The 72,089-nt window shown below is 40.0% G+C and overlaps 2 protein-coding genes across 2 annotated transcripts; both read left to right on the plus strand.

The window, feature by feature from the left end:
- Nucleotides 1–31,376: 31,376 nt before the first annotated feature.
- kcna3a (potassium voltage-gated channel, shaker-related subfamily, member 3a) lies at nucleotides 31,377–32,915 on the plus strand. Its single transcript, XM_078247501.1, has one exon. It carries the CDS (start codon nucleotides 31,476–31,478, stop codon nucleotides 32,913–32,915), a length of 1,440 nt encoding a protein of 479 aa, XP_078103627.1. The 5' UTR covers nucleotides 31,377–31,475.
- A 14,862-nt stretch (nucleotides 32,916–47,777) lies between these two features.
- LOC144516295 (potassium voltage-gated channel subfamily A member 2) lies at nucleotides 47,778–49,268 on the plus strand. Its single transcript, XM_078247502.1, has one exon. The coding sequence runs from the start codon at nucleotides 47,778–47,780 to the stop codon at nucleotides 49,266–49,268; it is 1,491 nt and encodes a 496-aa protein (XP_078103628.1).
- The last annotated feature ends 22,821 nt before the right edge of the window (nucleotides 49,269–72,089 follow it).

Raw genomic sequence — 72,089 nt, forward strand, 5'->3', positions numbered from 1 at the left:
TCAATTTCTTATAGAAGAGAAGAATTCCAAATATTTTACCACCATTCTGTTATTTCATGTAAGGCTGTCTGAGTCTTTACTATCATGAAAGCTTCTTGTTCTCAACCAACAATGGTAATTTGAATCCATATCTGCACCTAATATAGTAGTTCTCCACGGTTATTTAGAAAATGCTTGGCTTTATATCGTTTTATAGGCTCCACCAGCTCTTGAATTTGTTCAGAACCTACTGTACTTCCTGTTCAGCATCGTCTGTGTCTGTTAAATGACAGGATTCTTAGCACATCTGTGTTTACAGCTGTGTGATGATGATGATCGAGGGATCTATTCTCGCTAGTTAGTGTTGTATTTGTATGCTACAAATACTTCATATAACTGGTGAACATTTTCTGAACATATTTTTGAATTGATATCCTACTGCTCTTAAATACATTTTGCTATTGAAAATCTACTTGCAGAGCCTTCCAACATACACTACATGTTGATAAGGGCTGGGACGGTATGGATTTTTTCCTACCACGGTTGAAAAGCAAGAAATTCCTGCGGTATTGCGGTATACCGCAACCCCCTTACGAGAGTAGCGTAAGTTAGAGCGGGAATGGCAGGGTGCCTTAAAGTGCTCATATTATGCTTTTTGGCTTTTCCCCTTTCCTTTATTGTGTTACATATCTTTTTGTGGACGTTATAGGTTTACAAAGTGAAAAAGCCCAAAGTCCACCCCAAAGGGACTTACCATCTCCAACAGAAAACACTGTTCACAAACTGCTCCAAACAGCTCTATTGTAGTCCAGCCTTTACTTCCATGACAAACGTGCGTCACTTTGTAACACACGTTATAATGCTCGCCTAGCTGCTAGCATGGCACTCCCTCATAGTCTGCAACTGACAAGCTAGCAGTACTTACTGCGCATGTGCGACTCCCAACAAAGATGGTACTTTTGTAAAAAATAAAAGTTCTGATGTCTTTTGTATGTTTGTTGCAATGAAGTTGCAGGAGACAGTGAAAGTTTTATTTTTTGTATAGTTCTTTAAAAATAAAAAGGTAACTTACTACTCTGGGCTGAGATTTCCTAGTAACATTACCGAAAAGGCTCAGGATGCTGCAAATGTTGGTATAATATGAAAATGGCTAGTGGATTTAAGACAAAAAATAATAATTTATTGAACGAATCAAATTTGAACATATCTGTCACTGTCAGTGGCTTGTTGATCTTTACATTGTTAGTTCATTTCCTAACCTGGCCTGGGACACACATTCATACGGTTTGATAAAGTACTTATTGGACTTTAACTTATCATTAAAGGAGAATTCCGGTCAATTTCAACCCGTAGCTCTGTTGTTTGTAAATTTGGAGTGCTGGCAGTAGCAAAAACAACAAACAATCGGTGCTGCCTACACCGTGTTATCCCCCTGCTAGCGTTAGCACCCAACAGGCTTAAACAGGGCACGTTTTAAACATGTTTAAAGCCTCTAAACATGCTCGAAATGTCATTACAAGTGCATACCCATGTGCAGTGATTCCTTCCGAGGGAACACAGCGAATCTGACTGCAGTAGTTGTGACAGAAAGGCATACAAATTGTGTTAATCCAGCCAGTGCACGTACCTCTGTTTATTTCCTGCTTTCCGGTCAAGTCCACACTAGTCGATTGTCAAACTCATACAATCCAATATTCCAGTCAAATTTGCTGTGTTCCCTCGGAAGTAATCACTGCACATGGGTAGGCACTTGTAATGACATTTTGAGCATGTTTAGAGGCTTAAAACACATTTAAAACTTGCCCTGTTTAAGCCTGTTGGGTGCTAATGCTAGCAGGAGGATAACACGGTGTAGGCAGCACCGATTGTTTTAGCCAACCTGTAAACATTTTAACGTTTAACGTTTATTCACTCTAAAGTCAGCGGCTGCTGTTTCAATCCTGTTGGCTGTCTGCAGCGGGCGGGGCTGCTTAGTTCCCCCCACGACTCACACACACACGCACACACACACACACACAAACAAACACAAACACACACGGTGGATGCAGAAAAAAACGGAGATGAGACGTACAAGATGACATAAATTGAGGACAGCTACGCTCGTTATTGTAAGTGCAATGATAAGTTAAAGTCCAATAAGTATTTTATGAAACCATATGAATGTGTGTCCCAGGCCAGGTTAGGAAATTAACTAACAATGTCAAGATCAACAAGCCACTGACAGTGACAGATATGTTCATATTTGATTCATTCAATAAATTATTATTTTTTGTCTTAAATCCACCAGCCGTTTTCATATTATACCAACATTTGTAGCATCCTGAGCCTTTTTGGTAAGGTTACTAGGAAATCTCAGCCCAGAGTAATTCATTAATAGTAATAATTATTATTCTCCCCAAAACAAGTTTATTTTTTATTTTTAAAGAACTATACAAAAAAAAAATTGAAACTTTTTTTGCAACTTTCACTGTATATGTGAACCCCTATGCAGGATTATCAAGGCTGGCCCCCCTACTACAGCACGTGATGACGGCACAATGTCCACGAGTAGGCTACCATCAATAGGACAGGATAGGATCATAGAGACACAGCAATTCCTGTTTTTCACCTTTATGAGGCAAAAAAAACTGGCTGGTAAAAAGTCACAGTGGCAGTTGGATTTTTAAATCCACCTGTCACAGTGGCTGGTGGTCAAAAAAGTTAACTTCAGGCCCTGCTACTGACAGCACTCCACATTTACAAACAACAGAGCTACGTGTTGAAAACCACCGGAATTCTCCTTTAACTTACAATAACGAGCGCAGCTGTCCGGTTTTTCCTGCATCCACCATGTGTGTTGTTTGTGTGTGTGTCTGTGTGTGTGTTTGTGTCGCAGGGGTAACGGAGCAGCAGCCCCACCCGCTGCAGAGAGCCGACAGCCAGGATTGAGACGGCAGAAACTTCAGCGACTTTTAAATCGTTACAGCGTACATTGATGTTAAAATGTATACAGGACGGTCTGAAATGTTTTGCACGGTCTTTCGCTGTACGTTTTGTTGGTAAATGCGAGATGTTCGAGTCACACATGTCTCGTCTTTATATCACAAACAAGGAAATGATCAACCCGTTCTCACTGTCGCTTGGTCACTGGCTCTCAGAGTGCATGTGGGACTGCTGGGATTGGTTGAAGTCGCGGGAAACTTAAGGTTATTGGTCAGATTTGCGGAAAAGTTGCGGTGATTGGTCAAAATTGCGAGTCGCACCAAATTCGCGGTGATTGGTTGAATTCGCGTGAATTGGCGCAATCGCGACATCGCAAAATCCTGGAGGGACTGAAAGAGGAGCTGCAGCAATGTGCAGTACAACAAATAAATAAACCGCATAATCCTATTCTGGTACAACCTCTAAATACAATTATGAACCTGAAAATGAGCATAATATGAGCACTTTGAGTGAGTGACGTCAGTGCCTGTGTGGTCACGCAAGGAGAGCGAGCGGTAACGGAGAGTAGCGTATGAGAGCCACTTTGAGGAAAAAAAAGAGGAAAAAGAGTTAGCAAAGTTGATGAAAAGTGAGTTAACAGTGAACAATAAAACAACAAGCTAGAGCTTCTCAAGACACAGTGGCTTTATCTATTGTCAATACTGCCAGTAAAGTGAATTGCGTTACGCCCAAAAAACATTGGCTTAAACCTTACAACATATGTTACAGCCATAGACTGTAAAGATTGCAGCACAGTGTTTCCATTTCAGCTCAATGTGAGAGTCTTTACTGAGTTTTGGTGTCATTCAGGACCACAATGGTTTCTCTCATCTCCGTTGATCCATTCCACAGACAGTTCAGAAAGCTCTTTTGTCAATAAAGTAAAATATAAATGAAATTGTTTGCCGACAATGCCGAGTGCAGCCCGTCTAGCAGCTGAGCAGACAGAGAGCATAGCGGGCGTCTCTGCAGTTCGCTGACTTGTTGCTCTGTCTACCAATTTAAGCCGCTCTGTTTTAGGCTATGAAACGTGCATGCAGGCTGAAATTCAACCACGCCGTTTTATCGGGATAAAGCCATAAACAGAAGGAAATTCCGTTAGCTGCTAGGCTAATGTGCAATGGTAAACACTGCAGCTGTAACGTTAATGTGTTAGCTGAGAACGGAGAAATGTATTTTCCTTTCCTACCGTAATACACGGTAGGAAAGGCAAAGACATTTCTCCGATAAAAGACATTACACAGGTACTCTCGCATATAGGCAGAATAGTCAACACGAATGGAATGTTATTATGTGTCATGGAATATTGCGCTCCCCAACTCGCGAAAGGTCAGATTTGCTCCAATGATAACTTTTGTTTAGAAAACTTTGAATCTATATAAGACACAATGTCATCAGACACAATCCATGTCATTAGAATCAATGAATCCATGTCATTAGACACAACGTGCACACATGTGCTGGCTAATGTGTTTTTGCGGTGATTTTTTTGAGCTCAGACCCGTGGTAGGCATCACATGACCGCGGTATTGTGGTAAGAAACAACCAAATTCATGTTATCCTATTCACAACATTGTTTGGTATTTTGTTGTCCTTTCTGTTTGATTTTCATAACCTATGAATGAGGTGCTTTTCAGCAGCCGACTCAAGTTTTGGATGGGACCAAGTAGGATTTTCAAAGTTTTCAACCATAATTAGTTATTATTAGGCCGTTCAGTATTTATGGAATGGACCACCAGAGGAAAATAGGGGAGGGTCATGTCTTTTTATTCTTTGTTGAGGGGAGGGTCATCCAACATTTTTTAGTCTGGGGGGGGAGTCACCCAACTTTTGTATTCATGAAAAAAGCAACATTTCAAAGTGGCTTGTTTGGTGCATATTTTTTCATGTAGCTCTTAGTCTCTGCCCTCCTTCGCTACCAGATGGGTCTGACCCATGAGTTTGCTGTGGGGCAGGGGGAGGCAGGGGGCCCCCCTGGTGGCTGAAACGGGTACCTGCATTGTTTAAAAAATGAGTGGAATAATTATATCTGGCATGACCAGATATTTTATAAATATCTTAAATAACACAAAACAACTAAATGGTGGTAGGTAATACATCAGATTCCATATAGTGCTTTAGTAAAAAAAAATATTACCTGGCTGACGATGGGAGCAGCAGGACGCAAAAAACAAAAGTTACTGTTGCACTAGTCTGGACATCTTGCCGTGCCAACGTTGCAATAAAGGTTTCCTAAATGCCATGTATATAAATGTGATGTCAGCTTACTAATTGATTGCGGGTTTTGTGTAGATTTGGATTTTTATACATTTATTCCACTTTGTTTAAACGGCGAAGTGGAGAGGCCTCGTTCACCTGTTTGGAGCTGGCTGGTGAATGTGACGCTTGTATCGGCCTTGCTGGATACACCGTGACTCTGTTTGTGGTTCTACTGATCGCTGTGGATTACTTTTTTTCATGTCATTGGATTACGGCAAAATACAGATCTTTTTTCTCAACGTGTTTTAACGTTTTATGGTGTGACTGCGCTTCGTTTCTGCGTTTGGAGAGACATCTCAACAGACTGTAGGTCCAACACTGATTGTTCACTGTTACATTTTAGTTGAATCTAAGCGTCTGTCTATTGTGTTCCAAAACAGCCGCGATTGGATTTCACAAGAGCGAATTGTTAAATTGTTACAATGTAATTTAAAATCTGCTTTAAAAATAAACATATATGTTTTGGAATATAATGTTCAGCTTCGGCAGTTTTACCTATGTGCTAAAATATAACAATGACTGAGGAAGCCTAGTGACAAGTCCATAGCAACCAGTGTTGAATTGTTATTTCCCAGTGTCCTTTGCTGAATGGTCTCAATGTTTTATTGTTTTATTTCATGTGAATACTAGTTTACTAGAGAAGTAACTTAGTATTTGAAGTAATGCAGTAATGCAGGACGTGTGCATTTAGTTTCCATGCTTATTGTGTTTCCACAACAATGTTAGTGAGTAAATCTACTGAAATGGCCACCACACCATAACAGAGGAGTGTGATGTGTAAGATGAGAATGCAGAGATTAACTCCTGTATGTTGTGGCTGTAAAAATTTGAATGGCATCTGTATAGCTTTGCCAAGTGCAAGCTAGTACATAAGGGCAAGGTCATGCCAGTTTTTCAAATCATTTTGTGCGGTCATATGAAAATTATAACTGGCAAGGACAGGGTCAAGGCTTTTTAACCTAAAGGTCCCAAAACTCCTCCGGTGGCCCCTTAAATAAATAACGAACAGTCCCTTAGAGATTTTCCGATACCGTTTTATCTTTTTCTTTTCTGATACCTGAACTTGCGTACCGAATACCGATCCAATACCAGCGCATTTAGTGTGTGTGTGTGTGTGTGTGTGTGTGTGTGTGTGTGTGTGTGTGTGTGTGTGTGTCTTATACAGCTGTATACTACTAACACTGTATGGATGTGAAATGATTGCCATCATTGTTGAATGGCCTGGCTCAGGTTAAACCCTTGTAAAACACAAAGAAATACATACAGGGAATGAATGCCATAAAACTTTATTTTTGTATCTCGTTAAACAGTCAGTCGGAAAAAGAACATAAATGAACTACTTAAAAGTATATTTTTTTTAAGGCTAAATTACATGGTATCAGATCGTGCATAGATGCGGGTACTCGCCGACACCAGCATTTTAAGCAGTATCAGAGGCATTTCCGATACTGGTATCGGATCAACTCTATTACAATAATATAAATAAATAAAAAGTTCACACTCTAAAAATATGAACAAATGGCTGGCCTCTAGAAAGAAAATCATTCTAAAAAACTGCTTTGATAAACAATAATTTTCAGTATTGTGCAATTTGTAGCTCATAGGCTAAAACGCGTGCATGCATCGTCCACAATACTCATCACAGTGATGGTGATTGTGATCTCAATGTCGGAGGATGTACGTCAGTAAAAGTGGCATTCTGCCACAATAAGGGTTTGTGATCAAGTCTGCCATTCTCTACAAAGCATTATCTCCAAGTTGGCTCCCTGCCCACCTCTGATGCCCTGCGGCATTGATTCAGTGCCACTGCCAAGCAGTTTCTTGCTGAGGGGTGATATACTGAATAAGTGGAAAACACGTTTGACAGAGGAGTCTGCTGTCGCATCCATGAATGCCAATGTATGTCGTCCAGTCGGAATGTTTTCCTTTATCTAATGTACTTGTTGTATATTGCCTACATACAGTTAAACTTAAGCACCCATTCTGTAGAGAGCAACCCTTGGTTTTCCATTTGAACTGAAAAAAATGTATTTCCATGACAACAATATTTCTATTTTTGTAAACTAGTGTTTTTGATTATTGTATTACAGCTTTAATCTATATATTTTAGATTTACATTTACTCCTTTTCAACCATGTGCTTAGATTAGAAACCTATTTATATTATTTTTATAAACTGCACAATGCATTATGGGCAATGAGAAATCCTTTCAAGTGGTAACCAAATGCATGAGCCAGAGAGGACCTCTGCTAGGACGTCTCATGTGGCTTACAAGGCCATAACACCAACAAAAAAAGAAATTCATCAATATGAGTTTTTGATCTTTTTACAAAATCATTACCTCTTTTACAAATGCCTTTTCTTGACATGGATGTCTTTGAGTTGAGCCCATCACAGTAACCAGTAAAAACTTGATATAAGCCTGACAGTGAAAATCAAAAGAGCACAATTCCTCTCCCTCCGTCTCTTTCGTTACATGTCCAGAACCCATCAGTTCAAAGATTGGCCCTTGAAATCAAATATGGCTGAGGCGGGACACTTTGTCCAAGGGCTGGAGAGGTTAGGCCCCGGGGGTGGGTTGGTGCCTATTATACCATTGCCCCAAACCATTGAGGGGACCCCCCATATACATACACACATACACACACACACACACACACACACACACACACACACACACACACACACACAGAGGATCAGGTGACCCTTCCAACCTTTGAAATTGTGTAGGTGATCAAACCTTCCCTCTCTGCTAAGGAGACATTGAGTGAAACACAGGCCTGTGTCTCTTTACAGGGATTTTTTTTCTCTCCAGTCGTGTTGCGGTTCCAGATACTTGGATGGGATGAATACAGTAAATGCTCTAAGTTTAGTGCCAACAACGTGTCCTTGTTTTTTTTTTTCTCTTTGTTGAAAGAACCCCTGATACAGAGGAAAAAATAGCATTGTGTCAGCAGTAAAGCTGAATTAGAATTGATTTTTTTAAATACAAAACATGTTTTTACACGCTTTTACAGTACAAGTTCTGTCCATCTTTTTCTGTCTGTTCTCCTCCACTACCTTTTTCTTGTATGTTTATTGTTCTGTTGTGGCTATTGGACAATTCTGTGTATATCTTTCATTCTCAGTTATAAGGACATGTCTTGGATTAGTTGTAAAAGGTTTATCTAGTCTGTGAATGATTTCTTATGGTATACTTTTTAAAGCAGTTTTTCTTGCTCTACTTCCCTCTTCAGACAGCCTGGTATCCCAATCATGTTCATATTCGATGAATCCGCACGTCAATGCCAACATACAGGGCCAATACAAGAAGAAGCAGTGTTCCCTATATACAGTATAGTGGTTGTGGAGTTGTGAGATCTTTTCTTTCATTTATTCTATCCAAGCGGCAACTTCCGGACTTGAAATATGAAGCCTGTGTGTAAGTGCCTTAAACTTGCATTCTATCTAATTTCCAGCAGGGAGCAACTCCACTGTCTCCAAAAAGAAGTCAGTTTCTATAGAAGTCTATAGGGTAATGACCCGACTTCTCACTTGATTTATTACCTCAGTAAAGATTTTCCTAACAGGAGTATTGCCTCAATCGCTAGTTATAAGTCTTCTCCAATACAGCATGATGTTCATTTTGTAAATTATGGTCCCATTTATTTTAAAATAGATGCTAACGCAGGGGATGCTTTAGGAGCGTGGCTTCACACTGACCTGTCAATCAGGACAAAGGCTTATCAATGCTAACCATGGCACTGTGGACATTAAAATAAAGGTGAACTTGTTTGTGGGTTGTTAAATGTTGAGCCTCTCACTGTGTGTTCACTTCATCAAAGTTAATTGGAACATTTTGGTCACCTGAAAATGTCTTGTTCTGTCAACCAAGGTAGCTAGCTAGCAGTAGAGTTAGCTGGTTACATAAAAGAAAGTCTGCCGATTTTGAATTAGCTCTGTGTACTGCCTAACATGCTGACTAACGACACCAGTACCCGAAAGGTCCACGTCATGGTCAATACCAGACCTGCTTAATGAGCTCAGTATCGGCACTGATACCTATCCAGCGTATCGGTTTGGTGCATCCATAATGTCCATGTTCTTGTCAGGCGATAGGTTTGCCTCAAAAATGTATGTTCGCCACGAGGTGCTCACAAATGTATTATGCCAGAAATGACAAGATGGTGACTTTCCAGTGATATCTGGCAGCTTTTTTTGAAGACATGTTATATACTGGGTATTCCCTCTTGCAAATAACTGAGATTTCTTGCAGCATGTTTCACTGAGCAGAGATTTCCTGTCCTCACTAGTATTGCTGCACTCTGACAGATCCATACTTAGAAAGCTTAGAAAACAAAATAAATAAATACATATACACAGTCTCTGTGACTTACCTGTGAAAGCACTGAAATATGTTAATACACAGAACTGAACTAAAGTAGTCCTTAGTCATACTTTTAGTGCTAGTACTTTTATGTGATGTAAAACCTCATTACAGTATTTTGAATCAGCACTAAAATTAAAAACACCATTGCGTGACAGTACATTTAATAGCTGATATGATATGTGATACTTAGTGAATAATTATAAGCAGAAAATGTCACCAACAATAACAATAAGTCATTTGAAAATAAGACACAGTGTCTACAATCTGAAGAAATCAAACGGGTATCAATATTAATATTTATGCAGTATGAAAATGAAACTGGTGGTATTCTTGTGGCCAGTATTTAGCAAAATAATACATTATTTGATAATTGTACTTAAATGTCTTTCTCCTAAGGGCCTTTCTTGTTTAGATCTACAACATTGAATTCTTCCATAATTACACAGCTATACTCAATAAGGCCTACTTGTAACATGAAATATAACATGCAAGATGGCTCCTAAATATTTGGCAATCTGGTCGCCAGATGTGTCCAATCTATGTCAACATAATTCCCAATACAGCTGCACTCAAACACAGTCTGAATTATTGTATGTTCTCCAAAAGTTGATGATTTATGTGTAATCATTAACTGTGGTACCTTGCATCGAATTTAAAGCATCCCAGTGGTCATAAATGTATGTATGTTTTCCTACAGAATAATCTGCTAGAACATAAATAAGGTTCAAACAGGTGCTACCACTCACTGAATATAGATTGCAAATTGATTATACAATATGTTCACTATCCAGCCTGTGACCTTAAGGGTTGATTTAACCTAAAGAGTAAACACAGAGCTTTTGTGCACCACGCTTAACTGCACATTTGTGTCCTTGCCACTGAGGTTGCAATGAGCATGTAAGTTTCACTTTAAACATCCTTAATCCACACTCAGGTTGTTGAGTCAGTCTGCCACATGAGAGGGTTAAGAAAAAAAAAAGCATTACTAAGCTTTTGCTGTCATTTTCAATTAATCCGTCTGGTGTCGGTTTCAGTCGAGCAGTGCTGCTGCTGCTGAATGTTCACAGAATTGAAACAAGATGGATAAAAAACCCACCTCGCAGTCTGCCGGCAGTGTTGGATTAGCAATCTGCTGCCCTCCCGTGGAATCATTGTGACACTGTTTATGTTAAAGCAGATTAAAAAAACCATCATCAAAGTAACTGTCATGATGATAGATTGAGTCATTCGAAGATGGCTTTATTTTTAATTATCCTACCCTCACATTAATTGATGTGTCCATTGCTCTTTTCATTTTGTCTTTTAACATCATAATTAATCAGTGTTATATTTTTGTATTGTGGATTTAACCTTGTTTTTTAAATGTTTACATTGCCGTGTTGATCAAAAACAGTTGTCATTTTAAAGTATAAACTGATATATGATGTCAAAACTTTTGTAATTTAGACGCTCAAAGCAATTAAATTACTTATTTTTTTATTTTTTTTAAATGTCTTAATTTTCTCTCCTCTGTAGCATGCCAGTAGATGTGTAGCATAACACATCTTGTTTTGATGCCTACATCCTCAGAGGAGCAGTGACAGGGCAGGTATGCCTGTCCAACTGCTCATTAGAAGAAAGCAAATTAATCCTCTCAGGGATCTTTTCACTATGCAAGGCCAACAACAACTGATGCACAAACTGACTGCCAGAAAACGCAAAATGATTGGTTAATAAATAAAACTTTCTTTGTGAAAGACGGGTTGCCCAGATTGTATTGTGAAGAAGTAGATGAAATGTCAGCAGCAGCAGCAGCAGCAGCAGCAGTATGGCATACAGAATAAAGCCCCCAAGGCATGAGTGACTTCATCTTTGTGATAGTCCGAGACTGGAATGCATTATGGTCTGACTGGAGGTAGACAGGACTATCAGATGATGTAAAGTGACTGTTTGTTCAGGAATAGACAAAAACTTAACAGAAAACTACTTTAGACGGCATGCTTTATGCATGCTCATCCATAAGGAATTCCTGCATAATAATGATGCCTATATATAGACAGCAACCTACATTTCATGCTGCACAGAGCCACAGAGGAGAGTAATGTATAGGATGTAGGCTGCAATGTTGTTGAGGTAGAGCGTAAACACTGATGGATCACATAGCATTCTGTAAGTTTGCTCTGTTATTGTGTCAGCTGTTTGAGCATCTTTTAATAATAAATCAAAATATTGCAACTGATTTATTTGAAATGACCATTTTGCTTTAGGATGGTTTTTCATCAGAGAGAATGGCTTTCAATTCTCCCGGGAACCTTCAAAGAAAGTAATGTATTGATGTGTTGGCTTGGCAATCTTCTGGCTGGATCAGGTGTAGGTAGTAAACAACTGTGGCTGTCCTGAATTACCACAGATATGATTAAATCACACACAAAGTATCAATATGGTTGATTCCTGTGGCTGAACATTTATTTATTATGTCATTATAACAAATCTATTTGAAGGTATTTGTTTTATTAAAAACCAGAAGAGAAACAATCATGATCAATGAGCCTTGATGGCTTGGAGCAGGAACACAAACACAACTCAACCTTTTGTTTTTCCCATTTTTCCCCCTTTATTAGAGGTTTTTTTAGAACCTCATTCCAGCACAGCTCTAATCCTGTGTTATAGATCACCTGAAGCTGGGAGCAAAGTGGTCTGACCTCCTTGTGACAGGTCAGAATATTTATATCTATGTCCCATCTGTGCACATATTGTTCTCCTTTTCATAAATCATTGAGCTAAGGCAATTGCACAGGCAGGAAGGAGTGACACCTTTCCTTGGTGTGGCAGGAGCAGCCACTGTGTCCAATATCTCTTACTTGTTTGTTTAGTGAGATGTGTTGAGAGAACAAATGTGAGCAGTATCAAATGTGACACATATAAAGTCTGGGCGGATGTTTTTGAATAAATATGTCACTTTCTGCCGGCTTCATTGTGTGCATGAATTACTGTGTCTGTGTGAGTGCTTGGTAAGCGCCACTCGCTCCAGTAAATGAGCCCAGCATGGCTCATATTTTATCTAATTTGCACATGTATATGTTCGCTTAAGATAACAAACAGTGTTGAAGGCTTTTGGAAATTGTCTGTGCATGTGTGTCTGGGTGTTTTGTTCACTGCAGTCATGGAAGATTCTTGTAACTCAGTTTTAAATATTTTCATGGTATGATCAGAGATGTCTTGATCAGTTGTCAAAATTGATTTCTGTTATGTTTGTCTACTGTCACAGGATCTTGGACTCCGTGTTGGCTTAAACTCAAGTTTTAAGCCTATATGTAAATATTTTGAGCTGGCTTTCTGTATTCGGTTCACCTGTTAAGCCCTGCTGACCTGCCGGTGGCTCAGTCATTTTAAACTCACACCAAGGCAGCCAAACATTGTTCAAACCCACATAACTTTATGTAATGTAGAGATTCCAGAGTTTCTGAAAAACACCAAATATGGTTGTCCAAATTGTGGAGAAATGTGTATAACATGATCCACAAGACATCTAGAATATTTCTATTTGATTGAATGGCGCAGCCATAGAAAACATGAAATCTTGAGTTTGTGTTAACATCATAGCTTCAGTGGAGAGCTGGATTAAGATGATGCAGAATTTATTAAATATCTCCATGTCCACAGTTACAGTTTTAGGTGAGATTGAAGACAAAGTCTCTTTGTTTATTGCTTTATGATTATAATATCATGTTTTCGTCCCTTACCTGTGCTGTCTTTTTCTGAGACTGTCCTCCCCATAAATTGTTTGCTCAAGCAGAAATTACGACTCACATTTACGTTTATAGCGGCGGTGCCCTCTGGTGGCTGTAGTAGTTATGACTGGAGCAAAGCACAAAGTGAAGTGAAGAAGTAAAAGAGCGCTAAATAGGAGGTTGGGGTGGTGGATGGGTCAATCAAACACAGGACGGTCATCCAGGAGGCCAGAGTGCATGTCCATTTTGAAAAAGCATACAGCAAGTTTTTTGTAACTTTCCAGAACCAACGGAACAAACAGAACTACGTCACATTCTGCATCAGGTGCGTGACCAGAAGTGAAGTAACATAACAAATTGAACTTAGTATTGTTGCCTAGCTTAACCAACTTTGTTTCACAACATTGTGTTGCAACAAGTGCATAGTGTTAAACCGTGACCCTTACCTTTAGATATGAGGATGGAAATCACTCCTGTGGGTTGTATTTCCTGCCACAGCTAGGGGCGTTAATACAAGTTGAAGTTCAAGCACTTCAATTTCATTGTGTAGCACAACGAGATTACTTTGTGACAGCCCAAGGGTGCGCTAAAAGTGATAAAATCCATGTACGATAGTACTGGAACAATTTAAATAAATCTAATAATAAAATAAATGTAAGTTTATCTAGAGTAACGTATACTATAAAATAACAACATAAGATAATATTACATAAGCTAAAAATATATATATATATAAGATTTATATATGAATAAAAGCTAACATTATATAAATAGGAGCTAACCATAAATGCACAAGTTGCGTTATAGCATCAGAGTTTCTTAACGCCACATGGTTATTTTGCACAGCAGTATCACATAAGCACCGACATTTGTATTGCACATTGCACTCCTGATTATTGTTACATGCCATTTCCAGAGTTCAGTAGTGTTATGGCAGTTGGGAAATAGCTATTTTACAGTCTTTTAGTGCGTATTCGGGGTAATCTGTAGTGCCTGCCTGACGGGAGAAGCTCAAACGGTCCATGTCCAGGATGAGTACTGTCCTTGACAATGTTCTTAGCCCTTTTCACACAGCGGGTCTTGTTGAGGTGTTCAAGTGATGGTTAATCAGTGCCCACAATGTTCTCTGCTGTTTTCACGACACCCTGCAGGGCATTTGGTGAAACTACTGTACCAGGCTGTCATGCAGTTTGTCAGGAATTTATAAAACGCACCTGTGCTTCATATAAAGAGTAGGAATAAACAACCAAATTTGCTATTGACTTGTTGGTTCAATCCCAGCGATCACAGTTTCTAGTTTCACAGCAATCCTCTGGCATCAAGTTAGTTTAAATACAAATAATTTCCATGCAGGAAGGTATACACACTTTAAATATGGGGAAAATATTATTGACAGGTTTGTTGGTGTATTACTACCATCTCTCTAAATGGGTTCTACATTAATTGGCTGTATTTCTATCACATTTGATCGCTACAGCCAGAATTAGTACAAGCACCAAACCTCTTAATAAAGCCAATGAACACACCCACAGGATTTATGGCTACAATTTGACACGACACGGCTGGTCAGCAGCACACTGCCAGCAGTGGAATTGATCCCACCGGTCAGTGATAGCATATACACGCAGCAACACCACTTGGTTGTTACAGGCTACAGCACTACTCATTTAAAGCCTAAACAAAACGAGCAAAATATATATATATATATATATATATATATATATATTCTAAAGTGTTCATAATTATGTGTGAGAGACCCCAGTGAGAGAAAAACAGAGCTTTTAGAGAGATCTATCTGTGATGTTGCACTGTGCATTGCTGATGTCTCTTCAAAGGCGTAGTATGTCTAATGAGGACTCTCGCTTTGAAGTCTGTCCTCATAAAGCTTCCTGCTTTGTTTGCTTTTGTTTTTTTTTTTAGAAAAGATGAATTGCTCGGCCATTAACGTTAAAAAGAAATGAAGGGGAACCTTACATTATCACTGGATGATTGGATTTGATTATTACTGTTTGGTAATTGTAATAACCCCTTAAAATTACATAGTGTGGTTAAGGGAGGACAGCAGCCCCTACACACAATGTAATCATTATACAAGACAATAAGATGAAGCACTTTGAAAAGCAGATACATGACGTGTCCTCTGTCTTGAATTTCTTCTGGGAAATGCAAGAGAAATATCCTTTTTAATATTGCAGCGTTATATCATTGTTATTAGGAAGAAAGTTATACTCATTATTATTCTGATTGAATTAGCACCAATGCTCTCTCCTCTATTATACATTGCGTCTGTAAGCTACAGTAACACAGGATGTGTGTGTTTTTTTTTTTACTGGGTCTTTTCCCACAGCTGTGTGTTTCATCATCTCCACTGACCTGGATCATTACTGACCTGGATCATTACCTCAGTCAGGCCCTCACAGCACTATCGGTTAAATATTTCAATGCAAACTGATGCCGGGGAGGGTAAACAGTCCTGTAACACAGAGTCATGTAAGGCTGCTGTTGCTATCATCACTGATATGGTCGTAGTTACATGTCTGTTGACCCTTGTGGGGCTGCTGGAAAGAGGCAGCAGTTATGGTCTTTTGGAAAGTCACAACCACCTGTACAGTTCAATGCTTTGTACAGAATGTAAATTGATATGGTCATAAAATGTATTCCTTGGAAAACTGAGCTTCCATTTATAGTTGATATCACATTTGTTCTGTTGCATCAGGAAAATAAATCCATCCTTGCAACTTTATCCCTGATCAATCCACAGTACTGATTTAATTACAGGGTATTCTGATATAGAGGTGTGACATATGCATTACATCTTTTATCTTAGTGTATGTAATTTCATTTATGAAAGGGATTGAATTCATCCGAAATGCAATAGAAAATCATCTATTGATAAAATGACCAGATGGAAATGAGAAAGCAAAGTACTTCATCACATTAATGCAAAAATCCTATAATCCTGTAAATGCGTCATTTTTTATAAAGTGCCAGTCCCTCTTAATGATGTGGAATATGGTTTACAATAGAGTGATGCATCTAGAAATATTAAAGGGGCATTCCACAGATTTTTACACAAGCAAGTTAGTTTGCTCGTCATGCACAGTACTACTCAACAAATCAAGTGGCTTTGTGTTACAGGCCTAGGTGTGTATATATATATTAATATTATTATGACCCAGTGTTTTAGTCTGGATGTGTTTGACCATACATTTTAGTCTGTCTCTTGTACTGTAAGTCCCCTAACTTTCTGTTGTTGCAAAATGATTGGAATATTCTTTTAAAGGGAACGCTACCTTGGTATAAATGGTATAGGAAAATCTGTCTCATGCTGCTCTGATAAAAGACCTTGTGAGCTACTGGATAATTCTTGTCTGTTACAACTTTGATCCTAAACATAAAGACTTTGCAAAAATAAAATCCGGGGCAAGAAACGCTAGCAGTCAGTCTGATCACACGGGTTGTAAACAAGGCAAGGAAGTAAAACAAAAAGTGAATACACCTGACATGTCAGTAACAATATTTTAGCACACATAGCTATGGCAAGAACAGTAGATGAGGTTTGTATATAAACTGTGAAAGACGATTTCCTCTTCAAATGAATTTGGCTAATCTGGTGGTATGTCTGAAACCTGCATGTTTCTTGCCCCATCAGACTTATTTTTAGCGATGCTGCCATGCTCCAGGATCTCAACAATTAAATAGGTGAGTACGTGTTAAATAAGACCCAATTCATGAGAAATCTGAATTATTCTTTAAGATATGTATTTTTGCCTCAGAGAGCTCTTAACTATACAACCTTCATACACTCTACAGCTGGTGTCGGGTCAAAATAATTTGACTATTAATGATGTTCCTGTCATTTTGCTGAAGCTAGGAGAGTAAATCACAAGTGGCAGGAACATAAAAAGAATCAACCTGGGGCTGCAGACGAGCATTTGATTGGAAGACAACCCTCAGACAAGCGCATCATTATCTGCCATTGTGTTTATTTGTGTAAAACTTGGGTGTCTGTCCTGCATGTGTGTCTGTCAATGCATATCAATTTATTTATATAGCACGTTTAAAAACAACTGGGTTGACCAAAGTGCTTTACAAGGTAAAAACAGTAATACAACAATTGAATTCAGAGTACATCACAAAGAAAAATAATAAACGAATAAAGGTTAATAATATATTTCCTCAACTGGAAGGAAAGGCCATAGAAAAAATATGTGTTTTTAACAGTGATTTGAAGTGTTCGAGAGTAGGGGCCCTCTTTAATATGAAATGCTAAACTGTTCCACAAGTTAGTTGAGGCTACAGCAAAGGCTTGATCACCTTTGGTTATGAGCCTGGTTATTGGCACATCCAGGAGGAGCAGATTGACTGATCTCAACACCCTTGCTGGAGTATGAACATGAAGGAACTCAGTCAGGTAAGGCGGCGCCAATCCTTGGATAGATTTAAAAGTTAACAGTAAGATTTTAAAACCGATCCTATAGCGAACAGGTAGCCAGTGGAGGGAGTGCAACACAGGTGTAATGTGGTCCCTCTTCTTTTTTCCTGTCAGGAGGCGGGCAGCAGCATTTTGGACTAGCTGCAGGCATTGAATAGATGACTGGTCTAAACCCATATACAAAGAATTACAATAGTCAAGTCGTGAAGTTATGAAGGCATTGATCAACCTCTCTAAGTCATTAGGACATAGATAGGCCTTTACCTTAGCTATATTTCTCAGCTGAAAGAAGCTAGACCTGACAACGGAGGAAATCTGCTTCTCAAATTTAAAGGCGTTGTCGAAATAGACACCAAGACTCTTTACAGTGGAGCGAATATTAGGAGCTAGTGGGCCTAGGGTGCCGACATCGACCATATCGTGATGTCCAAACACTATAACGGTTATATCGGTTTTATCTCTGTTGAGGTTGAGGAAGTTTAGGCTCATCCATCTTTTGTTGTCATTTAGACAGTTGAGCTTGGGCTACAATGAGCCCTTATTTTTTACATTTAAATGCATATAAATTTGCACATCATCTGCAAAACAGTGGAAAGAGACCTCATGTTTTTCAAATATGGACGCCAAGGGCAGCATATATAATGAGAATAGGATAGGGCCTTAAACAGAGCCTTGAGGGACACCGCAGGTTAACGGGGCCATCTCAGAAGAATAATCGCCAAGGTGGACAGAGAAGCTCCTATCTGTGAGGTATGATTGGAACCACCTGAGTACAGTACCTTTAATTCCTACACACTGTTCCAAGCGTGACAAGAGGATTGAGTGGTCAACAGTGTCGAAGGCAGCGGTGAGGTCTAACCAGGATGGCGGGGACTCCTGCTATGATGGGGTTTAAAACCAGACTGAAACTTTTCATAAACATTATGAGTAACTAAAAATGTTTGCAGCTGGGTCAAAACTACTTTCTCTAGGACATTAGAGAGGAACGGCAGTTTCGAGATGGGCCAGAAGAGTTAGACAGAACAGCAGAGTTGAGATTTTCTTGTGGGTATGTGGGTATATCCAATTTGCATTGATGCACGTGAGCATACATGTGTGGCCCTATATTTTTACGGTGTTTAGATTTGTCTTCCTATGGCAGGAAATGAAAGCCAAATAACTATGATATATCTAATCCTGCTTTGCATATCTACCTACCCGTGTGTGCATAAAAGCATGTTAGCATGTGTGTGTCTGTGTGTATGTGTGGGGGTTCAGCTGCTTGGAGAGCAGCATTTAGTGGGCAGCAAACTGTGAAATTTAATCTGGAAGTTGTAATTTCACAGCCTGGAATACTACGCAGGAAAACTCCTGTTGCATCATTCATGCACTAGGATCTCCCCTTTACCACCAGCATGCCAAAATACCATCAAAGCAATGCCACCATCTGTCTGCACACTGATATTAGTTGTATGTACAGTATATTGTTGGGCAACTGGACCTACAGGAGGACGGGTAACCCATTACTTTCTTTCTTTTTCCTTTTCTTTTCCTTTTTATTTCTGTCTTTCACACCTTCCTTCTCCTCCTCTACCCTTAAAACTACAAAATTAAACCGCAGTCTGGTCCAAAGTCCCATTTGTTGCGATATGGGACTAGTTCTCCTAATGTTGGCCCTACAGTCGGTGTCAGGACGGTGGGCAAAGGGCAAAAATGTCCCAAGACATCTCAGAATGCCCCTAGGAAACAGGATTCTTTTTTTTTTATATATATACATTTTAAACTGAGTTCATTTCACCTAAAAAACAGCAACTTTATGCTCTAATTACAATTATTTTATAAGTGGTCGCAAAAGTTTGTAAATGACCCAATTTTAAACAGTGGGGGCAAAGATTGTCCCCCAATTTTTATTTTTCTACACTGAATTTAGTATAGCAGCCACCTAAATTTATTTAGTTTTTACACAAAAAAAAAATCTGAAAAATGAGCAATATATGCTAAGATGCTGCAATGCTCAATAAAATGTAGGTCTTTGGGTGATACACTGATACATACTGTCAGGCGATATAAATTATTATATATATATTAGACTATTGTGGGTTGCAAATTGATAGTTAGGACTTCTTGATGTCAGTATTGGGTTTTTAGTCATTCTTGTGTTCCAGTAAAATAGCTCAAAATCAACTTGATGGATTGGCACAAGATTTTGTACATTCATGGTCACACACTATGTATTCTGATGACGTTGGTGATCCACTGACTTTTCCTCCAGTGAGGTTGAAATTTGGGTAAAATGTCTTTGGATGGCCCGGAAATTTTGTCAAAACTATAATTTGTCTAATAAACTGACATTTTTTCTTACATTATTCTGAGTCACAAAATAAATGACTGATGCTCTGTGCTATGTAGTTGTAGTAGTAGTAGTAGAAGTAGTAGTAGAAGTATACTAATAGTAGTAGTAGAAGTATACTAGTAGTAGTAGTAGTAGTAGTAGTAGAAGTATAGTAGTAGTAGTAGTAGTAGTAGTAGTAGAAGTATACTAGTAGTAGTAGTAGTAGGAGTATACTAGTAGTAGTAGTAGTAGAAGTATACTAATAGTAGTAGTAGAAGCATACTAATAGTAGTATTAGAAGTATAGTAGTAGTAGAAGTATACTAGTAGTAGTAGTAGTAGTTAGGCATGGGCCGGTATGAGATTCTGACGGTATGATAACCTTCAGCAAGAATATCACAGTTTCACGGTATTAGGGTATTGCAGTGACAGCTATTAATGTATTATTTTTTAAATGTCTGGGTAAAAAACAAGAACTTGGACCAGAAGCCGAACAGCTCGCATCACTATTATCCTAAATAACCGTAAACTGCTGAGCTGGGAAGATGTAATTAAATACAAAAACATCTGTCTGGTGTATAAAATTCTGCATAACACTGCTCCTCCTCCTTTGAACTCTTTCATAACCCAACGTAACAACAGCAGTCAGATCACTTTAAGCACCACACGAGGTGACCTTCTCATTCCATTCAGGAAAAGTACATTTGGCCAATTATCATTTTCTGTTACGGCATGCTGGAAATTAGCCGTTCTGCTCCTTTTACTGTATAGTTAATTAAAGGGGACTGTCCACGACATTATAAACTAATAAACTAAACTAAACTAAACTTTTTTTCCATTGAACACAATGTTTTTTATTTTGAAACACAATGCACACTGGCAGGGAGAGGGATTTCTAAACTGCACTTTCTGTCCTTTAAGACTCATAAAAAACAGCTCCTTTTCCTGGAAAGGTCAGCGTGCCTCCGTGTTACTTTACTCTGGAATACGTAATTTCTTGCTAAATGGCAGCTGTTTACCAGCACAATACATGTATTACTGTACGTTTAACCCGTCCCACACTCCTAATAAATATCTATTTCTAAATGACTGAATCATATTTTGCGCCATGTATTCATTTGCATCAGAGACTCCTACATCAGGCTCTCAGTGAATCAGTAGCATCAGCAACAGCCAAGGAAACCGGAATTAAATAAGCATATGTGTTTTGTTGTTTATCGTGACAACCATTTTAATTGAGTTCTTGCTCCTCTCCATCGTGGTGATTCCTGCTGCAACCTGCTACATTCCCAAATGAGCTATTCTGCCATCTCTCACTGTGATTTGGCAGCGAGACACTCACAGCTCCAGTCAGGAGTTGCATTAGTCAGCCCATCTGCTCCTTACAAACTGTGGTTCACACTTCAAACACGTCTCTCGCGCCGGCTACTGTAGGGAGGTGCGAGCCTGATCATTTGCAGAAATAATGCAGCCGGTTGCTGTTTCTAAGGTCTATTCGAGAAAAAAGTTAAATTAATAAGATTTAGTTTTACTTTTTCCTCCCCAGCTTCATAGTGTCCATTCTGTTATTTATATGCTGATAACTATATTACCTGTTGACTGTGTATACATATTCTACGGTATTGCCCACTTTGTCTTGCACTGTCAATTTTAGAGCTGCAATCATTAGTCATTTATCCAGCAAAAAAGCCAAACATTTCATTGTTCCAGCTTCTCAAATGTGAGAATTAACGGCTTTTACTTGTTTTACATAATAAATAGAATCTATTTGTGCTTTAGACTGTTGGTCAGACACTTAATGATATTGCCATGGGCTCTAGGAAATTGTGATATTGATATTTATATATATATACAAATATATATATATATATATATATATATATATATATATATATATATATATATATATATATATATATATATATATACACACACACATATATAACTTGCAGCCCTAATCAATTTGCACTGTAAACCAGAATTGGCTTTAATTCCTGAATATTTTCTGTGGACGTAAGGATTAAAAGTCAATGTTTTCAGGTTTTGACTCTAATTCTGATTCTTGACATGTATGGAAGTAAATCACAGAGAACCAACAATCCTCTGATCCTCTTCAGCCCAATCTCCACCTAAGCCAAAGCTCAGTCCACAATCAACTGAAGAGACGTTATTAGCATCCAAGCCCATGTCTGTGGTCTATCTGCTACTGAAAACTAACTCCTCTCAGGTCAGACATAAAGCAATGGTCCAATGCTCAGGGGGGTCTTTCTGTGTAGCCCCACCAATCTATTCCTATGACAGCATGTCATGCAGGGGCCAGGGAGCTTGCTCTCCTCAGGGATCTCTAATCCAGGAGACTGGATCTTTTCCCCAACATACACCCTCCTCCTTGCCAACGACCTTCACATTTCACCGCAGGGATGCCGTTTGGAATAGCAACGACACATGTTCCACGTCACATCCCCGAGGAAAGCGCGGTGCTGGCTCCTGACTGTACCTCAAATGCCAATTTTAACCTTTAGTTGAAAGGACCCTGATCAAAATTCATATTTGATGCTTCCTGCATTGTGAAAGGTCAGATGATGCTAATCTGAAGTATTTATCATTCAGTTATTGGATTTTGTGTTTCAGTACAAACATTCAATTGTTTGTGCTCTGCCTACATTTACAAGAAATTGTCTTTGAAAGTCTGTGTTGTGCTGGTTTCTGCCTCTGTTTGTTTTTTGTGACAGTCAAACATAATGATGCACTATATATAATTATGCGTTGGTAAGGGGCATGTCTCTGCTCTCTGTGTTTTGTGTGTTTATTTTTGAAGTGCACCATTAAGGCATAGAAATAGTTGAGATGCTGAATTGAATTCCCTCGTCGTCTTCCGTGTTTGTCACGCTTGTTGTCTTTTGCATCGTTGTGGCAGCAGCTGCTCACATTTCCTTGGTTGTGGGAGAGACTTACTGAAGCAAACAATTGAAAATACAAATTCTTAACAAAAAACAGAACAAATTTTGTAACTCGTACACATAAATTCACTATTTATTCTCATACAAACCCTGTACTCAAGAAATTATGTATGTTTGCAACAGCATCAGACAGAAACATGATGCCACCTGATCTACATATTTACTCAACATAAAGAGGAAACTTAAAGCTGCATGAGGTAGAATTAAAAAAAAAAACGCCATAATTTGAAGTAGAGTGAGACCCTTTCTTACAGCTTCCCTCGCAATATGTTTTGCGTTACCTCGCAAAACTTTTCTACTTCCATTTCAGAGTAATGGGTCTATTTCCACTCAGCTGCCCAGCGCAACACCACAATATGGATCAGCTCGTTGAATTTGACTTTGAGCTGGGAATGCTGATATAGCCTACTGCTCAATGGGCACATTCATATCTGTTCTATAATCAATAACTATTAATTAAATTAAATGAATGAAAAGATAAAGTGCGTGCGTCACATGTGGCGATGAACCAATAGCCTACTGATCGAATTATCAGAGAATCTGCAGCTCCCATCGGAGCTTTATAGAGGCTCTGCTCATGTTTTGCTAACTCAGCTTGTGTCCACTTTATTTCTATGTTTGTATCAAATTAGACAAATGAATGTTCTTTATCAGACAGTAAACAAACACGTACAGATATAACCTATTTACACCACCTAAATTAGAAACAGCATAATATGCCACAATAGACCCAAAATGTAGGCTATTAGACACTATAAATTTAAAACCAAATATCCTAATACTTGTAAATTATTATAAGACACCATTTTATTTCATTTGAAATCAAATACAATGCTATTAGATCCCAAATGTGTTAAAGTAGATGCCATGCTACCAAATTGTAGACTTAGACACTTTTACCAACCTGGACATATAGCTTAAATAGACAGCAGGCTGTTATTATAAGAATGTAATGCCATATCCGGCATAGCCTTTAGTCAGACTAAACCCTGAGAGCTCAGAATACAATAACTTTATTTAGCCTTGTTAAAGTGTCATTTGTGGCTGATTAGAAGAAAACTGTGTTAAACTAAGTTAATAAACTAAGTCAAATCACATCAGCTCACATCTGGTCGCTACTTCACAGCCCATATGCAGACACCAGACCGTGATGTAATTGTTGATATAAATCTGGTGTAATTAAATGGATTTGTGCCACAGTGTAGCCTACAGGAATATAGACTATTACAGGTAGAAAATGAACATATAGGCGACAGGAACGGTTGTAGCCATAGTTGATTGTAACCACAGTGCAGGCTGTATTTTCACGTTTTTGTCCCCGAACTAACGTTCTTTCTTTGTAACACTACTAGGGAGCTGCAGATTCTCTGATAATTTGGTGTTTGTTCATCACCACATCATGCAAAGTTACTGTGGTGTCTTCCTGATTTAAGCAGCATTTTCCTCATCAACATCATCTGAATTTATTATTATTTTGTGGGGTTTTGTTTTGGAAGCAGAGTCTCGCAGTTAACCTGAGTACTGATGAACTCTGTTGTGCGGAGCCAGGCATGTATGCATGGTCAGAATCAGTGGTGGAAGAAGTATTCAGATCTTTTACTCAAGTAAAAGTAAAAACAAAACATTGTATAACTACTTTGTGACAAGTAAAATTTCTGAATTCAAACTCTTACTCAAATACAAAAATCATTTCAAAATCCTATATGTATTACATTCATCAATTGTAATTAGTGATGCATCCATGTGTTAATCACTTTAATGTTGTAGCTGGTAAAGGTGAAGCTTGATTATTTTATATACTGCTGGGTAGCTGAATCCATAACAAACCATCATCATTTATTAGTTTTCCTAATATTAACCAAAGTGCTAACCACAAAGGACAAACCCCAGTCTTTGATTAAAAGGGTCCTGTGCTTTGTACGTTCACCATCCTAGTCTTCCAGACCTTCCTCCACAGCGCTGTAGAGAAAGGTCTGGCTAGTCCACACAGCATTTCGGGTTGGGAGAAAAACATGCTCTGGGTTATTGGCATTTCTTTGAACCAATTGCAATCGTCATGGGCGATTAGCAATAGCCTCTGGAAGGAATTTGTTTTGGTGGAACACGTCTACGTTCAAAGGTTGTTTTAGTCGTGCAACAGAAAACTCTGATTGGACAGATAGTCTAGCTATCTGTCTGGATTTAACCTGCAGAGATCTGAGGAGCAGTTAACCATAGTCCACCAGAGTTTAGAATGCCAACACAAAGAAAGCAGAAAGTGACGGACATCCGGCCAAAAAGAGGGACATCCGGCGGCACCGGAACAATCCCGTAAGTGGAACGTCGTGGATATATACTACCATCCACCCGAACACCTCCCTAGTATGACTTGTGTTCAGTACACTAAGGTGGCACTTCTAAAAAAAAAGAAGCAGTGCCAGTACATACAACACTTACATAATGTGGTAAAACAAATTATTGGTATATAAACGTAATTTCTAGGAGACACGGTTGCTTTTTTAGTATAGAATTATAGATTGATTGCGCTATTTATTAATTGCCTTGGGTGGATTGGATTGAATTTATCAGCTTTCAGTATTTTACAAGTTATTGACTGAAAGAGAAATCAGAAACGGTTACAATGCTCATCATTTAACCCCTTGCCTAGCAACTTCTGTTGCATTATGTATGACCTTGACCTTCACTTTGACTCATCATAGCTGGGGTGGCAGACAATATGAATGTGTAATGATTCTGCATTGGCAGGGATCACAGCCAATGCATTACTGATCGATAGATGCTGGTCTCTCTCTCTCTCTCTCTCTCTCTCTCTCTGCCTCTATTGATCAGCCAGTGCCTGAGAGCCAGGCAGAACAGACTGAAAAAAAGCCTTGCTCCTCATTACTCAAAGAGCACTCCAAACATTGTCACTTTTGATGGAAACCAGCCCTCTTTTCCCTGACACCGTCACAATGTTGAAGAATGGAAAACGCAGTTAAGATCTTTTGGAAGGGATTATTATATCAAATGCCCTCATCTCCCTCCAGACCAGAAGCACAATGCCATTTGTAACGTCACTTAAAGTTGCAGCTTCTGCCAGAGTTAATAAGTCATTTTTTTAAGTTCCCAGACTGATAACAAGTCTATCTTTAGCTGCCTGCAGCCCCAGAGGTTTTGGATACATAATAGGCCTTTTTTTTATCCTCAGCTAGCAGAATGGGCTAGAAAATAATGGAGAAAATGGACTTATGGAATAAAACCTCTATTAAGCATTTGTGAATGCATGTGAGATTGAACATAGGCATGTGTACAACAAGGTCACTATCTAGAGGAAATCTCTGGCTTGTGTTTACAAAGACAATAAATCACCTATAGTGTTGTGACTGTTCAAAAAACAGACTTGATATCAAGTCTGATTGATGGTATCTGCATGGGAATGGCATTAACAACGGCTTTGTTAAATCCACAGAGGCACACATGGATTCAGTCTCAACAATGACTACTTTACATGCACATAATATTCTGGGTTTTGCCCTTATTCCGAAAAAAATGATATTCCGACTAAGCTGTTTACATGGCTAATGAAAGTGAATATTCCACTAATATTCCCGATTACATGTAGCCGTGCAAAGTACGACTTTTTCAAAGTTCACCAGCGTTGGTGGACTTGTTGGACCGTGCGAACACAGAGTCCCTCTTTCATTCTTTCAACCAGCTTCTTGAAAAGGTCGACGTAGCGATGTGTGCGCAAATCCAAAAACCTGTTGATATCCAAGTCTTTGATAATGTTTAAAAGTAGCTGTGTTTCTCCTTCTTATCAGGTCTGCAGCCTTGCAAACTGTTGGCTGGTTGGTTTTCGTACAGCAACCATAGCAACAGAGCTGACCATAAGCCGTAAACAGGCAAGAGGCCGTAAACTGCGGTAAAAACCCTGATTGAGACGCATATTCCAAATGCGCTGTATATATGTCCAAAGAATGCCTCTAAAACCCGAATAATACCAGAATAACCCACATGTCTTAATCAGAAAATGCTATATTCGGAAAAAGGCCTTATTTGGAATATCCAACCGGAATATGCTGTTTACATGACCTGTATCAAATTCGGAATATTGTCATATTCGGAATAATTGGAATGGAATATTGGTGTGCATGTAAACATACTCATTGTAATCAGGAAAGCATTTTAACTGCATGTAGACTGTCTACCGCTGTAGCCATCAATTATTGTAGTCCCCGACACCTTCTATCATTCAACGTTTCATTTAAGCTACGGAGCAAATCAGAACAGTATTTTCTCAATCAGTCTGTGTTAACAAGCATAAATACTGTTTACATGGCCCAGAGGAATTTACTTTAAAAAAAAAAAAGCTATTGCTGTATATTTAACTGGAGAGTGAATTGGATGAAAGAAACAAAGAGGGACGGATGGGGTTTAAAGCCAAAGGCTGTTTGGTAATGAGTGCTGTTATACAATGAAAGTCTCTGCTGCCCAGGGTCAAAGCTTTGTTATATCAGTCCCCTTTTTTGTTGAGCTGATTCTTATGTGTTTGATCAGCGGCCTTGCAGTCGACACTCAAGAAACAAAACAAAACCAGCCTTGGTTCTTTGTAATCCCGATATGTAACGTGTTCGTTCCTCAACGGGACTGTGTCTCTCTGGTCTACTCGCTCCTGCATGAGTTGGAGCAGAAATTATGTAACTTCTTCAACCTTCATCTCCTTTTGTCTTTTACAAAACACTTTTTGTTGCCATGGAGATGAATTACCCAGACAAACATTTCCCGTGCTTACTGAGACACAACTACTGGGAAGTTGTTAATATCATTTTTTTTTTCCACTGTAGAGGACTGATTTTTAAAGTTTCATCAGATTTATATGCAGCGGTTGGACTGTGTTGATTAGAAAGTCATCACCTAAAACTGACCAGTGCACTATAAAATGAGTTAAGCAACAAAGCTATCAATCACACAGCGATCAATGCTTTAACCCCAGTTTGTCTTTAACCCCAAGATTAACAACCGCAATATTTTATAAAACACCTTAATTATGTATATGTATATATATGTAGATGTATACATGTATGTCTGTGTATATGTATATATATATATATATATATATGTGTGTGTATATATATATGTGTATGTATGTATATATATATCTATAGATATATATATATATATAGATATATATATCTATATTCATATATATAGATATATATATATATATATATAGATATATAGATCTATATATATATAGATATATATGTAGATATATCTATATATATCTATATATATATATATAGATATATATGTATATGTGGTTTCGCTCATACTCAAGGTAGGTCGAACTCTGCCCTAGTCACGCCCTAACCATGCCCCTGGTTTCGAATATGTATAAGATAGATAGATAGATAGATAGATAGATAGATAGATAGATAGATAGATAGATAGATAGATAGATAGATAGATAGATAGAAAGATAGATAGATAGATAGATGATACATTTTCTGTCAGCAGGTCAGGGGTCTTATAGGTTGGAGGGGTGGACCTATTTTTTGTTTTTATTTTGACTTTGCCTAACTCGAAGATCTGCCATCTTTCTCTCTCTTCTATCTAACAAGAGCCACAATGGAAATAAGCTTTTAGATTTGTGTTTTTTCATTCTCAACTGTTCTTAAAAAAGCATCATGCCTCCTGTATTCAGACTTTTATTAAAGGGGTGATAGAATGATTTTATGGGGTATTTTACACTGTTCTTTAAGGTCTCCTAATAGGGTATGTAACATTGATTGGGCTGAAAATTGCCCGAATGTTATTTTATTAGGCCCTTAACTACCCTGTGAATATGGCTATATTTGGAACAAGAGCTTTTCTTCCAAATATGGTATGCTCATGAATATTTAGATGTGCTGCGCGCTGATTGGTTTGAGCGAACCCCATAGAAACACATTGGAGACGAGACAGCAGGTCTCATATTTCAGACACTGCAAAGTTATCCATTGTTTGTCGGGCTATTTCGTTATTAAATTCACTTCTGAGACTTTTTTATGCGAGAAATCAACTATATAAAGCTCAAATATGGGCCATTTTACGAAAATTGATGGCTAATTGCAAATTTGGTAAGACGTGTCGGACTTTAGGAGCTCCACACAGTCTGACGAGAAAACGGCAACCTCCATACCCAGTTAAAGTCACTGTTTCTCGGCTACTGGACTACTGGGGCTCGGGGCTCCACGGAGCTGGCTGGCTGCCAGCTGCCGGCATAACTAGAGTATATTTAGTTTGAATTTCATCACGCCACTTATATAACATTTACCCCAACAGCTAACAATGGTGTCCGATTTCAGTGTAAAATGTGAGATTATGAAAAAACAAACTGCTGTCACTGTAGTGATAATGACGTTCAACACGTCTGAGGGTACATTATATTTCAGTTAATTTGTATGTGTGTGTCACACTTTCCTAATCTGGTAATTTAGGGTATTTTTAGCCATGCTTTAGTAATATGTCCATTTAATACTCAGGAACAGGGACATGGATACAGCTAAGGACACTGAAATCCTCTCTTTGGTATTATGTCTGAGATTTCAATGGTCTGACACAAGTTAACATAATTACACAGAAAATACATATGGTATTTTGAAAATCTTTGGGTTATCTTAAACATTACCTTTTATTTCCATGTGGCAGAGCAGAGAAGTCTTTGAAAAGCACTAGATAATTGTGTTGTAAGATAAATGTATACAATTGGGCTGTAAAATGAATACTTTTAAGCTTTTATGGTGGCAAGATATTCTTAGGAGGGTGAGTTGCATGTGGCCACTGCTCAGGAGGGTCCAACATGGTCCCTGGTTTAATGGAAGAGAAGGTTTGAAGTGGTTAATAATGCAGTTAAATGCAGTAAAATTGTCAGAATCATTTCTTTAGCCTTGATCATTTTTGAACATGGGCTAATAAACTCCAATTTATTACCTCAGTTTTATTATGCTGCTAAAGTCTGCTTTTCTTTTTATACACAGTACTCAGACAGTGAAAGGTTTTCCCATGCCCTGAACAAATTTTTTCAGGCTGCGCAAAAGAGGTCAAGAGGTTTTTTAGATCAGTGTCATCCGCTTTAAGAGGATTTTCTGACTATGTTCATATAGTCGAGTACTAGATGTTGCCATATTTGGATAGAAGAGAGGCTCAGCTTTCCTTTGGGTTTGACATGTTGAAGTTAAAACCCAGGGTTGCACAATAAAAATAAAAAAAGAGCAGATTGTGCATTAGATATGAATCTCATTTGAACTCATTAACCCCGTGCACGTGCTCCATGAAGCCTCAGACGGTTACAGACGCCTTTGATGATGCTTGTCAGTTGTCACTATGAATTACAAACAACACTGTTTTTTGCATGTTCGTCATGAACCACAGCTGTAACAAAGACCGACACTTGAGACGCTTCTTTGATGCGATTCTATCACCACATGGCGGACAGGCTTCTTTTTCTTTCCGAATGGATATGAGGTGCCTGATCCCGAGGCTTCTGTGTTCTGTTAATAAAAAGCATATTTAAACAGAACTAAGCTCAACACTCATGTGCTGGCGAGTGCGCGCATCGATTTACAACCTGGTACGCGCTTGTTTTCAGCACCACGGAGAGAAACAAAACCCCCCTCAACAACAAGAAATAAGACACACAAAAAAAGCAAATAAATAGTGTTTATTCATCTGGTTTGGACTGTGAATATCTGGACATCCACAGTTTAGTTTTCTGCTGTTAGTTGAGCTTCTCCAAAACCCCTGATGACATTACCAGCTCCGTTTTTGAGGGAAAAGTGAGGCAATGACTAATGACATCATTTGCTCTGTGTCAAAGGTGTTAGACACAATCAGACTTTATTGCAGACACGCATTGCTAAAGAGCGCACTGCTCCTGAATGTCTTTTCTCTTGTGGTTTTTCTTGACGTAAACTCGCTTTAAATGCCACTGACAGAAATCTGTGAATGGTTTAAGACAGCAGTGCTGATAGCTTCATGTCTGCGTTAATACAGGCTGATATAAGAGTGAGACCTATATGAGCTCACAGAGAAATAATGTAGCTTGGATCAGGTGTGGATGTGATTTGAGCAAGTGTTTTTGTTCCACCACTGAATGAAGGTGTGTGCGCTCGACATTAAGTGTCAAGTTAATTTCCGATTAGGCGGGTGGTGGACGTATATCAGACATATGCGCGCCGTGGGCGGGTGTCGACGTGTTTGTAAAGGGGGAAGGCAGAGGGGAGCGCAGCGCTTCACTGTGTGGATATACGGAGATAGGTGATGGTTAGAAGAGATGCAAGTGGCGTCGGCCTCAGCTCTCCAAAGCTGTAGGCTTTGGATGGGGGAGGCGTGGCGCACTCTGCCCCTCCAGACCGAAAACCACCTGTGTGGATGACCAGTCCCTCAGCGTGATCAAGCCCCGCTCGTCCGCCAGGCACAAGGGCAGCAACGCGACTGACAGCCGGGGTTATGCCGAGGTGGAGAGGGGCGTCATGACGGTGGAAAACATGCTGGAGGACCCCGCCGTGCTTTCGGCGCCTCACCTGTCGGTGGATCGATATGAGCGCGGCCGGCAGGGATGCTGCCAGAGGGTGGTCATCAACATTTCGGGTTTGCGCTTTGAGACGCAACTTAAAACTTTCAACCAGTTCCCAGACACGCTGCTGGGGGACCCCAGGAAAAGGATGCGCCACTTTGACCCATTGAGGAACGAGTACTTCTTTGACAGGAACAGACCCAGCTTTGATGCCATCCTGTACTACTACCAGTCAGGGGGGCGCATACGGAGACCTGTTAACGTCCCCATTGATATTTTTTCCGAGGAGATCCGGTTTTATCAACTCGGAGAGGAGGCCATGGAGAAATTCCGTGATGATGAAGGTTTTATAAAAGAAGAGGAGCGCATACTGCCCAAAAAAGATTTCCAAAAGCAGGTTTGGCTTTTGTTTGAATACCCTGAAAGCTCTGGACCAGCGAGGGGAATAGCCATAGTTTCAGTGCTTGTTATTTTGATTTCAATTGTTATTTTCTGCATGGAAACTCTGCCGGAATTTCGGGATGAGAGAGACCAAGCCACAGTGGCACCCGCGGCCAATGGCACTGCTCCCTACGTGCCAAGCCCGTTCACAGACCCCTTCTTCATCATAGAGACCCTGTGCATCATATGGTTCTCTTTCGAGTTGCTGGTCAGGTTTTTCGCCTGCCCCAGCAAAGCTACCTTCTCCAAAAACATCATGAATATCATTGACATCGTCGCCATAATCCCATACTTTATCACTATGGGCACTGAGCTGGCCGAGAGTGAAACCAACGGCAGCCAGCAGGCGATGTCCCTCGCCATCCTGAGGGTTATCAGACTGGTGAGAGTCTTTCGCATTTTTAAGCTGTCGCGTCACTCAAAGGGACTTCAGATTTTGGGACAGACCCTCAAGGCCAGCATGAGGGAGCTCGGCTTGCTCATATTCTTCCTTTTCATCGGAGTTATTCTCTTCTCCAGCGCGGTTTACTTTGCAGAAGCAGACGACCCCTCGTCCAGTTTCACCAGCATCCCAGATGCGTTTTGGTGGGCAGTGGTCACCATGACCACTGTCGGATATGGAGACATGCATCCGGTGACCATTGGTGGGAAAATAGTGGGGTCTCTGTGCGCAATAGCAGGCGTGCTGACCATTGCCTTACCCGTGCCAGTGATTGTGTCCAATTTCAACTACTTTTACCACAGGGAGACTGATGGAGAGGAGCACCCACAGTACGTGCACACCAGCAGCTGTGAGCACCTCCCCTCGGAGGAGCTGAGGAGGTCCTGCAGTTCCTCATCCCTCAGCAAGTCTGAGTACATGGTGATAGAGGACAGTGCGTTCAAACAGCCTAACTTCACCACCGAAAACAACCAGAACTCCGTCAACATCAAAAAGATCTTCACAGACGTGTAAATGAACCCCAGAATGGATCATTTATGGAGCATGAAGACATAGTAGCTATAATATAGTTTATATACATATATATATATATATATAAATATATAGCCAATGTAATCAGTCTATATCTGTGAATGAACGTGCGTAAATGTCCGTTTTAACAAGTCATTTAATGTTGTTTTTTTAACGTAAGCAAACGAGAAATACCGAGTAGGCTATACATATTTCCAGTCAAAAATTATTACTATGCACTGGAAAAGTATTTATTTTGGCTCAAGCTGTTGTCAGAAAAAAACAAAACATTTAATGAACACGTAAACGGCTTGTTAAAACGGATATATTAGCAGCATATATTACACATGCCTACATATCTTGATGTAAATGCGAAAGTTGTTGGTGTTCATGATTTGGATACACGTGTAGCATATAGTCTACTATAGTGAAAAACGGCGTCTTGTGCTTCGTGGAAAGAAACTTTTCATTGTCCAGTAATGTAATGACTAGACTATGCTAATTTATATAGCCAAATGCCTGTTTAGGTTATATTTAATATCATAACCTGTCGAAATGTTGGTCTCTGAGTCTTGTTCACATGATTATTCAGGTATAACACAGAGTGGTGTCGATGGAAACTTTTACCATAGCAATGAAGTCGCGCTTTTCGTATAATTGTATTTTTATTCAGAACTGCCTATATTACCTATATTAAATAAAACGGAAATTAACTGACCCCGACTCAAAATGTCATTCTAACCTTATACATATCTATTATCATTGCAAATTTCGTCCAAAGCGAGCAGAGAGGAACATGAAATATAAAAAGTGTGAGTAAGCGTTATTTGAGGTAATGTACGCTCTAACAACAGGATGAAAACAGCGTGGATGAAGGGAGGGAGAGCGTGCAGAACGCCCCGCCTGCTGCTCGCTGAGCCCACCTTGTGATGCAGTCTCCATGACGACGGTGGTAACCCCCTCTGATGTTACCATGGCATTGTATTGCATTTTCACACCTTTTCAAGCATTTTCACAAGACTTTCCAAAGGTGGTTCATTATCACATTTTGTCCTTTTTCTTCTTGTTTTGATATGTTAAGTTGAATGAGCTAATGGGATAACATTTCACTGGAATTGTACCTCGTACGATTTTAAGTGACAATTAAAAATGGATTGATTGATTGATTGATTGATTGATTGATTGATTGATTGAACTAGCAATACTTTATTGGTCTTCTTATTGGTGGTTACATCCAATTATTCAGCAGGTAAAGCATGTATAGCCTCAGGCAATGAGCTGGAAGACCTGTAGAAGTATAGTCTATGGGGAAAATGATGAAAAGCTGTATCAGTGCAGCCACTCTTGTGTTTCCCTTCACTAAAACCACCTCAGCTGCTCTGTGAGCTTCATTCTCTGAGTTGGCATGCCAACTAGGTCTGACGTCAGCTACCTTTCATCGTCTCCAGCAGACATTTGCACCTGTGCTATGTGGTACAAAGTGGCTGACTTTTATAATTGTTAGTGCTGCAACCAATGATTATTTTCATTATAGACTCATCTGTTGATTATTTTATCAGTCTAATAATTGATAATTTAATCTATAGCCTTTATGTTATAAAATAGTGAGAAAAAAAGTGTTATAATTTCCTAGAGTCTAAAATGACGTCTTTAAATGTCTTGTTTTGTTCAACTTGAAGTCCAAGTACTCAGATTACAATGACATAAAACAGAGAAAAGTAGCAAACCTTCACTTTAGAGAAACTGGCAGCAGAGAATGTGTGGCCATTATTTTGATCATTAATTATCATTTTGAGGGTTTTTTTCAAGCAAACATGCCAATACATGTTCTGTCAGTTGGTTAATCCATTAATCAGATATACATTTTAGTTCCAATTATTTTATTTTATTTTATTTTATTTTATGGAGTACCAGTAATTAGGTGTGCTTTCTGATCAGCATAATGTTCATTGCTATTTATTACTGTATAATTGATATAAGAAGAAACATTTGTTCAGAATGCAATGGTAATGACTGCAACGTTTTTAGAAACTACTGTCTGTATCATTAAGTAGTTTAAATGATGTTGTATTGCTGCTGGACGGTAGGTTTAGTCGTGTTGTTTTGAACTGAACTGTTTTCATCATTCTGAACATAGCTCAGTGCTACTCTCTAGTGGATCAACTGATTTATTACTTTAAGGAAGGAGTTTAATGTTGAGCTCATGCTCATTATATTTAGCCCCTTCCTTTTATACTTGATCAGTCTTGAAGACTGAATATATTATTGTGCCTTTATAATCATGATACTGGTATCCAATTTATAATGTAGTCCGTATTTTGTTCTAACTGCCATAGACTTTCTGAGCCCTTTTTAACAACTCAAAAACATACCAACATTGTTTTATTAATTTGATGCTTTATGACTTTCCCTGATTTTATGAGAACTGCTTATGAGCACAATTTTGAACTGATGACGTTTCAGAAGTCTGCCAAAGAAAATGACCCATTGCTTTTGTTTGAAGCCTCAGGGACTTTAACTGTAAAATATAGTCATATACAATGGATTTTCATATGCTTCTATATGTGATTGGCGTTGACAATACTGTTTAAGCAGCACGACCCCTCCCAAATACCAAATTTGTCTTTTACTGATATTTTATAACAATTATTTTCATAAGCGATCTAATGGGTCCTCTTGCTACTGTACATTTCTTTCTCTGAATATTTCTTTGCCATATAAATACATCTGTTCATGCATAGCTCATATTACATATAAAAGATATTAATGATGGCCTCCTTTGGTGTAATAACAATGCCTAACGGTCATATTTAGTCATCTTCATCAAATGTGCAAGGCCCTTTGTGACATAGGAAAGGGTTACCACTTCAATACTTATTTAGGTATTGGGTTTTATTCAGGTCAGAATAAAAGAAAATATGCATATTGAAGAAAAGGTTGACTTTTGCAGTACTTGATTCTGTGAGACTCCAAACAATGAGGGAGGAATAATGTTTTGTTCCAGACGCTGCCATGTGATTTGTCACACAGGTCAGGAAACTACCATATAATTCTACCTAGAGGCATTTAGTTTGACTCACAATGCTTAGGTTTCCTAATTCCCAGTAGGACAAAGGGAAACCTGTTTGTAAGCTTGAGTGCTGAAAAACCTCTCCTCACTCACACTCAACATGACAGCACAGAAGTTGACGTGAAGGTTCCTTTAAATTCACTTTCAGCTGTTACAAAGCAAAATCTACTTCTAGAATCACATGACAGCTCATGAAGTCTGTTTTATAAAGCAACATTTTAACAAAATACTTAAGACAATGAACTTAACAGTCTTCTATAATGTAATATACTCACAGAATGGTTCCAATAACATGTTGCATGATTTTCTATAACCCACTTCCATATTCATAATACTGTATACTGGACAGGTAACTTCTAATTTGCCATGAAAATAATTACGTTGAGTTCAGGTTAAGCATTTGTTTGGATAAGTGTATTTTCTTATGGTAAGATTTGGGTCTTGATGACAATGATTTAAATGTCAAACTTCAGAAACTGCCTGTCTTTGTAACATGTGTTCCAAATTTGATTGGTGTATACAAAGACTCCACATACAAACAAAAGCACCTAAGAGAGGTAAACACAACATTTGAAAAAAAAAGAATAGAAGGCTAGAACATATAATATGACCGTCCACATTTTTAGTCATTTTTAAAGTGAAGCAGTTTAGCATTGAGTTTCACAGATTTAACCCTTCGTCCACTTAGTTTTACTGGCAGAAGGTCAAATCCCATGCGGTCCACAGTTTCAGGTGCTCTGCCTCAGAACTGCTGAGTGGCTTTGTTCCCTCTGTCCCTACTAGAATTTAAGTCCTTCTTCAATGTATTTTTAACCAGGGGAAATGTTACCCAGCGCCATTAATCATCTCCTACAGAGTGCACCTGCAGTTCAGCCTGTCTTGTTCTGGCTTGTGGAGAGGAAAGAATCGCATTAGAGTTGAACTTGTTTGACTTAATAGGCTGAGATATTGTGGCCTCATGAGGAGATCAATGCTGCTTTTACAGTATTTGAATAAATAGAAGAAGAGCATATCACTCAATTGTTTACTCATCTCATCAGGAATGCTGAAAGTTATTACACAACTTCAATTACCAAGACATGAGTCCACATTTTTTTCAAAATTCAGGACCATGTAGTTCTTTCAATAAATTTTTTTCTTGACGTGTCCCTTTGTTCCATGTAGAGCTGGTTATCAAACTGCAATACCAAAAGTACCAAAAGCTGGCATTGAAGCTACATTTATCAATATTTCTGCCTTAACAATGGAAGGGTGTCCGTCAGCTCTCCTGAGCGTTTTTGCATCTTTTAGCTCAATGTTTTTGGTTTGCTTGGCTGCAATCTCTGCTCTTATTAATCTTGTTTCCAGGTGCAGCAGGCAGCTGTTTTCAGCAAAAAGCTGTGATAGGCAGAACGCTGTATTAAGAAAGAGATTTAAAGCAGGATGGACACTTGTGACTTTAATGTGTCTGCTAGTTTTAAAATGTGTTCTAATGTCTAAGTGTATGTGTGTGTGTGTGTGTGTGTGTGTGTGTGTGTGTGTGTGTGTGTGTGTGTGTGTGTGTGTGTGTGTGTGTGTGTGTGTGTGTGTGTGTGTGTGTGTGTGTGTGTGTGTGTGTGTGTGTGTGTGTGTGTGTGTGTGTGTGGGTGTGTGTGTGTGGGTGGGTCTGTCAGTGTCAAACAACAAAACAAAACTGAGGGATCCTGGTCATTGAAGAAAGTAGTGGTTAGAACATGCATATGACCTTGCATGCACACAAATGCACACAACGGACGCAGGAAACCTCAAACAGTCAGCTCCGCAGCTGGTCCTCTCTGATACTGCAGCTGCAGGTACATATGAGGAGTCCAGGATCATGCTCAGTTGAAGCTGGGGAGGGAGGGGTAGAGGGGACCCCGGGCTTCCACTCACCTCACCTCTCCTCTCCTCTCCTCTCCTCTCCTCGCTGTCCTCATCATGCCAACATTCCCGACATGAGGAGCGATGCCTCTAATGATAAAAGGGTTATTCCTGGCTCAGAATGAGCCTTTGGGGGGGGACTACGCACGGCAGGAAGCATGATCGGTCCACATACAGTAAAAGCAATTCTGTGTTACCTTATTTGACAGAAATCTATGCATTTCCCTGTTATATCTGACAATTTGATCAACAAAAATGTATAGTATGCTTGAGTAAATTAAATTAAAGTAAAATTTAAAATTTAAATAAATCACCAGGAGTCCGGTTCAGACTCTGGAGATAAATATGAGATTAGCTCTCATATTCAAGTTTATGTTCTGCTCGTTCAACGGTTGTTTGGTAAATTGCTCTTAAACACATTAAGAGAGGATTTAAATTGCTATTTTTATTCTCACTTCTTTTTATTTTGGTTATGGTGATTTTTCTTAGGGGCTAGCTAAAACCTTTTTGGGGGGCGCCAAAAATTCCTCTATGCAGGAAAAACCCTGGATAAGCAGTGTGTGCCAGCAGAGGAGCCTCTTGTCATCCTTGAACTTTACCAAAGCATGACACATCGGTGAAGGGAAGAGGGGAAGGAAGTAGCTAAGCCTGGTGCAGTTATTCACAGCTCTGCACATTTTTCCTCTTGCTCTGATGGTATTTTTATGTGGTACAGTATTTGCCTTAAAACTGTAACTCAGCGCTGCCAAAAATAGAAACCATGAGACATATTGTCATTTATTTCTCTGGGTGCCATTCATCCATCTGCTCTTCGGAGAACATGTAATGGCACTCTTGGGGCTATTCATAAAGGTAATTCTTCTGCATCGAGACTCTATGTTCTGGGCTTTCAGTGAGAGAAAAGAAAGCCCAGAAAGCATGTCAGAGAGAGCATATATTCCCCCCCACCCCCACCACCTTTTCTGCCCTTGAGGGAAGACGTACTAAAGCTAACAATGAAACCAGTTTCATTCAGACAACCTATGCTGGAAAACATGTCCTTTAACAACAGAAACACATTTTACACGTTATCTACCCACTAATTCATTTTTTACTAATGCAGCTGACTGCAGGAAAATGAAAAGTGCTTTGTCATCTTGCTGTAACTTTACCTGAAATATCCCAGCGGCACCAGAGACAGCAGGTGTGATGTCACTGCTGAGCCTCCTCCCACTGCTGCTCCTATAGAGATGGTCTCCATAGCAACCAAATGAGGCTGAGCAAAAGATTCACCCAGATACAGTGAAAATGCTGACTTTGGACATTTTCTGTGCTTTTCGGCGCTTTCAAAGAGTCTGATCATCTTTACCTTGAGGGACAAGATTAATATTTTAGGGAAAAGTCAGATGTGTTTGGTGATGAGGTAATGTGATCCTGGAAACTGTGCAGCCCTGGCTCATCCCTCAGGTCTCCTGTAAGAGAGAGAGAGAGAGAGAGAGCAAGCGTCAGCTGGGTCCAGCAGACTGCAGACCAGACTGCTGCATGAAGCTGAGGGAAATATTTTGGTTCCTCAAGTCACTGGCAAACAAAAAGCCGAGGATTGCATCATCACAGTGACACAGTAGCTGTTACTGTAAATATCATAATGTGCATCTGTGCTGCAGCAAACAAACACTGCAGCCTATTCTACCACCAACGTAGTAAAGCAGACCTGAATATGCTTAGCGCTCGTCCTTTTAATTCCAAATTATTTTTTAAACTTTCTAAAACATGAAAAGGGAGCAAAATCCAGGATTTGCTAAACTATTCAGTGGTGGAGCAATGTGCTGCAATAAGTCACTACAGCATGCAATGCATAAGGTCAAAGCTTATTGTCAGACACAATCAGCTTCATTTTTCTTCTCTCACCCTCATATCAAAGATATCATATTTCCAGTATGACCTTGGTGTAATTTAACCTAAGTGTTCCTGAAGCAAGCACTTACCATGGCTTGAATTTCTCACTTATACAGACACATTGTGTAGCAAAGCATAAGGGTATCCCTGCAACATTGACACTGACTCACTCACTCACTCACTGACTGACTGACTGTCAGTACAAATGAAGAAGCCGTATAGTAAAGTGTGGGTCTGTTTCAGCCAAATGTTGCATGCTGTAACTTTTGACTTGCAGACCAGCAGCATGTGTACACAGATACTGTTATAGTGTGGAAAATGTCCACAGGTAGCGACTGGTATTCTGCAAACCTATGAGTTTAGATAGTAAGCTGGTGCAGCGGGTGTGTGCGGACTTGTGAGGTTATCTGGGTAAGTGAGATGCAGCTTGGCAGTATACCGCAGCAGCAGTGTCCTTGTGTCTCTCCTGGTATCTGGCTCCTTTCCAGTGTCTGCTCTCATCCTGCTGGTCCTCAATCTGATGAGCACGACTCGCTCCCTTTTTTCTTCTCGTCCCTCTCTTTGCACAATGCTCTATCTTCCCTATCCCTCCTTGTATTTATCTCCATCCCTTCCTGTCTCTGCCTCAGATGTACTGTTAGCTCCAGGGACACAGAGAAGGACACAGGGAGCTGCATTGCTATACATCTGTGTACTTGAGCCACTCTTTTTCATCTCTTGCCTCCCCTTTCCGAGCCCGGTCCTGTCAGCTGTATGTCCTGTATAACCGGCCTCTTTTGCAGGGCACCACAGTTTCTCTCTCCTGAGCAGTGATACTGCAATGACTCATCTCCTAGAGGGTCAAAACAATTGAGTTTCAGTGGCGATGCATTGGGGGGAAATAAGTGTTTAGCACTAAGGTTGTGGGATTGCCAGATACACTGATGATTGGAAAAAAAACATGGTGGGAAATACAAATTTGTCAGAATATATAGGATGAGATAATTTTAGCATAACATTCTCATTGAATATGTTGATGACTTTGCATTAGAGAATTATCTAATGAGGAAATATACACAGGTGAAAGTTGCCTCATCATATTTAGAAGCAGAAAATCTGTTTTAATGCAGCAGCAAATCAAAGAGTAGATATGGAGAGCTTATCTATTCCGTCTTATTGCATTATATTGGCCAGTGAGTTCACTGGTAACAGGGAGTGTGTGTGTGTGTGTGTGTGTGTGTGTGTGTGTGTGTGTGTGTGTGTGTGTGTGTGTGTGTGTGTGTGTGTGTGTGTGTGTGTGTGTGTGTGTGTGTGTGTGTGTGTGTGTGTGTGTGTGTGTGTGTGTGTGGAAAACCTGTGGCTGCTGCAATGCAGTATCAAAGAGCAAGGAGACATACAGTGTTTTTAAAAAGAGCACTGCCCTCCAGGGACCGAGCTGAACAGTACTGACACTTGTCCTTGATAAACCTGGGGACTTTGGATACAGATAATTTTGCAGTGATTTTCTAGTATTTTTCTAGCAACCAACTTAAAAAAAACTGATAAGGAATACCATAGAAGGGAGTGTGACTGATTGCTGAACCTCAATTTTTGTACAAAAAGGAGACTGTTCTTCAGGCACTCTTGGGAAGAGCATAGTCTGCCATATTGGTTTAAAACGCTGACCGTTTTCAACCTTAAAGTTACTTATTCTTTAATCAAATAGTTTTTACCCGGCTGTCTGTGTTTAGATATTGAACATTAGAGAATGTTGCCTTCTTTTGTATAATAAAAAAGGGTTTTATAGAAAATATCATATTTGTCAAAGAAAGTATCAAAAAGTATACTTTTAAGGTATAGTTTTGGTAATGTACCAAAGCTCAGCTCCAATATAGGTACTAGTCATGGCCGGATGAACCTGTTAAGGGGGCTTTACTGTTGGGCTTCTACTGATCCCTGTCCTGCCGCCCTCTGTGCAATGTGCAAAATGTACCCTGGCGACACCTCCAGTCCTCCCATGATGGAAAAGTACTTCATTTGTGTTTATGGTAATTTGATTAAACACATCTTGATTTTAAACACAGTGTCTCACTACAAGACAGCATTGGTTGATATTGTCCTCTCATGATGCAAATACCATGAAAGATTTGCAATCAATCCAATGACAGTTGTCATGTAGTGAAACTGGGGCCTTTAGGTTTCTCTAAGGATCCGGGACCCTCGGGTAGTTTCCTGCTTTACCCAGTTGGCAATGCAGCCTTGGTACTAGTATCAAAATATTTCAAATGAAAGCTTGCATCAACTTTCTGGTCAGATTCATAGTTTACTTACTCTTTGAACTGATACCGTAGTTCTTGGTCGAGATCAAAATTTAGCAAATTTGAGGCATCCTTATGGCCCTGTGGTTAAGATGCAGCATTTTACTGCAATGTTCCTGCATGGTTCCGGCTGGAGATTTTTAATTATGTACCTTTCCCTCTCATCACATTTCCTGTCTCTACTACTAGAAGGGATTCTATAAAAAAAAGGCCAGAATGCCAAAAAGTATGAAAAGTTTTACCAATTTGAGACTATTTTTGGTGGGAATGTTGTTACACAGCTGCTTGTGCTTAGTCAACATTCAACATTTGAGAAGGTAAGCTTATTTTTATTAAAATTAAAAAAAGTTTAGCTTTTTGGTGGAAAAACATGTTTATGTGTCTTAAAGGAAGGCATTGTAAAAAGTAAACTCGGGTATCATATCGCTACTAGTAATGAAAAAAACTTGAATGTAAACTGCCGTGCTTTTCATGAATGTTTCTGCAATCGTTTTTGTTGTCATTTAACTTGTGGCTCAGTGATAATGACCCTTCAGTTTCTCAGTCCTCAAGTTCATTTTCTCTGCTTTCTGTTCCTGTGCCAAAACATCAGATTGAAACAAGTCCTGAAATCGATACCTCTTGGAGACAAATTTATCGTTGTCACCCTCATCTACACAATCACTCATTTTCACATCCCCATGTGATTAGAACATGTACAGCATTTAGAGTACTTTTTTAATTAAAGTAAGCCAGCTAATGCAAAAAGAACTGAGCTTTAGAGTCTGCATTAACAGTCTTTGTAATAGGCCCCCGTCTCATAAATAATGGCTGTGCTGTCATGAGGAACCTGGGAAAGCCATTGAGAGATAGTGAGAGGCAGAGTTAGGATGATTTCCGGTTTTCATTTAATTTCAGTCTGAAATAAAACTGCTGCCGATTAGTGATGCCACCGCCATACATGGATGTATAAAAATTAGCTTCAATGTAGTAAACTACTTTTGCCATGTTGCCGTAGCTTAGCTTGCTACATTCCTTTGGGGGCTAATGATAGCTTCAGTGTAGTGAAGCTTAATTTAATGTCAGTAACTGGTAACTTTAACTAACTCACTAAACTTTCCAAGTAGCCTGCCCAACACTGGTAGTAAGCAATATGATAGTCTATATCGACGATGTTTCATTTCCGGGATTGTTCCGGTGCTGCCGGAAATTCCGTTGGATGTCCATCCTTTCGGCCGGATGTCCATCCTTTCGGCCGGATGTCCCTCATTTCGGCCGGATGTCCGTCACCTTCCGCTTCTTTGTGTTGGCATTCTTAACTCTGGTGGATTTATGAGGCTATGGTTAACTGCTCCTCAGATCTCTGCAGGGTAAATCCAGACAGCTAGCTAGACTATCTGTCCAATCTGAGTTTTCTGTTGCACGACTAAAACAACTTTTGAACGTACAAATGTTCCACCAAAACAAGTTCCTTCCCGAGGCTATTTTGCAGAGGCACCATTTTCTTCCGTCCGGCGCCAAGACGATTTTGATTGGTTTAAAGAAATTCCAATAAACCAGAGCACGTTTTTCTCCCATCCCGGGAATGTTGTGTGGACTAGCCAGGCCCTAAGTAAACGCGCTTGGTCGGGACTATTTCCGTCCCTTTTGACGCAGTTATGTTAAGGAAAAGGTCGTGGGTGGGCTTACGACACGCGGGAAGTACGGGACGGTTGGGTTTAAGAAAGGGTCGTGGGTGGGCGTATTGTTCCGTTACACGTGGGAGGAAAGAAAAAAGCGACTATAGCAAGTGTGACAAGCGGGACGCGAACCCCGCTCTCTCCTGGGTGAAAGTCCTGTGTTTGTTTGACCCATCCACCACCCCAACCAACCTCCTTACGTGGAAATTCGCCCTTACATACTACTCGCTAAATCCTATCTAACTGCTGCTCTCCCCAGTGCGTTACACAAACACAGTGAAAGACGCCTTTTTCGTCGCATCAGATGCTGACAGCCACTGTCCAAACGTCCTTATTTTACGAGTTTGGAATGAGAACGGGTTGTAATATTATATTTATAAAACAAACTAACAGAGCCGCTGACAGTGTCTACAGGCTATACATAAAGTCATGTTACTGCCGAGCCCAGTAGCGAAGGAGATCATATTTCAATAGCGGTAAGTTCATGTGTTTTTGAGGCCGACGAGACAATATCTGGCTGAGTTAGTCTAAAAGAAAACTAATGCTGCAACAGCGATATGTAAACATTTTGGATTTGAAGCCGACAAAAGAGGTGAGGTGAGCTGAAAAAGACGAGGCAAAGTGTAAACACAACAGGAAAAAAGTCATGGCATAGAGATACATTACCGCTACCAAGTGGACTGGAGGCGTTATGGGCTCTCTCAGTCTGATTGTAGGTACATCTCAGTTCTCTTAAATTGCATCCCCGGACCCTTCTCTTCCCTCCCTTCCTCGCGTCTTATTCCATCCCACCAAGAGACGCGAGGAAATCATGGGAGGAGAGAGGAATCGAGCAAATGTGTTTGAGAGGGATGAGACGTCCTTTCCTGTCAGGCATCACATGAATTAGTCAGCTGTTTGGGCGGAGTTAGAAACCCTTTCAGCTGTACAGCTTTCGGGAAGGCTGCTCTGGTGTATCCTCGATCATAGCTCATCGGAGAGCCCTCCTCCTTCGGCGCGAGGAACTATCAAATAAGTGTTGCACCTAGTGTCCCTGTCGGGAGTGGCTGCTGACTTAAGTGAAACACCTAGTGGTAAAATTTGGTGGTCCGGTCCAGTGTTGGGCTTAATATCACACCGGTTTGAAATAAGCCTAGTGAGAGGTATCTAAGTGGGTGGCAGCAGAGACAGGCAGACAGACAGAAGGTGACGAGGCTGGGAGCCGTGGTGGTCTCATGTCTGGCAGAAGTAACCTTGGCAAAGCAGAGTCTCACACAAATCATTCCACTCACCTCGCCCCACCCCCGTTTCTCCTTGTTCACCTCCTCCCTTTCACAGCCAAGGGATTCCCGCTGACCTTTGGCTTCTCTGGAGGTCCTTTCCGGCCACGGTGCATTCATTCCCAGCTCCAGTATTTATAGCAGGGAGGGGATTTACTATCGATCAGTTTGTTTTTCTTTCTGAATATAGCAGAGCACAATGATGGAGGTTTTGCTCTATTTCTGTCGCCCTCCTATCTATTATTGATGAAACTTTGTTGCCAGGAAAGGTTACAAACATAACTGCTGTAACAAGAGTTACAGAAAGTAAACTCATGTAATTGCCTTAAAAAATTCAACAATAAAGCTTGGGAAAGACACCTGAATGAGAAAGACGTCCCCACAGACATGCATTGTTCGTGGGACAATGCTATTGAATAATCAGCTACAGCTACAGTCAAGTAAGTTACTGTACTTGTCTGTTATTGTGTTGGTTACACAACCTTGTCTCATCTTGCTAACTACAATAAATGCTTATCTGCCGATACTTGGCATAGCAGTTTGAGAAAAAAAATGAAACCATCTGACCAACAGCGGTGCTGCTGAACAATGCTGGAGATGTGTTGCCCTTTAAATTGCCCACCCTGCAGATAAGGTAAGGAGTGGTAGGCTTCAGTGCGGATGGAGAGCGCGTTTTTTCGCCCTTGCCTTCTCCATCACCAGCACGTCTATTGGTATGCACAGCAGTGCCTGAATGCAGGTTTGACAAAGCTTTATACACGAGCGGCCACTGCTGACTACAGAAATCTTTCACACCTACCTTCACACATATTTCACCTACAAAACTTCACCTCCTGCCGAGGTGAGACCATGCAGAACCAATAAAATCCACTTTATATCCATGTGTGTGTTTGTGCGCGGGGCTCTGGCTCAGTGTGGGCTAATTGCCTAATCTTATAGCCCACTACATAGGGCGAATCTTGAATGCATGTCGTCTCAAGTCAGTGTCTGAAGACGCTGCTCTGCTCATCATGTAGGCTATGAGGAGACTCCCAGAACTGTCTGTGCACTAAACGTTGGGACGCACTTGACTCCGCAGGAGTGGCGGGCGCATACTTAGATGAGAAATATTTATTTCTTATCTATTTATTTCTTATCTAGTATGTATGTAAATTGGCTTGAGTGACGCCAGATTTATTCACACACTGACATGAAAAGAGGACTTATTATTGATGCATATGTCCCAGAACGCGTCTAATTATTAAATCTAGCTAATAAGATGTATCTATTTTTTTTTTTAAGCCCTCTCCCTCCTCCTCGCCTTTTCCCTCCCTTTGCAGATGTTGCCTCTCGATCTGAGCACCTTATCAGGATCATTTACCTTTGCGGCTGTCTGCAGCCACAGCTCGCCACACAGTCACGCTGGCGTGGAGGGGAACAGCGGAGGCAGATCATTCTGCTGATCCCAGCACCTTTGCTTATTAAGGGAAGCACCAGCACCTCCTTGATCGGTTCCCTCCGCCCTTTTTTTTTTGCCGATCGCCATCCCACGACAGCCTAACCGTAGGAAAGGAGCCGGGGAGGGGAAAGCGAGGACACACCCGCACATACTACTGTAGGCTACCCGGTGTACGCGGCGAGGATGCTGCTGCAGACAACATGAGGTGAATATCATCGACTGCCCCAAATTGGATTTTTTTTACCCGCTCTGAAGACAGAAGACCTGATTGTCGTAGCTGGTTATTCACCTTCCTACCAGTGTTCAGCAAGAGCATCAACTCACATCACATGAAAAAGATGTCTGCAGGTATGAAGATCAAGATAAAGCAGCTTACCTATCATCTCTGATTTTGATTATATGTGTTTAAAAGTCTTGGTATTGCACTGATTTGCACCTCACTGGAAAACGTGATAATAGGCAATAAGCCTGCAGTTATAGATTTGGTGTATGTTTCATAAGGATTTTATTTAGTAAAACTGTGCTCCCACTCTGTGAGTGGAGATGATGTAGACGAGATACAGTTTTTCTCTTGGAACCTATTTCCTTCTATGGATCAATTATTTATAGATGTTTTTGAATATTTCAGAGACAGGCACCATTTCAAGACTAAAATGCTCCAACAAAACTAAACTGAAGTCAGTTAATATGAGGCATGTGCATGTGGGCTTGTTTGGTACAGCAGTAAATCTTAAAAGTGTCTTGTACATTAGTGTTTAGACTGCAGTGGTTTTCTATGATATTCAGGATGCTGTCTGTATAAATTTGGTGCCTGCTGCATTGCCATATTCATGCATGGCCTCACTGCAAAAAGGTAGTCTCATTCATCTCAGTGTGTTTTGTCCATTGCAGCAGATCAGTGTCCTAATTTATGACCGTCTGTATGTTTTATATGCCAGTTAGCCACTGAGTTTACCTGCATTCAAGTCATATGCATTGCGGATGGCTTAAATGCATATTAATTTGCCCGAGTCAAGAGCAGGAGTGTCATCTCAAGTTTTCATGAGCTGATTCATTATTGCATCGATTACCTTCTCACGACAGTATAACTTTACATAACTCGTATCAAATCTACTGACATTGTTGAGATTTAATCTCTTTTCAGTTGTTTAAAGCAAATTCCTGACATCTCTATGTCTATATGTATCTAAATGGTAGAAGTATTGAGTGCTGAATCATGTCTCCGGTTTACCTGACCTTGTTGTCTGTCTTTGCTTCATCTTTCCTGCATGCAGTCAGATCCTAGGTGACATCCTGTGGCCGTCAGGTCTTTACGGCGTTGAGCCCCCACCCTCTCCTGGCCCCTGCCTGCAGTTCTCCAGGCTGCAGGACCCAGACTCACTGAAAAGTGCAGGCCTCCTCCCCCTGCAGAATGACTGTTGCCACAGGCGACCCCTCTGACGAGGCGGCTACACACCCGGGGCAGGACTACGACCCGGAGGCCGACCATGAGTGTTGTGAGAGGGTGGTCATCAACATTTCAGGGCTGCGCTTTGAGACTCAACTCAAAACTCTCTCCCAGTTCCCAGAGACTCTGCTGGGGGACCCAAAAAAGAGGATGCGGTACTTTGACCCACTGAGGAACGAGTACTTTTTCGACAGGAACAGACCCAGCTTTGATGCCATATTGTATTATTACCAGTCAGGGGGCCGGCTAAGAAGGCCGGTCAACGTCACCCTTGATATTTTCTCAGAGGAGATTCGCTTCTACGAGCTGGGCGACGAGGCCATCGAGATATTCAGAGAAGATGAGGGTTTCATCAAGGAGGAGGAGCGGCCTCTTCCTGATAATGAGTTTCAGAGACAGGTGTGGCTGCTGTTCGAGTACCCAGAGAGCTCAGGTCCTGCTAGGATTATTGCCATAATCTCTGTCATGGTCATCCTGATATCTATTGTCAGTTTCTGCTTGGAGACCCTCCCAATGTTCCGCAATGATGATGACGATATGCACAAGTCTCACTCGAAAGTCTATTCACCTGAGACCAATACCACAACCATCAGCTATACATCCACCTACTTCACTGACCCCTTCTTCATCCTGGAGACTCTCTGCATTATATGGTTCTCCTTTGAGTTTCTAGTGCGCTTCTTTGCCTGCCCCAGCAAAGCAGGCTTTTTCGGTAACATAATGAACATCATTGATATTGTTGCTATCATCCCTTACTTCATCACTCTTGGCACAGAGCTCGCAGAAAAGCCTGATGATGGTCAAGCGGGTCAGCAAGCCATGTCTTTAGCCATTCTCAGGGTCATCCGCTTAGTACGAGTGTTTAGAATTTTCAAGCTCTCACGTCACTCCAAGGGGCTTCAGATTTTGGGTCAGACCCTAAAAGCCAGCATGCGAGAGCTCGGTTTGCTTATTTTCTTCCTCTTCATAGGGGTCATCCTTTTCTCAAGCGCTGTCTACTTTGCTGAAGCAGATGAGCCCGAGTCACAGTTCGAGAGCATCCCAGATGCGTTTTGGTGGGCGGTGGTGTCCATGACAACAGTCGGCTATGGTGATATGGTCCCAACTACGATCGGTGGCAAGATCGTGGGCTCCCTCTGTGCCATCGCAGGTGTGCTGACCATTGCCTTGCCCGTGCCTGTCATTGTGTCCAACTTCAACTACTTCTATCACCGCGAGACTGAGGGTGAAGAACAGGCGCAGTACCTACAGGTCAACGTGCCCAAAGCCGATTCAGCTGAGGAGCTGAAGAAGAGCCGTAGCGGCTCTACCATCAGTAAATCGGACTATATGGAGATCCAGGAGGCTGTGAACAACAGCCGCGAGGACTTTCAGGAGGAGAACCTTAAGACGGCCAACTGTACGCTGGCAAACACAAACTATGTAAACATCACTAAAATGCTCACAGATGTGTAGTCATCTGCTATTTTCCTTCCGACACAGCCAGGAAATGTGGAGCAACTGGACGGGACATGTGTACAGCCTCCCACCTTACGTGTGCTGGAAATATCAAGGCAATAGAATTCAGGATGTTGATGACGATAGACAGTGAAGAAAAAAAATATTACAGAGACCATCCGCTTGCTCCTCGCTCATCCTGTCTTCACTTCTCACAACTTGCCCTTAAAACTCCTGAAAACTGTCAAACTTTCAAAATTTGCATTTCTGCATGGAGTTGGCTTTTTGTGTGTCTGTGTGTGGCTGTCTAAAATGTCCTGCTCACAACAGTAGCCAACAGTAGTGCACAAAAAATTGAGAAACACAGCAAGTAAAAAAAATAAAAAAAAATGAAAAAAAGATATATTGCTTTCAAAAAGAAAAAAAGCAACACAACACAAGCCCTGCTTTAGTCCCCCGTCCCTCGGTCCCTCATTTCCCAAGGCACACTGCTCTGCCATGCGCTTTCTGAAGAGAATCCTACTCGCTCGCTACACATGCTGCTTCCTGGAGCCAATGTAACAAAACTGGCATACGCTCACACCATTTAGAAATAAGAGGATGTGTGAGCATAAAGCAAGCTCACACCATCGCTGAAATGGCCTGTGGGTGACTTGTGACTAAGTTGGTGGTTTAGTACACCACGTTATTTCAAGGATGAATGACAGCCGTCGGCGCTTAGCTTATGGTTCGACACCTTTTTTTCCCAGCAGACATCAGTATCTGATGAATGACTGAGAATGGCCTTGACTTTTCACTGCTTCGGTCTTACATGTACTGTATGTATTGCAATGCAAGCTTTGCCCATTCCATTCACCCAAAACTGGTCTTACTGCAGAGCTTTGAAGACAACTTGAATGTTTCTTCTCGTTTTGTTTTGTTGTTTGACACTGACAGACCCACCCACACACACACACACACCCACACACACACACACACACACACACACACACACACACACACACACACACACACACACACACACACACACACACACACACACACACACACACACACACACAAGCACGCAGTACCAATTCCAATAGATAGGTAGGTTAACTGTGACTTAACTGATAGCCGGTAGGTGCTGTTAGTAGTAAACATAGACAGTAGATAAATGCATGACATTTTTATCTGAATGAGAATTTCCACTCGTTTCTCAACTGCCACTTGCTTCATCACAACACTGTATATTTGTCTGTACACTGCCTTCTATACAAATCCACACTTTAAAAAGGATGCCTGCAGGTAGCTGTTAAAAGAACCTAAAGCTGTATGTTAGAGGATTTCTTAAGGAATAATCACAAGGCCAAATCCTACACTTATCAGGATGCGGTGTCCTCATCGATATTAACATTCCATGTAGAAGTCATTGCGTTAAACTTTTGCCAGGTTGCTGTAAACAGCTGAGCTGTGATTTCAGGCGTAAACTCACACTCTAGTTTTGGACATAAATCCCAGTCGCAGATGTGATAGACTTGCATTGCTGTCTGTTTCACAGTTTGTCACACGATCACGTCCTCATGATCAAAATAGCAACTTTTAAGGACTCGTGTAGGCTATAGAATAATGCTTCCCCCACCAAAGCCTTTTTCCTCTGGATTTATGCTAGTGTTGCATGACCTCAAAAACATTCCTAGAAGCATGCATTTAAGGTCAAAGAAGAAGCCAGACAAAAATAGTACAATTATTACAATAGATATATGTATTTCTTTTATATATATATATATATATATATATATATATATATATATATATATATATATATATATATATATATATATGTATGTATACAGGCAGGACACATATACGGTACACATATACCTTTATTGGAGAAAAAAAACTTTAAATAGCAATGTTTAAGAGAAAGCAAGAGCCTTTCCACAATGTGCAAATCATTGCCATGTTTTTATAATAATAATAATTCCAATAATAATTGTTCTGAGCACAGTTTCTATTTTCTCCTGTTTTAAAAGCCTGTTGAGAGTGCCAAAGAACACACTCTTACTCGCCATTTCAAAAGCATATTCTTTGCTAGAGAGTTTTCCAGCAAACCTGACACGTTTAAATACAAGAAGTTTGCTTCACTTAGTATAAAAATGCCTTCGGTGAACTAAGTGTTGAAAGGCAGGGCAAAACAGTATCATCCCTAACCAGCTGTATATCAGAACGATTTATATTGGCGTTCAAATTATCAGAATTGAAATGGAGTCTGGCTGTCCTCTAAGAAGTCTTTGATGCCAGAGCCACAATCTGTCTTTAAAAGTTGGCATCAGATGTGAATTAGGTTCTGATTTCAGGATTGTATCCAGCTGAGATTAATCCGCATTCGCTCAACACTGCCAAGGAACATTCAAAGGCAGTAACGTCAATATGGGAAGTGTTAATTAGCAGCAGTGTAGCAGATATTGGCTAACCTAGGGGTCCTCTGACTTCACTCCTTTCTTTCACAGATGTCTTAGGTAATTAGAAAGGTGATGGATGATCTGTAGCAAGAATTGTTTAAAAGAATTCTGTCATGCCAGGATGTACATCTTTATTCTTAGGGTTTCATTCTGCTCACTACAGTCTTTAACCTGCAGTAGCAAAATGTTTTTTAAGCCATCGCTGCCAATATATGCTCAGGATGCCTCGTCCGACTGCCTGACATGAGGCTTCTGATGTCTCTCTGTCCAGATCTGTGTCTGCTTTCATGTATCTTAAAAGGATTTTTAGAGAATCTTAGTTAATAAACTGGAGCAGTTATATATGTTGCTTTCCCAAAAGTAGCATTAAGGCGGATTGAGATGTTAAAATGGTCTGTAACTCAAGATAGGACCAGATTAAATTGTTGTTTAGCAATATTCCCATAATCCTTTGGTGGAGGGGTCTATGTGGAGAACATAGATGTTTGTTTAAGAATGAACCTTAATGGACCTCCACAGTCCAACATAGATCTTATTGATCATCATTTGAGTATTGATGTGGGTGTGTTGATGCACAGCTATGTAGGAGGTGTGTGTGTGTGTGTGTGTGTGTGTGTGTGTGTGTGTGTGTGTGTGTGTGTGTGTGTGTGTGTGTGTGTGTGTGTGTGTGTGAGAAAGAGAACCACTGAATGTCATGGTCTTGGTTGTACAGTTGCATTTATGCAAGAACCATTTGCATATATCTGTATATGTGAAAAAAACATATTTGTCTATGCATGCAAATGCAATGTATCTTATTGTCTTCATTCCATTTTTTGCACATATGTTTATGATAAATGTTACAGACACATGCAACATTTATCTGTTATGTTTGAAATTGGGCACGTCACTGTACCTCAGCCACATTCACTGTAGCAACTCATAGACTGGAGTTCACAATGTTGTAGTTAAATATCGCAGCTATTTCTGCTTAAAGCACAAAGACGAGTAGAATCATCCTCATCTGTATACCTGCAGATTTAATCTGTGAAATGTTTTTATTCAGTGGAAACAAAGTCAATTAAAATGATGTTGTTTTGCTTTATAGGGAGCACCACTGCCTCTAAAAACAAATGTCATCTCTCATGCTGAGGGACCCACCAGCAAATCCCCTCCCTGAGAAGGGTGCCCAACAGTGAATACACTGAGAAATCTATGCAGAGAATGATTATTAGCTGGTAGTTGAGAAGGTTTAAGTACACATATTTTATGTTTTATTCCAGCACCAATTACATGTTGATCCTGAGAGCTGACAGCGCATTTGAAACAAACCTTTCAAGCAGAAGAGACACACTTTGCAATATTCTGCTGCTGTACGTCAAACACTCACACGTTGGCTGAATGTGAATATGAGCTTTCTGAACTTTTGTTTGTTTGAGCTGCGATGTCAGCTCTTTGAGACAAGGCTCCTACATAAAAAAACTCATACATAGGGAAAATACATTAAGATGATCAATATGCAATCTGTATGCATGTGTGTGTTTGAGGATGAACGTTTTCTTTTCGTTTGACCCCAGAGTCTGACAGTGTGGCTCCACTAAAACAATATGTACAGTTGTTCACTCCCCCATCCTCCCCCATATCATAGAGGCCTGAAAACATCCATCAATGTTGATACAGTGGATAATGGATTTTCTTTCTATGAAATGAAATATGAGAGAATAATGTACATAATAACCAATGGATGATGGAGCGAAAACCATGTACTATATACTGTATGTGAAGTCTGGATTTAAAACTTAGTATTATCTGCACTTTACAAGACAAAAAGGACAATCTATGGACAAGAAAACGTCAAATTAAAAATGCATATAATCCTTCCTAATGATCATAACCCTGACAAAGTAATATCAATAATGAAGCCAATAATAATTCAACTGAAATGTTGTGGTCAGTGTGTTTATTGTGTGTCACTTTTTTCCCAAAAAATAATGTGATTTTTAGTATGAAGAGTTGTTTTTCCAAAGGTTTCTCCAGCCTTCCCATCACGTTGTTCACAAGATATTTAGTCAGCAAATGATTTGAGGAGATAATTTTAGCCGAAGAGCATCTGCACTGATACAAAATGTCGTGAATCGATCAGAGGCCTCTTTGTTGTTATTCTTAGGACATCCAGCGTCTTTGTAGCCACGGGCAGTGGAGGACATTTTCAAACGCCTCCTGGTATCTTCAGCTTCTTCTTCCCTTTAAGTGCACAGTATATGCTCCCTGCAGTGAAAAGAGAGAGCAGGATGTTCTATTAATAGCCTTTTTGTTGGAGAAAGAGATGGGAGCAGGAGGAGGAGGAGGAGGAGGATGAACGTGAGCAGAGGAGGAGACAGAAAGAAGGGTGGAAAATTCTTTCAAAAATCCTTTTACAATGAACTTTTCATGGCAGCACAATTACATTTTTTTGCTTTCTTTCTTATAGGTGCTTTTTTTGGGAATTTTTATTTTGTTTCTTTCAGATCCTTAAATTCTGCTACTGCAATTTGAGATAGTACAAGCATATGTAATATAGTCTACTGTATACTGCTTTGTCCTTGGGATATATTATTCTTCATCTGTCACATCTAACACCTGCACACTCTTTTGAGGTAGCTGCCGTCTTGTCTTGCGCTATCTGCTATCTTTAGTCCACTTGTGGTTTAACTACAGCTCTGCATTGGGAGCGGGAACACTTGGGGCCTTGGTGCTGTAGCTACATCTCTGCTGTATTCATTAGTCTTGCTTTGATCCAGCGATGCAGTGCAGTACTCTGTGGCTCGCTCTGCTGAAACCAGGGCAAACGGGGAGAAGCAGGTGGGATGGTGCAGCCCAACCAAGGGCACAGGCAGCTGGAACACAGGCCTGCTGCAGGTGGCCACTGCTGCCTCTTGTTGTTGTTGTTATTACGGAGGAGTGGGTGTGTGTGTGTGTGTGTGTGTTGTTTGTCATGGATGGTAGCATGCCCACAGGAGCACGGTTGAGCAGTCATACAGGCTTGCACTGTGCTTACCATCTTGTAATTAGCAGGCAAGCACTGTGGGACTTGCTGCTAATCCAACAGGGCTGCCCTGGCACCGGGCCACACCCCCTTATTAGGAGGTGTTCGGCTTTTTACACTCATTAACTTCTGCCCTGATATCAGCCACCAGTCATCACCCGACAAGTTCTGCAGCGAGCCTGTTGAGTTTACATGGTTGCTTCTTTAGCATGCTTTAGCAGTGACTGGGTTCTAGTTGTTTGGTTTGAAGTGAAGGTTAAAATAATGGAGGTAGGTGTTCAGGTTTATTTGGAACCTTGTTTGTTCAGTGATGAGGAAAAATGAAGAAGAAAGCATTAGTGCCCTCTAAGGGTGTTTTTGCAGAAGTGACACAATTTGTGTCTCAAGGCAAGGCAACTTTATTTCTATAGCACATGTCAGCAACAAGGCAATTCAAAACTAAAATAGATTAAGGCAGGTAAAAAATACAAGAATAGAAGTTACAGTGCAGTGTGATAAATGAACAATGACTTGATTTAATAAAAGGCAGCGTCAAACAGAAAAGTCTTCAGCCTTGATTTAAAACAACAGAGTTGTAGCGGACTTCCAGTTTTCTGGGAGTTTGTTCCCAATATGTGGTGCATAAAAAGTGGTTCTCAGTTTCTCTGTCACCAGTCAATGCGTCAGACAATGTGTTTGTTAAGAGTATACTCAAAATCAGTGGTGGAAGAAGTAGTCCGAATCTTTACTTAGGTAGAAGTACCAATATGATAATCCAAAACTACTCCACTACAACTAAAAGTCCTGCACTCAAACTCTTGCTTAAAACCTTTTGATATTATTGAACGTCTGTATCATTCAAGTCATTGCCAAATTAGGTTGCTACAAAGCTCCACACAACTCTCTCTGTATTTCTCAGTATGACTATGTTCAGAAGATTGTGTCGTCCGGTGACTTTCCCGCGCAGAAGCTCGAGTGAAGATAATTACCTCTTCTGAAGAGTCCATGTTTTTTCAATCCTCCGTGTCGTCTTTGGCTACTAGCAACTGCGTGGAGGAAACTACGCACTATAGCTTTAAGTAAAAGTATACAACTATTATCAAGAAAATCCAAGATAATAATAATAATAATAATAATAATAATAGCCCCTGTGAGTAATATGTATTAGATTGTTAGTATTTTACTGTGCTACCTGCTCTTGGTAGAGCAAGTTTTAACTACTTCATACACACTTGGTAGTTTAAGGGTCAAGCAAAAGCACCACAAGATAAATCTGATGGGTTGTGAGATAATTAATTGGAGAGGAAAGAAGTTCTGCTGCACAAATCTATATTCATTTCTTTTTGCTACTTTTGTGAAATATTCAATATGTTTACCTATTTAGGCCTCAAACTATTATTTAAATGAAACAGAAGCTTAAAGAGAAAACAACTCATGAAATCAAAAATAAAATGTTACAAGGGGCCATCCACTAGACACTACTTTTTTGTAAGGGGCCACAAGAGAAAAGGTTGGGAACCACTAGTTTAATCAGGCTTTTTGACACCTTATACTGTATGATTTTATGTAAAAGTCGTAATCTGAAAAGTAACTAGTAGCTGCAGATGTCAAATAAATGTATTGGAGTAAAAAGTCCCAAATTTCATTCTGAACTGTTGTGGAGTTCAACTATAAAGTAACATCCAATAAAAATACTCAGTATTAAAGTAAAAGTACCTCTATATTGTACTTAAGTAGGCCATAGTACGTGAGTTACCTTCGGCCGCTGCTTCACCTAAAAACAATCAGGATATATTCTGCATAAATATGCAGGTTTTCATTGGTCTAATCCAGGGGTTCCCAAACTTTTTTAGCTCAAGACCCAAAAGAGAAATTTGGTGTCTGCCCTGGATCCAAACTTACAAAAATACATCATGAATTGTCATGACATCTGAATTTATAAACTACTGACAAAGAACACAAAAAAAAACATGAATTGTATGAAATGTATTGCATTGCACCTCTCCACATAAACGCATCAAGGCCTCTCCAATGCATTTTAAATATTCACAAAAAGAACACTCTTCTTCTATTTTAATTAGCTAAATTAATTCACATATCATAGCATTGTTATGCATTTTACCCTGCTGATAGACTGACAGTAGTGTTGGTTTTCCAGACACAATGGGACACATGTCCACGCCTACTCCCTCCAGAGTCATGTGGAGGATCAATACACTCATATACAGTGGCGCAAAAAGTGGGTATGCGCTATATGCGGCGCATAGGGGCGCAGCACCATGGGGGGCGCCAAAGCGATGGTTAATAATTATTTTTTTGGTATTTTCTATATGCTGTTGTGCTTTTCTAAATCATTTCTGCATTTCCTCAATGTTATAATATAACATTTTAGAGGACTAACAGGCTAGAGTAGGCGCCCTGTCTCATAAGATTCATCATAGAATGTTGACATAGAAGAGGGAGGGGGGCGGGGTGGAGCGCCGTACGGTACGAGCAGGTACGAGCGTACGAGTAGTGAGTTGTTGGGGGCTAAAAATAGAAAAAGAAAGAGGGAAAAGGAGATGGCATAGCCAGGGATGCGACAGCAGTTAAATAAGTGGATGGTGAGAGGCAACAGGTAGGATTTAAAGTGTGACGTCTGTGCTTGGAGGCTTGCAAATAGTCATGTTAACAGACTAGCTAGCGTTTGCTAACACTGGGAATGTAGCAGCCAAATGGGGGTTTATGGCTAGCTTAGAATATGCAAAACCGAGGTTGCTGAGCTGAAAACTGATAAATACAAGGTAGCATGTACAATAAATGACAAGAATCTGGAAAACTAATGCAATAACTCTGGTTTACCATGGAATCATGCATAGATTTGCTACCAAACTTGGAGGCTTGCAAATATCCATGTTAACAGACTGGCTGTTAACTTAATGCAAACCATGTTGCTGATAGCTACATTTAGATTTTGGTTAAATCCTAAATTACCAATCCCATGCATGACACATCTCAATTTTATTAAGGTCAAATAACAACTGGTAAATATAAGGTAGCATGCACAATAAATGACAAGAAGAAAAATAAATAAATATGAAGAAAATAAATATATATATTTAAAATACAAAATGTGAATGTAATTTCAACAGCAGTACAACCTTACTGCATAATAGTTGTCTTATCTGATGCCATCACTAGGCTGATTTAAGAATTGAATTTAGGCTGCTATATTTAACAGTGAGTTCATTTCATTCAGGTGTGAGGATGGTGGATCAGGAAAGTCAGGGGAAGGCAACAGGTAGGTCTAACATTAGGTGGAAGTGTAGGGGGAGCCACTTGATACCAACAGATTCATTTCTTAATATTATTAATATGGAAAAACTAATGAAAAATCTATTACATGGTCGGCGATGGCATCAGGTAGAGATGAGACCAGTGATGACATCAGGTAGGAGTTCTATTAGACCACACAAAACTAAATGTCCAGTATGGTTTGAAGTTCTGTTGACCAACCTACTCACTCGTTCCTTTTTGGGGAGAAAATAATGCAGACAGAGATGGAAAGCCACTCACCACTCAAATCACATCAACCAGAGGTTGCTGATTTTTTTTTTGCCAATTGTCACAGTTATGTTGCCAAGGCCAACCGGGCGACCGTTAACGTCACTGATATACTTTGAAAGATAAACCTTTATTATTTAAAGCCCATACATGTTTTGTTTTTTTGGGGGGGAGGGGAGAGCCAAGATTGTTGCTGCATACTCCTCTGACACTGGGTAGTTGCGCCCCTGCTCACACAGCGCGTGTGAGAACAAATGCACACGTAGATGCAGAAGCACACACACACACACACACCCTCCTCCTCCCCTCTGGTGGTGACAAATGGGTTAAGGTCAGCCAACCATGCGTCCCATCTCACAGGCGATGGCGAATCTGTGAGAGCACACACTGGACAGATGCTCCAGAGCTCATAAGCGCACACAAAACCAGGAGACATGAAATAATATGAAAGACCAGACCAGCGTGGAAATGAGAAAATCCTCTTTTACATAATGACAAGGTGGGCTGAATAAACAAAGTGGGGAGAGGTCACAGGGAAACTTATCAGGCTGCAGGACTCGATTGCACAGTACACGACAGCCCTCTGACCTGAGGAGTGGAGGGATGGATCAACACTGAGAACCATCCTCGTGGTAGTAGTGAGTTTAATCTGAGTAATGGAAGCGGGTTTAGGCAATCCTGTGTCATCTGAGGCGAAGACATATGGAGTACAAATGAAGCGAGTTCATGTTTAGGAGCACCGAGCCTTTGTGCAGCAAGGTTAGAGGGTTAGTGTGGAGAGATTTATTAATGAAACGACAACACAATAGAGCAACAACAACGCTGTTGAGCTAAAGATGCTGTTAATGTAGAGCAGGCTATTGTTAAAAACTATTGCTAATAAATCACCGTTTGTAAAGAATTTATAGGTAGTAAGTAATGGCTTTGTTCATGTTTAATGAGGGTTGTGAAAAATTCCTCTGGCTGCTGTTTATCCTCCTCCAGCATTACTCCTGACTTATCATTTCTGATAGTTCTTTACTTAGCAATAGGTGGATGTTGAAGAGTGTCTGGACCAAAAATCAATTTTTTAACAACTTATTAAAGGAATAGTTAGACGGTCTTTTGGGAAATATTCTTATTTGCTTTCTTGCTGAGAGTATAGGTTGAGAAGATCAATATCACTCTCATATCTGTATGTTCAGTATGAAGCTACAGCCAGGAGACGTTAACTTAGCTTTGCATAAAGACTGGAAATAGGGAAACGACTACCTAGCTGCTGGTTGTTAACAAGAAATAGTCTGGCACATAACCCCCCACAGTAAAACCACAACTTTACACTTTGGATTTTGGTATCTGTAGATGGATTTAGTTACATTTAGACAGTGCCTGGCTAACTGTTTCCCATTTTTTCCAGTATTATGCTAAGCTAAGCGAACAGCTTCAAATTGAATGGATAGACATGAGAGTGGTATCTATAATCTTCTCATCTAACTCTCAGAAAGAAAACAATTGAGTGTATTTCCCCAAAATAGGTTTATGACATTCATCACTGCATTATTACCAAGATTTCTCACAACCTGCAACCCAGAAGTAGCTCATATCGATGGCAGTATATTTTCGGCAGTAGCAGAACCTTCATCAGCTCCCGTGGCTGATGATAGTGGTGGTGGTGTCGGTGTCGGCGGCAGTGACATGCACAGAGAGGAGGAGACTCAAGAGGAGAGGGACAGAGATGAGGGAGTGAGGGTAGAACCTGTGGTAAGCAGAACTCCCCTTAAAACACTTTGCCCCTTGATAAAACTGAGCCAAAAACAAGTGGTGGACAAACTGTTGATGATAACACTACAACAATAAAATAAGAAGGCATGCTATACTGTATGATTGCGTTAGTTTGGTTAAGTGCATGGGTATCTGAGTCTTGACTGATGATGCTCTCACCGTTTTATTATTATTAGGCTATATTAGCCTACCTTTCATTCAACAAAGTAGCCTACATCTTAATAATAAGCAAAACACCACCTTAAGGTTCATCAAACCTTAAGCTTGTGCTTGTGCATTTGTGTCCTTAAAGTAGCCTAGATAAACATTGCACATCATGCAAACTTTCTTAACGAGAATTGTAGCTTTTCCTTCTGCATTGGCAGACAAAAACTCATGATATACCTCTTCAAATTAAAGCACAGGGCCTCTGCAGTCGTGAAATGACAACAACAAAAAAACTATATATATATATATATATATAGCTTGTTTTATGATTCATGAGGAGTATACCGTTTTATTGTATTAATAAATAGCACTTTTTTGAAATATTTAATGTGTCAACTCTCACTGACTCTTGCTTACTCATTACATGGCGTTAGTAGTTTTAAGGAGTAGGAGTTGGTATACATATTCAGCGGAGCGCAAGGGCAGATGGTATTTGTGATCTTATGTGGTGGGCCGGTCTGGGCCAAAATGCCAGGGCCGATTTTTGGTCCCAGTCCGTCCCTGCATGCAGCTATGATAGAGTTCAACTTTAAACAAAAACAAAAAACAAAGCAAATATTGAACTTGCTGTTACCCTAATGTGTGTTAAGTCATGACTTAACACACATTAGGGTTATTTTTGATCAAAATGTGGAAACTGCATCCTCGCTGCTGGCTACATCTGGTGGAGGCCATTTCCAAAAAGCAGACCAGGGAAAAAATGTCACAGGCTTTAAATATCCTCTGTAAGTTAATATTTTATCAACATCTGTCCCAGGGCCTCTCCCAGTTTGTACATTCCACTTCCAAGTCTGAGATTGTGCACAGAGCAGGAACGGGAAATCTGTAATGCTTCCACTGCATTTTGTTTGACTTCCCTCCACCTTCTCCTACCTCATGTATGCTGGTTCTGTTGCGAATAATTTTGCTTATTGCTTATCAGTTATGTAATGCATGCTCTCTTTATAGAGAACGTTATCACAGCTGATATGAAACACTGTCTGATCAGAACGATTAGAAGAGAGAGGGGAAAATTAAATCTTGATAAAACGAGGACATTCAAATGTGCTGTGTGTGTGTGTGTGTGTGTGTGTGTGTGTGTGTGTGTGTGTGTGTGTGTGTGTGTGTGAGCGCGTGCATGCATGCGTGTGTGCGTGTGAGGGGGGTGTTATGGTGAATGTGTCCCACTGCGTTCACGAAGCCTTTTCATTATGTATGCAATGATCTCTTGATGAAGAGAGGGCCTCTTGCCTCAAACAAAGTGTCGTCATCACAGTGTGGATGACGCTGTGTGAGTTGCAACTTTATAATAGCCATCCAAATAATATATTATATATTATAGATTATTTACAAAACAATTTTTAACCATTGACAAAGTATTAACTATCTAAATTTACAAACAAATTATTTTATGTTACACTAAACTAATAACATTTATTTATCATTAGTTTAGTGTAACTAAACTAAAATTATAACATTATTAATTAATAGTACAAATACTGTATTTATATATATATATATATATATAGAATTTTAGATAAAAGTAAATTTACTCTTAATAAAATAAAAAATATAATTTCATTGTAAAACAAATTACAGTAAAATAACTTAAGTTTAATTCACTCTTTATTTTCCATTTATTAATGATGGTTATTGTGAAATGTTACCAAATAAAACACAAAAAGTGAAGGTCTGTGTCATGATATAAGAAACTGACATAATGGGGTTCCTGGGTGGAGCGTTCATGTCAGGTGCAAGCAACGGGGAGGAGAGATAGTGAAGGAGGTTTAGCAGCTTGCCTTTATTTATTATTCATGGTTGATCAAAGACAGTGATGCAGTAGAACACTCTTGGAGGTATACAAAGCCTTAAAATAATGGACGGAATTATGTGGCAGTACATCATGTATGTTAATGCTACTTCTACAACGGTTAAGTATCATTTCAAATACAGCAAAAAAGATGCACGTTGTTCAGTGATGTATACTGGAACATAGTGATCTTATCAATGAGCTACCATTAACCCATTTCTTTTTTTTGTTTGTTAGACCCATACTAAAAAGTATGTGAAACCCATTGCCATCACTTCTGCGATCTTAAAGATTTAGCTGCTCTTTTCTCCCAAAGCAGCCACAGCGCGGCAACAATGGCTGACAATGTTTCCCTGGATAAGAAGATACTCAGTGTTCAGAGCTGAATACCTGTCCGTCTGTCCCCAGTTACATGGCAGCAACCAGGGCTTTTTCAGCACCTTTGAGACGCATGCCGGAGTATCTATTTCCTGCACATACCAATACAACATGGAGGCTACACAAGGCAACCAGAGACCTCACGAGGATTCAGCACAAGTGTTTGGTACAGAAATATTTTATAAGCCAAGAAATGTTGTTTCAGGAGAGTATAGGCTACTAGCAACAAAGATTTGCATGATGGGTATTGTGTGGTTTTTAGAGCTGCGCTCTGCTAATAAGGCATATATTGGCCTCACATTACAAGGGAACGCATTATGTGGAAGGTAGATGCTGAATGTAATGTTAATTATCTTTGAGGAATAAAATAAGTATTTACAATTACAATATTTACAATACAATTATTAGTTTACTATGTTCATTGTTGGATGAATATTGTATATTGGCCTGTCAGTGTCATCAAACAGGACCAGTTACTTTAGGTAACAGTAGTGAAATTGTTTGCAGATTTAGTTTTAATCGTTTGGTTGCCCTGTAACGTTTTTGTTTGTTAATTCTTCATTTATAGGAGGGGGTGTGTCTTAGAGCAATACTAACTACCTTACAAATAATGCAGCCATAAGAGTGCAATAGGCTCATTCAGTTTCCACTTACAGTACCAACAAGACTCTACAACAAGAGTCTACAGCCATGCTGAAACGCAACACATCCTGGACTAGCCTACCTGACCATTGCACATGTTATATGATATGCACATATGTATTATATATTCTGAACTTTTGCACATTCCCTCATCAACATTTTTGCACATCCTGCAAAAAACCTTACAGCCTTCTTTTCTTATTCTAAAACATTGTACATAGTATATGTTATAGTGACTTTTACATATTTGTATTATAATATTCCTATTCTATATTTATGCTCTTGTCTGTTGCAATACTTTGCTTTATTGTTTATTTCCTTTTAATATGTTTCAGAGATAGGGACTTGAGTCTGAGACTCGGACTCAAGACACACACAGTGAATTCAGACTTGAGTTGAGACTCGTGCTCAATAGACTTCAGCCTTGACTCGGACTCGAGATGCGGGACTCGTGAACAATCTTTATTTTTTAAGAAACGTCTGATGAGCTGAATGTTCTTCCCCTCCCTGCATAACCTATAACCTATCTACATAACACGTGTCGTATCTGCTGCACGCAGCCACACGTGAGAGAAGACAACAAATATGTTGACAGCACCGGCATCCACTGTGCCATTCATCAGAAGCTGAACTTCCTTCATACAACAAGGCCCACACAAAAGAAGTTCTGAATGCAAAATATGTGGTATCAAGATAAAGGATTCACATCTCATTTTATCAGGCACCTGAAAACGCACCTTGAAAGGTTAGCAAACATGTTTAGCTCAGCATTGGCCATCTAACGTTAGCTTGCTTCTTGCTTTAGCCACGACATCTGGGAGGTTAACTCAGACTGTCGGTAGATGTTATGAAAAGATAGATGAGCGTTTTGCTGTTTGTCCAACTTGTGGTTGTAGATTTACACAATCATTTATGACCCGCTGACTGCCACCAAGTTAATTATTAATGTTGGCTGTACTTGGGTGCAACAATGTTTTGAGTTTAGCAGGTAATGTTTACTATGTTCACTCTCTTAGTTTTAAGTGTTAGCATGCTGGTATTTGCTTGTTTATAAAAAGTTGACCGGATGGTGGCGCTACATGGAAAGTCAGATGATCACCAACGTTGTTACAATTCATCCTGAGGGGAACATGAATGTGTGTACCAAAATTGTGTGCCAGTCAATCAACTTTGACCTGCTGCTGGCAGAAATTAATTGTAAACTACGTAATATTTGTTGAGCTCAATCCGGAGCAAAGTTTTAAAATTTGAAATGTAATTCAGTCTGCAATCGAAGCATTGGACCACCAAATCAGATAAAAGTCACGATGAAGTAGTACAATAAGGGGAAGCTGCGTCTTTGTGATGGCTCAACCCAAAAAATATGTCAATCTCATTGTTGCTTTTTTCCATTTAAATGTCCTTTCCTGTCAATTCCTGTCAACCCCCTCTGACTTTCAACAAAGTAAACTAAATAGACAAGAGGAAGGGTAGAGAGGTGAACACACACACACACACACACACACACACACACACAGAAATATGATAGAGAGCCAAGCCAGAGCACCTGGCAGGCAGATGGACAGTTGAGGACTTTACTAGCGATGAGAAAAATGAGCCCTGTGCTGCACAAACAGAAGTTCACTTCAGTTATGGCTCGTTACACTAATGGATTGGATGGACATGTAAGGGGAACAGAGTTTCTATTCAGAGATGGCAAAGAACTTAGAGGTTTCAAGTGACATACCTTATGTGAAGGTTGTGCGGATTGTGTTGCTGTTGATGCATTATTACAGTATTGCAGAATATTTATAACAAAAATGGGGATCACTGGACAAAAGCTACATTAACACAATGTGAACAGGGAGCTGTGTGAAGATTTGTTTAGTTGCATGTTACTCAGACTGACCAAATCGATTGAAACCATGTTGTTGTTCAAAACATCTGTCTTGTTTATGGAGTATTTAAATATATCTGCCCTGCCTTCTGTCAAAACCTCTCACTTTAGAGAGATTTACAACTGCTCCTTAAGACTCTGCCATTGCCTGTTTGGATATTTAATCTAAGAGGGTGCGTGAGTGAGTTTAGACAAGCTTCTTTCACCACTGGATAACAAGGTAAATTCAATTTGATGCTTTTATACAGTATTCATATTAAAATAAGCCAAGTAAAATGAAAAATTCATGGAGAAATTTATACACCTGGATTTTTAAATAGAAGCTGTTAAATGTAAGCAGTGAAACTTATAAATGAAATGCTGCTATGATGATTTGTATAGTCACAGTGGTAGTGGTTAAAATATTATTGTTTTTATTAGTAGTCATTGTATTACCCATACCTTCCTAATCTCAATGCTGAAATCCTGGATTACATTTCATTCTTAAACTTATTCATTTTTTGTCTGATCATCATAGTTGAATGTTAAAAACATGCAACTAGGTTTACATCTGACGCTCTCACTGATAATTCCTCACTTTCATAATGTTTTGTACTCTACAACAGGCCATATGGGAAACATAAGGAGGAGGCTCTGTAACTCGGGAGGCTTTGGATGAGCTCGGAGAGCCTGCAGCCATGGAAGCTCCCTGTCCAACGGTGAGCAATGTTGACATCAAAATAGTGGGTGGTGCATGGCAATCATCCTCCCTGTTTGACTGCTGGATGGAGAATTATTCTTCTCACTACTTGTGATAGTGCTTTGAAGGAATTGGTTTGTGTTACAGCATCTATCGGATGTTTTTGTGCTCTAACAGCAGAAAAACAAAGAAAACAGAAAGTGGAATTTAATGTTTGTTTAAACAACTGAGGATTGCAGCGTTAAATGTTGTGGTTGCTCGCCTCCTCCCCTACCGTGTTGGGTCCAAAGAGTCATCCAAGATTAGCACTTGCTTTTGATTAGTGAGGCTGGAAACAATCCAGACATTTCAATTAAGTCCGTAGTATTTAGTCCACACTGTTCATCTATGAGGGTGATTCTCCGGGCTGATCTCCTGTTTTGCATAATCTCCTTAGTGGAGTAACAGTCCTCAGATTCAGCTACAGGCCAAATCCTCCGTCCAAACAATGAAGGTAAGCGTGCACTCACGGTGGACAGAAAAACTATCTTTTATTAATCAAAAATGTACTGACTGACATTTAAAGTCCCACTCAAAAATATGTTTTGCTTATTATTGCTTCACTTGGATGTTTGCCCTTCACTGTGCAGAATGATGTGAGTGCAGTTTGAAGTTAGTTTTCACAATTATCTGCTTAAGAAGGAACGTTTCTCTGTGATCACCTTAAATCTCAGTAGTTTAAGGCGTGTTTTTTTATGTACAGTATTCTACTCAAGCTGCCTGGAACCTCAGATCTAAACTGCAAAATGTGGTCTCTTTTTGTGAATTTAAATTGCAGAAATGTACTAATGCAGAAATTGGTTGCTATCTCTTCAGGCTGCCGATGTTTTGGTGTATATTAGAATCTTGATTTTTCTGATTAAGTGATTTTTTGGATTGCTGTTATTTTCATGGTTTTAGAACGCTGTTTGGTTGTCTTAAGTTACTGGTTGTTTTTAGGATGAAATATTTTACATTATTGTGTTAGAAATGTTTTTACAAATTGCATTTCTGTTTAATTCATTCAGATTTTGAGGCATATTTTGTGTTAGCCATCTCATGTTGTTTGTTATTGTTGTTGCTGCCTACCTTGGCTAGGACAAGGATTTTTAATCTCAATGAGGCTTAGAAAAAAACTGACTCAAAGTGGGGACATGCAATCACATGGTCAGCCTCCTCAACATGGATGGATTACTGAACAGGCCTACTAGGCACAGGCCCAGGGGCCCCACTGGCCTTCACCTGCAAAATGTCACTCGAAGAGACACATACCGACCATGAAGACATGCAAAATGACTACAGAGAAACATAAAACAACTACAAAGACACACAAAGCAACTGCAAAGAGACACAAACTGACCACAAACAGATGCAAAACCACGGAGAGATGTGTGACGACTACAAACAACAAAAAAGAGGCAAAAGCATCACAAAGTCTGTGAAGATGATTGTTCTTATTGTTTTTTTTATTGTATTACATTTTCAAGACCATTGCTCCAAAAAAATTAAATAGAAATAATAATATATTTTAAAGAAAATTTTTATTTTGATAAAACATTTATCAAAAGAATACCTTACATTAGTATTTAAAGCCTCCCCAGTCTTATGTGACACCATCTAGTTATCAAGTGAACCCACAAGGGATCCCAACCTGTGATTGAGAAACGCTGATCACTTTGCCTGTAAGTGTTGCTGAATCCATCCGAACTTGTGGCACTCTGAGGTTCTGGATGAACATGTGTCTGTGTTTTGAGCTGTATGGGGTTTTCTATACTGTAGCTGTTATACCATTGTATGCTCCTGACCTGTCCTTGTATGTTATTTGCACTGAGGGGAACCTCTGCTACAATATATAGGATTACTAGACTAGAATAACCAGCTGCCTTTACAACTGCTATAAGATTACCTGGCTAGAATATCTAATCCGTGCTACCTGACATGCACTTTGAAATCCTGTCACCCTTAATGAGCATATGGGTTTTTGCGATAGAATTACTTAGATCATGTGCACAAGATGAGTTGCCCACAGATTTTGTTACTTTGTCATTTCCAAAGACAAACAGAGAGAGTTTAGGGGACGCACATCCTGAAAACTTCTTTAGGTGCTGAATCAGAAAGGCAAAAATCACACAAAAGATCTGCACAATGTACTGACAGCTACCAGCCAATGTAATTTAACAAGAGCAATGTTTCGATCTAAGCGAGTACTCGTCAGGCCATTACCAATCACTTTAACTAATAACCATCACAAAGCAATATGTGGACACAAACACTTATACACTTATAATAATAAGTTTATTTGATATAGCACATTTTACAGACAAAGTCACAAAGTGCTGCACATGAAACAGAAAATAAACAAGGAAAAAATAATTGAAAGACCAATGAAAATCATTTAAAAGATTAAAACCTAAAACCCAAAGTTACAAACATGAGTCAAAAGCGAATTTAAACAAGTGCATCTTCAGCTGCTTTTTAAAAGCTTCAACAGAGATTGCAGAACGTAAGACAATAGGAAGGGTGTTCCACAGGTTTGGAGCCACCACTTCAAAGGAACGGTCACCTTTAGTTTTTAAGCGAGTGCGTGGGACCACCAGTAGTCCCTGGTTAGAAGACCTGAGGGACCTGTTAGTAGTGTATGGATGGAACAGGTCAGCGATATAAACAGGTGCCTGACCATGCAAAGCTTTATAAGTCAGAACAAGAACTTTAACTTGGATCCTGAACTTGATCGGAAGCCAATGTGATGAGTATAAAATTGGAGTGATGTGCGACATCCTGCTGGACCTTGTCAACAGCCTTGCAGCAGAGTTCTGGACCAGTTGTAGACGGTCCTGGGACGACTTGCTGAGACAGGTGAAAACGGAGTTGCAGTAATCAAGCCGGGATGATATAAAACCATGAATGATGATCTCAAGCTCAGAATGCGAAACAACAGCTCTAAGTTTGGCAATGTTTCTTAATTGAAAGAAAGAAGTGCGGGTCAGTGATTTGATATGTTGATCAAAATACATGTTATGATCAAATATAACACCAAGATTTCTCAGTTTGGACTGTACTGCTGAAGAAAGGGACCCCAAAAGCTGAATAACCTTGGAAGAACTTATCATAGAAACTACCAGAATATATAGCAAAGTACATAGAAAATGTAGAAAATCATAATAATATAATACATTATTTTCCCAAAAAGGGTTTAGAGTGGTAGACAGACACAGTTAGCGTTTACCTGGTGAACATAGTGGAGATTTAGCAGCTTATGAAACAGGTATTTCCTTAAATGGAGATTAAAAACTGAGCTAAAGGACAGTGACTATTGGACTTACATTTGCCATGTGGTCAGAAACACGACTCCAAATGAACCAATGTTTCTCAGTAACTGCTGGATATGTATATAAGCAACTGTTTGCAAACAATTTTTCCATATCAACTGTGTTCACGGCTTGTTTCTGCTGCCCTGAAGTGGCCAAAACAATCAGTTAATGCAGGTTTGAGTGTTTCCATTTCATGCCTCTTTGTACTACTACTCTACTACATTTCGGGGAAAAGCATTACTTTATACTCAACTACATTTATTTGACAGCTTTAGATACTAGTTGCTTTACACATTAAAAGTTTACATACAAATTATGTCCTGGTTCCTTAAGACGCTGACCACGTCCCATGTTTAAGCATGGTCTGGGACCTTTGTTGCATTTCATCCCTAACCCTAACCCAGAACTGGCCAAAAGGCAATTTTTCATCTGTAGTCCAAACTTTGGTAGTCCCTGACTTTACAAAGTCAAGCTAAAAAAGATTATAAAAAATACAAGATTCAATTTTAATATTTTATAAGCATGCAGAGTAATAATAATGTTAGTAACATAACAAGAAACATCATACAGGACACCATGAATTAAACTGAATAAAAAGATTTTAGTTGCAAGACCTATAATGAAGTATATTTACAGTGTGTTACTGTAATGCTTCTTTTACTGAGCAATCTGGATACTTCCTTCACTTAAATTCAGTCACTTCTGTGTTGAAGTCTTTTTTTATTTCTGTCCGTGGCTCAAAGTCAAGGGGGTAAGCGAACCTCCACAAAGCGTCCCTCCTATGGAGCCATTTTTATGTTATCAAGCCATCACCTGCCGTTAGCATTCCATTGACTGCCATTCATTTTGGCGTCACTTTGACAGCGAATAACTTTTTTTCGAAAAAGTGTTCAAAGACTATTTGTCCATTGTTTATTTCTAAAGAAACACGACAATCTCACGTTATGGCTCCATAGCAGATGTTTATGTAAAAATAGGCTAACGATTGCGTCATAACCACGCGACTTTCTGTCGCATAGTAGAGGAATTACTGTATAGGCAGGAGAAGCTCGCAGGCAGTTTCGACTTACATTGGCTGTTCAAGTTTAATTACTAATGTTACCTAGCATTTTAGTTAGCAATAATTAGCCTGTGCCTATGTTATCTCCTTACATATACCTACGCTCTTCGTCTCTGCAAGATTGGGAATGATTGAGATTTCTCTTGGCACAGCTACCAGAAGACTTACAACTTTCAGACAGGTTGCTCACGTCACATCTGCGTCGTCAAGCTCAGTTGGAGTCTGCGCAGTAACGCTCAGCCATCACCGGAAAAGTCGCTTTGTCCATTTCTTGTCTATGCTCAAAGTCAATCCCTGTAACAGTGTGTAGGAAGGAGGTGTTTATACCTATGCAGCGTCAGTATAGTTCACGCACAAGCATGCTGATGGAGAAAATGCTTTGTCAACACAGTCTGTTAATAGGTAAGGTGCCTGTGTCATGGTTGCAGGGGAGGGAGGGAGGGATGATGGATCGAGGGCTGCGTAGAAGGACAGAAGTCAGGACGTTATCCCTCTGTCACGCTGTCAGGAGCCCTGAGATGGGTGACACTGCAGTAGCTGCAGTCCACCTCATCCTGTAGCTCATATCCCACCCATTTACCTCTTCTACTGACACGAAATCATTTAGAATGGATCGATTATTTACCCTCTTAGTCCGACTCGCGTAGTCTATGATTGCCCCCCTCACTGTCCGTCTTCCTGTCTCTCTTCGCCTGTAACAAATTCTATTATGAAGTGTTTAAGTGGCAGGTTATGCCTCAGCTGACTGCATTCTCAATGACATCTCTAGGACATTGCAGGATGATCCAAGAAAAAGATCCCTATATACTGCATATATCAAGCATGTTGAGGGATGTTTGTTTGTGCACATGCGCCTCCCTGCATCCCTGTACTCCTGTGCGCATGGGGCAAACCTCCATGTATATCTGCATATACAAACGTGAAGTTTATATTCATTGATGCACATGTGCACAATGTTCCTGTGAGGACAGATAACGAGATGCTTAGAGGTAATGGTGTGTGATGATGTACAGCAAAGCGTAGACTGTGAAGTCCTAAAAAAGTTTTCCGTAACCTTGAAGCCATGTGCCCGTTCCTGCAGTGGTGCTGCTCATGCCGCAATGTTACCGAGGACCAGCAGACAGCCAACTGCAGGCTGCAGCAGGAGGAGAGGGAGATGAGGGAATGATTTCTGATTTTGGGCTACTGGTTCACTATCAGGTAACACTATATTCAACCTATGTTGCCAAATTGGCTGACCTTCTGAAAAAGTGCAAGATTAACTTTTGATTAAAGTTTGCGCTCCTCGAGAGAATTCAGCAGGACTAAGAAAAGGAAGTGCAGCCTTTCTGTAATTTAAATTAACCTTTTAATTAGGCTTGTCTTGTTTTTTTCAAAGCCACAGAGCTTCTGTATTAATCTGACAAACCTTCAATAGCTGGCAGGCACACAGTTGCTGGAGTTGGCAGGGACAGCAGAAATGAAAAACACATCTGCAGGATTTTCTTGGAAAAGGACTGTTTTTACTCTCAACACTATGACCCCTCTAACAAATCTATACTCAACACCTCTCAGGGAAATGTGTGCCCAGAATAAATGACCTCAGTGAAAACGTACACGTATTTATCAATAAAATTGATTCGTGTGTGCTGTATAATTCTTGTTTTTGCAAAGAGGGACTGGCAAATGCTTTTTTATTGATTTGAGCACAGGCATACAGGGCTGTTTTTTTTTTAGTAGAGACAAGACGTTTGAGATTTCAGGGAAGACTTGGAAAACATTTGTGACAGTCAAAAAATGTCATAGAATATTGATGTCAGATGAAATAAGACTTCACGTCAGCATGTATCACTAAGGATGTAAACAAGAGAAAGCTGAATCCACTGGGCAGATGTGCGCTGCTGCAGGTATTGAGAGCTACGACAAGTGCTGTAACGGGGGAAGAATGCAGTATAATCCCCAAGGTGAGGGTGGATAGGATGATCCTGCGTGTTGATGCTTACTCTGCAGGAAAGAGGGGAAAACGTGGGTCCCACTCTCCCTTCGCCATATCAAACAGTGATTGGCTCCTGCAGCGTAAATCTCCTATCAGAGAGCTGCCTATAACAGCCTCAGTTATCCCACTGACGGAGGAGGGACCAGGGAGAACAAAGCCAGGTGACCCCCACC

Source organism: Sander vitreus, chromosome 4 (assembly GCF_031162955.1).
Source record: "Sander vitreus isolate 19-12246 chromosome 4, sanVit1, whole genome shotgun sequence".
Classification (NCBI taxonomy): domain Eukaryota; kingdom Metazoa; phylum Chordata; class Actinopteri; order Perciformes; family Percidae; genus Sander; species Sander vitreus.

Coding starts and splice junctions, on each gene's coding strand:
- kcna3a (XM_078247501.1), top strand. CDS start 31,476: ATGACGGTGGAAAACATGCTGGAGGACCCCGCCGTGCTTTCGGCGCCT.
- LOC144516295 (XM_078247502.1), top strand. CDS start 47,778: ATGACTGTTGCCACAGGCGACCCCTCTGACGAGGCGGCTACACACCCG.